The 72089-nt window shown below is 31.7% G+C and overlaps 1 protein-coding gene across 1 annotated transcript; it reads right to left on the reverse strand.

Moving 5' to 3' along the window:
- Window positions 1-37255: 37255 nt before the first annotated feature.
- Window positions 37256-49699, reverse strand: LOC127711932 (3 beta-hydroxysteroid dehydrogenase/Delta 5-->4-isomerase type 1-like). Its single transcript, XM_052218089.1, has 4 exons — window positions 49560-49699; window positions 49007-49171; window positions 38962-39177; window positions 37256-38026 (listed from the first exon to the last, which is right to left on the reverse strand). The coding sequence occupies exons 1-4, from the start codon at window positions 49696-49698 to the stop codon at window positions 37473-37475; spliced, it is 1074 nt and encodes a 357-aa protein (XP_052074049.1). The 5' UTR covers window position 49699; the 3' UTR covers window positions 37256-37472.
- Window positions 49700-72089: the final 22390 nt, after the last annotated feature.

The following is a 72089-nucleotide window of genomic DNA, read 5'->3' on the forward strand; positions in this document are numbered from 1 at the left end:
TAGATTCTGATGAGGAAAGGAAAGGTAACACTAGGCCACCGAAAGCTGAATTTTAATAAGTTCAGTCTAGGTTGCCTAGCGGTCTAGAGCACTGGACACAGTGCAGGCGGTGTTGTCTCTATATTCCAATAGCATAAGTTCAAATCCCGGCGAGGGAAGAACAAACATTTGCCTCCGCAAATTTGCAGATTTACCATAGTTGTGCTGATATTTAGAGTAATTATGAATATAGCATTAACATTTATTTATACAGAATAACCCACAAACTTAGCACAAAGTTCTTCCAAAAATTTACAAAAAAAAATAATTAAAAAACAATTTAAAAATATCATTCCTCATTAATACAATGTCTATAAAAATCTATAAAACTTAACTCTAATTATTGTTCAAAAAATTTAATAATGATCTGTTAATTTCAAACTATACCTATTCATAATTTCTTCTCTAAAATTTATATTTGATGTTGTATCTATTTTTAAATATGACTCAACTTACAATTTCTATAAATTGTGCGATACATCACTGAATTTAAATTCTGATTAAATATTTGCAATAGCATAGTTTCTTACACAGAATGAATGTGGTCTAAGTTCTAAGTAGATTTGAAAGGAGAAGGTCCGGTAAGGACTAGTTTTGGCCTAAAATTCGAAGTACATCTGATGAAAGATTTTTGACATTTTTTAAACACTTAAGTGTCTACTTCAGTCAATTCAATTAGTTTATGTCAAAGATTTGAACTGATTTCGTCATTAAAGACGCTCAAATTCAAGCTTTAATATGAAAAAACTATCAAATATTCCATAAAACGTCACTTTTCAGATGGTTTTTGTCTAAAATTTAAGTGGCCTCATTCGAGTCTCAACCTTTATATTTTATGAATTTATAATGCTAGTACCTGATAAATGTGCATTGTATTGTGAAAAACAGCCCTTTTTTATGGAACATAAGTATTCTACTTTCCAATAAATAGCTAAAAGTTTACATTACAACTAATTTGTAAAAATGCTATATTTTGGGGCCAAAAGGGGTCTTACCTGGCCTACTCCTATTATGGACCAATATCCGAAATCTATATGCATGGTTAGAATAAGCATATCAGAGAACAACAAAAATTCAATTTTTGATGAAATCAAACAAAGTAAAATTTTGGACCTCAATGTGGACCAATTTGATAACGGGGTCCAAAATCCAAAATCTAAATACACGGTTAAATTCAGCATATCAAAGAACCTAATATATTTAATTTTTGTTGAAATCAAACAAAGTTTAATGTTGGACCCCGATTTGGACCATTTTGATAAAATCATTCATATCTTTTTCAAAAATACGGAGAATGGATGCTTCATTAAATGCTGTTTCGTTGAATTTAAAGTCGTTCTGACCAATCTAAATACTTACCGAAAACACTATAACATGTCCAATATTAAATTGCGTTTTACCAAGATCTTTATTAAATCCATAACTCATGTTTTGGACATCAAAGATAAAAGCATTATATCTATGCACAGAGATAGCAATCTTTTTATTTCTTCAATGAGTTTCTTGGGTTTAAAAAATTGCCACATAAGTTACATAGGCCATAGAAATTTCGCATTTGGTACAATTTGAATTAAGTACAATGCATATTATGTGTTGATTTCCTTTGGAATTGGAAAATATTATTTCATACAGGCAGCTTGTAGATCTTTTTCCAAACTGATTTCCAGCCTAGTTCCAAAATAAATGGTCTATTCCATTTAATACACATTTTGCACTAGAACATTTTTTTAGTATTTTTTGTAATGATTTTAATAGATTTTTTTCTCGGGGAATAAATTTTCTATCCATATCATATATTTTGTTATTCTAGATTTTTATGTGCTTCAAATTTATTGGATTACTAATGGCGCTTCGTTAAACCATCCAGTGGGGATTGATTTCTTTATTAGATTGTATTTGCATATCCAATTAAGTTTATCTATTAGTTTATCAAATATTATTTTATTTCTATAAAAGGTTTCCGTTTCGATATTCTAAACATCTTTTATTTTGGCGATATGACTATTGGTAAAGGGAGGGAAAAGCAAAAGGTTTTCCTTTCCATATTATATTGTCGTTGCCAAATATTTTAAGAACGTTTGGTCATTTTACTATAAAGTTCACACCGTGCAGTAACCCCTTTTCGGTAAAAAATTGACATATACTTAACATATATTGCATCTTTACAGGTATATATAAAATATTCAATACCAAATCTTTTGTCAAAGGGTTTTAGCCAGTATTTGGAAATTGCATCCAAACTTTGTTCTGATTATTATATTTCTTCCGCCTAATGTTTTTCTTGCGCTGTATTGGTGTTTCAAAAGATCTCGTTTAGAATTTTGGTATATGATATCGAACAGTTAATACGCTTTTGGAAAGAACCCTGCTTAACCAAACACTTTACTTTGTAAGAGTTATCTCCCCGAACACTGTTTTGCTTGGGCGCACTACTTCTTCGCAACCGTAAAAGATTACGACAAAATTATTTTACCAAATTGCTTGTTATATCCTCAGGTTGTCGAAAATAGTTTTGATCGAAGAGATCTGAAGACTCCATATGAGAGTTATTTCCCTTTATGTATTTGACATAAGAGAACAGTAATAGTAACTCATAAACCATATGTGAAAGAGACCTAGGGTCTTCTGATTGGAGGTCTTGGGTCCATAAAAAAAAAATTAGGTCAAGGTCAAAGGTCAAGGTCATGTTTTAATATTTTGCTTTTGGTTGTGCATACTACTCCTGAGAAACTGTAATATTTATTGACAAAAGATTTTCACTAAATTGTAAGTTTTGATCTGTTGTAATAAGCAATTTTTATTTGAAGCGGTGCGGTAACATTAACTAGGAGTATTCTCCCCTGGAATGTTAAAAATAAGATGTATGGTAATATAACTTATTAACAATACATATTAGAGACCTAAGGTCTTCTGATATGAGGTCCTTACTTGATATAAGCAAATTTGACGTTCTAGATTTTGACCTTTGCTTTAACTTCATCATGAGAAAACCATGGGACTTTTTGCATTAGGTTGCAAGCAATATGACCTTGAAAAAGCCAACCAAAAGTGACCCTTTTTTAAACCGGAAGTAGCTTTTTTTTGTACTTATTTAAGGTAAAAGCATATGAACTATACATTTTTGGAATCAGTGTCAAGCAACCTATCATCTTATACCGGAAGTGACATTTTTCAAACCGGAAGTAACAAATTATCTCGCTTTATTCAAACATAAGTGTACAGAAACCATATATTTTTTGGAATCAGTGTACAGTAGGCTATCATCTGACACTGGCAATGACGTCCTCAACCAGATTTTAATATTTTCATATCAAAATATATTGTTTCGGGTGGAAAGACCTTCAATTGTTTTTTTTTCTTCCGCCGAATTTTTTTCTTGCGCAGTATTGATGTTTCACAAGATGTCGCTTAGATATTTGGTATATGATATCGAACAGTTTATACTCTTTTGAAACTGATACCGTTTAACCGAACACTTTTCTTTGTAAGAGTAATCTCCCCAAACACTGTTTTCCGAAGCTATCCAGAGACTCCATATGAAAGTTATTTCCCCTTATGCATTTGTTATAAGTGATATGCATTTGTAACTGGTAAACCATAAGTGGTAGAGACCTAGGGTCTTTTGATTTGAGGTCATTGGTCCAAAAAAGAAGAAGAAAATAAGGTCAAGGTCAATGGTCAAGGTCATGTTCAAAATTTTGATTTTGGCTTACTTTAACTACTTTTAAAACCGTATAAGATATCCACAACATAATTTTAGTAAATTGTTAGTTACGACATGCTGTAACAAATAAAGATTGGTTGAAAGGGTATAGTGAGTTTTCTCCCCTCTTATATTCAAAATTACGCGTATGGTGATATAACTCATTAACCATATATAAAAAAAGACTCGGGGTCTGTTAGTTTGAGGTCCTTGCTTTATTACCTTGAAATTGAAGTCAAGGTCAAAGTTTAATTTGACGTTATAGATTTTGACCTTTTGTTGAAACTTCTTATAGGTACGTGATAAAGTCATAGGGTGTTTTACTTTTTGGTAACAAAAGAAGGTCAACTGGAAGTGACCTTTAGTAAACCGACAGTAGATTTTTTTCATTATTTTTTTTATGTAAAAAGTACTAGAACTTTATTATTTTGGAATCAGTGTGAAGTCGGGTTCAAATGACACCAGAAATGAAATTTTGTAAACCGGAAATACCTACTTATTATCTTTATTTTTAGCAAAAGTATATAGAAATCATAAATTTTCGGAAATTAAGCTATTAATCTGAAACCAAAATTGACATTTTAAACCAAAAGTGAATATTTTTCTATCAAAACATGTGAATTTGGGGTGGAAAGACCTGCAATTGTTTTTTAATTTTGAATATTTTTGTTGATTTTCTATTTTAAAAATGTTTTCAAGTAAAATAACTGTAAAGTTTGCTAAAAGCTGACATTTAATTTCTGTTCTGAAAATTTAGAGATAGCTCAACACCTACTGCCCATAATTTACCGGTAAATTAAGCCAATAACTATCGTTTTAATTTCAGTTCTCTATTTATACCTGTACCAGCCATAATGTTTATCAGGTGGCAACAGAATATGGTTTTTTTTTCAGAATATATGCTATGCATTATTACTGTTAAGTTTAATAACCTTTGATTATACAGGTTTCAAAGGGAAATATTTTAGACGGACAATGTATAAAATGATGACAATGACGAATGCAGAGTGTTTGTATCACCTCATAAAGCTTTCAAGAGCCAGGTGAGTTTTAAGGAAAGATCTTTGAATTATGATTACTTTATGTTCTCAGCATAACATAATTGTTAGTTGCTATTTCCACGATATGAGAATGGGTACTAAAGACTACTGTGGCGATATTGACCACTAACCCCCTTGTTGTAAACTTTAATACATTCCTTGGGAAACAGCCTTTGTATATGTCCTTATTTCGATTGATTCAAAGTTTCATGAACACTAAGTACACACAAAAAATATCTATGAAGTTTTAAGTCAGAACAGGAGACAACGTGGCTGATGATTAACTGAAATATACATGAGTAAAATCATGTTAGTAAATTATTTCTGTTCTTAAAAGGAATTTGACATTCTAATTGAAAGAAAGAATTAGCTTAGTTTTAAAACTTCGGAATTTTGTCACAAGAGATCATAAAATTGATGCTTACTAGGCATTTTCCAACTATATGTGAATGGCTACTTCAGTGTTTGATAACGATATTGACCCCTGACTTTTCAATAAGGATCTATATAACAGTTCATATTAATCAGAACCCAAATATGTATGGTTGCTAGGTTCTTTATACCAAGTAAGGGTCGTTGCTCAGAACTTTTGACATGACCTTTATGTATGGCATACAACAGTGTTACCGAAAAAAAACCATTCAAGGTATGGTATATTTGTAACCATTTCTGACAAAATCTAATAAAAAAGACTCAAGGTCAAAGGTCAAGGTCATCAATACTTTTTACTGTTGGAAAAAACTTAAGGTTATGTATGCGCAACATTTTTTAATTGAGTTGTATCCTTTACCTACCATAGTTTATGAGATATATTAATAACAAGGTCAAAATTTTTTAACAAAATAACAAACAGTTTACTTTTAGGGTTCCCTTAGCAACCACCCTGGCAATCTGAACTCCAAACTTTTAGTTATAAAGTATTACTAGTCATCAGTGATAGTTTACATTCATAACTTCAATTTTAATGAGCGGGGATGCAAAATTGTGTAATGAATTCATGAAAAATACATATCATTTGCATTCTTGAATACAATGAAAACACCCATATTTTAATCAGTGTTGCCACCTTCTCTCCTTTCCATTAAAACCACTTTCGTCTTTTATCTAACTGATTAAATGTTATATTTTAATGAAATAATGTTACAATATTCATCAAAATTGAAATGTGTAACTGCCTCAAAATGGTAATTTTCTACCTAAAAAATGCAATTTTGAGCCAAAATCAAAGGTGACCAGTAACCATGACAACGAAGACATAAACACATTTTTTCAATATATTTCGTATATGTTTGTTGATAGCTACCCACAAACAAAATTAAAAAAAAATCTGAGACTATGCGTGCCGGAGCTTGGTTGGTGATTACAGACAATGGATATTAACTGTATATCGCCATCTTGGATTGTAGAATAGCAGTACAGTATCGGTCAAATTATTTCCTTAAATTTGCAAATTTTGAGGCAGAAAGGAAATTAACGTGGTAGATTGTTTATTTGAATAAAGAAAAATAAGTGATTAATTGAATTATTTAGACTATTTTAACAAAAACAAAAGGACCTAATATTAGACTTGTAGACAGTTTTAAAAGAGAGGCAAAAGATACCAAAGGGATATTCAAACTCAGAAGCCGATAAACACACTGACAATTCCATGGAAAAAAATAAAAAAATTACGAAAAGACAACAACTGATCCTGCTCAATCGAATACTTTTCTTTGTAAGAGTTATCTCCTTTAACACTGTTATTCTTGTGAGTGCATCTCCCCCGTAATCGTAAAAGAAATTGACAAATTTATTTTACCAAATTGCTCGTGATGTCCTCTGAATGTTTTGTCCAATTTTGACCGAAGCGATACGAAGACTCCATATGAGAGTTATTTCCCCTTCTGTATTTTACATAAGTGATATACTAATGTATTGCATGCATGGTAGGTGATAGAGACCTGTGGTATTTTTATCTGAGGTCCTTAGTTTAGTAAAATTAATTTGAGGTCAAGGTGAAGGGTCAAGGTCATGTTCTTTATTTTGACTTTTGTTTTTTTTTATGATCTCCTCTGGCACTTTTAAAGATATAAACAAAAGAATAAGTCCAAAATGTTCTCTTAATTGTGATAAAAGGTATGATACATTTGGTCTTAAACAACATTAAAGGAGTTATGGCCCCTGAAATGTTTTTATTTAAGGTTATTTGATTATAACTTCAACAAGGAACATGATCAAGCCATAGGGTTTTTTGCAAAATTTTGACATATGACCGTAATAAATGATAACCCGAAGAGACCTTGAGTAAATCGTAAATCGTAAATAGCTATTTTTGCACTTATTTCAAGGAAAAGTACCTAGAAACCATATATTTTTAAATAGGCATACATAAACCTATCATTTGAGACCGATTGTGTTCTTCAATAAACCGGAAAACGCCAATTATCTCCCTCATTACAGTCAAAAGTACGATTTTGACCTTTAATTGTTCTCTGAACAATTGTTTTTTAATTTTCTTTCCGTCACTTTTTAATGTTGAGATTTTTTTTGTTTCGCACGATATCGAAAAGATTTTCGGTACATGATATCGAACAATGAATACCCTTTCGCTGTTGATCCTATGTAAATGCTCACTTTCACCTTAGAGCGTTTTTCCCCGTACACTGCTTTTCTTGTTATGTCTACTCTTTCGCCACCGTAAAAGATATCGACACATCTTTCGGATGTTTTGTTAAATTTTGTCTGGAGCGATACAGATGAGAGTTATTTCCCGATCTGTATTTGACATGGTGATATAGAAATGTTACTCGTGAACTGTAAGTTATAGAAACCTAGGGTATTTTGATTTGGTGTCCTTGGTCAACCCTTTAAAAAATTGATATCAAGGTCAAAGTTCAAGGTCATGATCTGAATTTTAACCTTTGATTGTTTTTGCTTTTCATCACAAACCGTAATAAATAAATTAATGACAAACTATTTTATCAACTTGTTCATTGCCAAAATTTTTGGTCAAAATAGTACCGTCCCTTTAAATAAGAGTTAAGATTAAAACAAGTTGCATGGATATATAACTGATGAACCATACATATGGTGTGATGAGATGATTAAAGCCATGAATTGTTTCCTTGACAACATTTATGTATGTATTGCAGGTATTTCTTTGGTCAACAATTATGTCCCTTTAATAGGAGACCTGTTCCTGTACTGTTATGAATCACAGTTAATGGCCAAACTCAGTAAAGACCAGTCTTAATTCCATTTAATTAATAAATTGAACAACACTTACCGTTATCTTGATGATATTTGTTCGTTAAATGATCAAGAATTATCTTCGTATACTGCCGTAATTTACCCACAGAAACTTACTTTAGATAAATCAAATATTTAGTAGCAATAAGTGTCCTTTCCTAGATTTAGATATTTCAGTTTTACACCAGAAACTCCACACAAAAATTTACGACAAAAGGGATAATATTTATTCCCCTATTGTTAATTTTCCTTTTTTGGACGTTGATGTTCGTCTTGCACCATCTTACGATCTTTATATATCCCAAATCGTTCGTTATGTCCGTGTCTGCAGTGACGTTTTGGATTTCAATGAGCGTAATTTATGTATTCCTGGTTAATTATTAAGTCAGGGATTTCGTCAACACAAATTACTTAAAACCGTTACTAAATTCTTCTTGATTTGCAAATTTGGCTGTACCTGTAAATATCTTATTTCAGACGGAATAGCACATCCTACATTTTACAGTGATGTTGTTTACCGAGCACGGAAATTTATATTCGATCCGAGTAAACTTATGAATCCTTTAAATAAACTTATACTAAAAGGTAACCAATTCAACACTGTAATTAGATCTTTTGATATTGTTTTTATTGGTATAAATATTTATTTTGTTATCAGTAAATTAAAATCATACTAAATAGTTTTGTTATACACATATGCACTTTAACGGTACCACATTCTGTCGATACCTTAATTTTGACGCAAGGTCATGTTTTTTCTCTGACTGTTTATGACGTCTTTACACTAAATCCAGTGAATGTTGGACATGTACTGCTTGATATTTTAGTCTTAGATACATGAATTTTTTATTAGTTGTTATTGGCTTTGAACTAGCTGTCAGTACCTGCGAGTACTGTCAGATCTGTACTAAATGTCCTTTTTGTTGTTAGGGATGAGGGATTGATAAATACCCTGCCACGTCTGGTCTGTGTTTATGTTTGATGTTTTTCTGCTTTGTATCGATCTGATGAGTTAAGCCTTTTTCAACTGATTTTAATATTTTGTTCTTATGTTGTGCTGTTATACCACCGTCCCTGGTTAGGGGGAAAGTTGAGCGCTCAGAAACATGTTTAACCCCGCGACATTCTTTATGTGCTTGTCCCAAGTAAGGAGCCTGTAGTTCATTGGTTGTAGTTGGTTTATGTCTGTCATATTTATTTATCGTAAATTGTTTTGTTATAAAATAGGCCGCTAGTTTTCTCAATTGAACTGTTTTATGTCGGGGCCTTTTATAGCCGACTATACGGTATTTTTTTTCATTGTTGAAGGCCGTAAGGTTGCCTAAAATTGCTTACATCCACTTTATTTAAACTTTGGTGGATAGTTGTCTCATTGGCAATCATCCCTCATCTCCTTATTTTTATATAAGAGACCTTGGGTATATTGATTTGAGATTCTCCCTCTATGGCATTGAAATTGAGGTCAAGGTCAAATGAGAATTTGCCGTTCAAAATTTTGACCTTTACTTTAATTTCATTCTGGTACATGATAAAGCCATAAGATTTATTACATTAAGTTTGGAGACTATTACATTGAAAGTAAACCGGACATGACCTTTAGTAAACCGGAAATAGCAATGTTTACATAGAAAAGTACCTATGAATTATATTTATTTTAATCGGCAGTTCCGGAAATAGTATATCGAAGCCAAATACTTTTGAAATCAGTGTGAAAAAAGGTATCATTTGAGACTGAAAGTGATATGTTCTTACCGGACGTAGCAAATTATCTCCCTAATATTAGGCAAAAGTACATAGAAACAAGATCTCTTAATAAAAGGTTTCTTCCCTAGATGAGTGGAATGGAGATATAACTCATGAACCGTAGATAGAAGAGACCTAGGATATTTTTATTTGAGATCCTCCCTTTATGGCATTAAAATTGAGGTCAAGGTTTGGAGATTTCTTACCTTGAAAAATGTCAACCGGGACTGACCTTGAGTCAACCGAAGTAGCAGTTTTTGCACTTCTTTCATCGAAAGGTACTTTATTTATTTTTTAACCGGCATTCATAAACCTGTCATTTTAGACCGGACGTGATATTCTGTAAACCGGAAGTAACAAGTAAACCTTTTTACTTCCGGTAATAGTCTTAAGAGACCGGAAGTGAATTGTTCTTAACCGGAAGTAGCAAATTATCGCCCTTTTGTAGACAAAAGTACAAAGAAACCATATATTTTTGGAATCAGTATAAAGAAATAATTTAGAGTAAACCGGAAGCGACCGAACAATTGGTTTATAATATTATTTTTATATTTATGTTTTACTTTTAAGGAAACAGTTTTAGGGAATAAGAATAAAAAGGAAACATCTCTTAGCGATCTATATAATAAGAATAAAGAATAATACAAATTAATTTCGTTTTTGTATAATTCTGCAAAATCTTTAGAAGATGCAAATTTTTATTGGTAAATGATAATCTAATTTGAAGCATTTATTTGATACGATTCTTTTCACGCTAACAAATGCATAGTGATACTATATAATATACTATATATAATAAAGTAAACATATTACTTTTTTGAATGAATGTTGACTTAATTACAAAGTTACAGTAAACATTTTTAGAATTAATGTTTAGTAGTACTTCTGCATAAGTTTGTTACCACATTTTTATTAAACCTCACAACATAACTTCAGTCTCTTTATTTTAAATTATTCTCATTATAAATGCCATATTATTATCAACAAAAAACCAAAAATTTACGTGAAATATGCAGACTTTTTGGGTAAGATTATAGATATTATAAGTTCATATCATATTGTTGTGAAGACTATTTCTAAAATAGTTTTGGCAAATATTAATCATTGTTAATATATTACACAAAGTACAGGAGGAATCTACAGATTCACACTTGCTTCTGTGATTTAACATCTTTTTGACTTACTCAAACAATTAAAAGCTTTGTAGTAGGGTGCCCAGTGTCCCAAAAGTCCTCTAGTTAAAAGAGTTTAAGTAAACGGTATAACACACGGCTAAATGGTTTTGTATATTATAGGAAGATCTTTATATTTTACAATCATAATTGTCGTCATATGTTCCCGTGGGCACGATTTTCTGAATTTTGTGTTTTACAGGGTACCCTCAGATACTGTTTTGTACAGGGAATCTTTAACACATAAACAAAAATCATTGCGATCTTTTTGGGTGGTTGAAATAGTACTTATAATATAATTTATAAATCCAATATATCATATAACGAAAGCGGAAAGTATTTAAGGGATTTTAGTATAAGTATTGCAGCATTTTAGGAAGATTACAATTTTACCCGAATTTACCATATTATCATCGAAAGTAAAATCATTACGTGTATCATCACGATATTTTTTATTCTGATTAAAGTAAGAAGACACAGTGGATATGTGTTCCAAATGTTTGAAATAAAAGTCGTTTTGAAGAAATTTCAATTAAGAAAAACAAATTAAGTCAATTTGTTGGCATTGGTTAAACACAGATTATCTCGTGTCATTAAGCATTTAATTGCTTACACTATTGGGTCATTAACATGAACAGTGGTAACTCAATACATTTCTCATTTTTGCTTGTTGTATGGTTGATTTATTTGTTTTGAAAAGCCAATTTGTTTTGTTGATTGTTATGTTCTTCGGAGGAATATGTTCTCTCTCTGTTTTTCATAATTTTTTATTGAATAGATTTTTATGTTATAATTGTAGTATAAGAATCAACTCGGTCGGTTTAGTTTCACACCCGGAATATGGCACATGGTCTTGCACAATGTTTTCAACCTAAACACCCCTCCGTCTGAACGACAACAAAAATGTACCACCGTTCGAGCTAAAAATAATACACCAGCAGACACAACTGCAGTAATTTCAAAGCTGAATTTGCAATAGATTTGTCCTAGCAAACCACTGAAGCCAATGACCTATATGTGCCAGGCATGCATTTTCAAACTATCTACCATGTTTCAAGATCGAATATTTGGGTTTTGTTCTGTGAAAATAATAAAATTTAAAAAAGATCAGAATTTTAAAATTATATCATCAGCAATAAAAGGGTCCTAAAAGACAAATTGTGAAACAATCAAAACGAAAAAACTAACTTCCCATTTAACATGTTTAAGACAATCGAGACAAATCGGCCAAAACACTACCTTTGTTTATTTTCCATATATAGCTTTCAGACCTTATCAATTATTGCCTATCACAACGGTTTTAGTGGCCTTCCATTAAAGTTTCTTGATACTAGAATTTTCTCAACATGATTTAATGATAAACTCGTTTTACAAATATTTTATTTTCTTGAGAATTTTACAGTTCAAATGATCACCATCAACAAACAAAAGCTGTGTACTTTAGATCTTCATTTCAAACAATCTATTATGGCTACTTAAAATATTGATTAGTGCATAACTTTACAATCAATTGTGTTTAACTTGATTGCATTTGTATATCTTCAAACATAATGAAGTTTGGTTTAGATCATTTTTTGGCAATTTATTTTTTGTTCTTATCATAGTGAACGTAATATAAAAACAACTGTACAGATAGATAGGTACTGAATTGCTTTGGTTCAAAATGTTCTGATAACGAAATGTCCGAAACTGTGCCGAATTTTCTTTTGAACTAGGTGCCAAAATGTCTTGGTGCTGAAATGTCTTGTTACAATACACAGCATACACCATCATGTCAAACTAAAAATTGAATGCATGGCTATACACTACCACGGACGGTGTTCTTTATTCACCTATCTAAACAACAACAACACAAAACAACATAAAATAGTATTATTCTATAATGCGATACATCATTTTCCCTCAAAAGACTTTTCTGTTCCCTCGAAATATCCATTTAAGTGTTCACTTAAAATAGGTAATTCTGCGTCAAAAATATATTTTAATATACAAATTGTCATCACAATTTCATGATGGACCCTAACATCGTCGATAACGATACATCTATGCATAACAGAACACAGGTGCGGGATAACACACAATGCTTGATAACATCAACAAATTACAGGCAAAGACATTTTAAAATCACAGTCAAAGAAATGTAAAAATTCTTAAATAAATTGCTAAACGGTTTCAACACACAAATAGACATATCATACATATATGTACACAGTCAATTGGAACATCAATATCTTAGTACGATATCTTGGCAGGAAATAATGTATGATCGATTGATTGTTCATTGTTCAACATACAGTGGCAAACGTGCAGAAAGTGTGGCTTTCGCCTCCATCGGATTTAACTGTTCCATTCCAACCAGATGGCTACGTAATTATTCATCCTGCACAACCGAATTGATGCCCACTTTAGCGTGGGTTTTAGTTCCTGGTGAGAAAAGTTTTTGTCTAAATCAGTCAATGAAACATTAATATGACATAATGGCGGGTAGTAGTGTTTTTGAACAGAGAGAGAAAATTTTATAAAAATGAGTGATAATGCCTGGAAAAGGCGTTAAACGGACTAATACTAGTGATACCAGTGTTCTAAATGACTCTGAAAGTAAAAAACCGTCCAAAAAAAAGCGTAAAAAGAAGAGTAAAAGTAAATCTAGTAAAGACAACTCAGGTGTCAACACAGGTGACTGTACAGGTGACATTGCAAATGTAAACAAACCATCCAATACACCTTTTACTCCTAATGTTTTAGACACAACGAACACCAGTGTTAATATGAGCCAACAAAATTTTTCACAAGATCCAAACTTTATATATCCTTACAACCCTGGCCCGAACGCTGGGTTCATGACACAAAACCAGCACTTGTGCTCCAGTCCGACTCCCGGAATGTACCCACCACCTTTACATCATATGCAACATATATCACCTCCTTCCCAGCCAGCATTTACGCAACAGCGTCCTACATGGGTTGACGAGTTATTCCGACGAATGGACAATTTTGAAAACAAAATGAATAAACTAGATCAAATTGACTCGTTTCTTACTTCTTTGAATGCAAAGGTTATACGATTGGAACAGGGTACCAAATCCTTAGATGACCAAGTCGAAAAGAGCACACAGTTGATAAGTGATGAATATGACACCCACAGACAAAATTTCACCGATATTAAAGCGGAATTAAATAAAATTTCAAGCCAATTAAAATCCAATAACTCTAGCGTGAATACTGTTGATAAAAAACTAAGTGCATCGCTTGATGATATGAAAAGGGAGAATGATCGATTGCAAAATGAATTACTTGAAGTCCAGATGAAAGCAATGAGTAACAATTTAATATTTTACAATATACCGGAAGTTAATGATGAAAATTGTCGCAATACCATTGGCAAATTCTGTGAGGAAAAGCTGAAAATTGAAAACCCATCTAATATTGTAGTTACTGATGTTTATCGGTTAGGTGAAAAGGGCACCAATAATCGGCCAATCCTTGTTAAATTTTCATTTTCATTCTTTTGAGAATAGGGACAACGTCAAGAAAAGTGCAAAAAAATTCAATGGGTCTAATTTCGGAATTTCGGAACAACTTCCTCTAGAGATCCAAAAAAGCAGGAAAGAGAAACTACCTATCATGAAACAGTTGCGTGACCAAGATGTAAAAGCCTACTTTATGAAGGATAAGATTTTCGTTGGTGGGAAAGAATATACTCCATATTATTTACACAGAGAACAGTTTGAAAATTTAAAATGTTTATGTTGGAATGTGCATGGACTCATATCAATTTATGATGATAACGATTTTGTGAATTTAGTTAATAAATACGATATTTTATTTGTTTGTGAAACTTGGTTTTTGCAAAAATTACTTGTGTGATGGTATTTCTATCGAAAAAGAATTGAACTATGGAATTGTTGTAATTTAACTAAAAAGAGATTTTTTTGCTATCAATAATGATATTTATATGTGTTTCTCGTATATTCCTCAAGAAAAGTCTAATTTTTATCAAATATGTGAACATGATTTTCATGAAGTTATTGAAAGTATTGTTGTAGATCTAAAAGAAAAGGGGACTGTATTTGTTTGTGGGGATTTGAATAGTCGTATTTGGGAAACAAACGATTTTTTGTATCATGATGATTTAGACAAATAAACTGACGATGTCAATGATTCGGTAAGGGAGATAACTCAAATACTTTATAACAGTGCTTTTGAAGTTTTCGGAAGATCTGTTTTGATAAATGAAAATGAGAATAAGATTCGTAAAAATAATGAATGGATTGATGAAAAGTGCGCTAAAGAACGAGAGAACTTTCATAAGTTTCGGAACACTTTTCTGCGTCATCCAACAGATATTAACAGACAATTCTATATTTCTGCAAGAAATTCATTTAAAAGCGAAACGACAAGCCAGAGCAAGGTTTAAGCGTCGTAAAGAAATTGAACTATGTACTACTGTCAAAACAGACCCTAGAAAATTTTTGTCAACTATAAAACCTAAGAATAAATCGCACTGTAGTGTAGACAATGATGTACTGTTTAATCATTTTGAAACCATTCTTGGGGACAACCCACCAGATATATGTAACGAAGTATTAGATTTACTAAATAATATACAAATGAATGAATTCCATGTTGACTATTTTGATTCTGAAATTACTGATGACGAAGTAATCAAAGCAATACAAAAATTGAAATCCGGAAAAAGTGCGGGTAATGACAAAATTATTGGTGAAATGTTCTCAGCAGGTCCATTATTTATTGCACCGATCTTAAAAACACTGTTTAATAATGTATTTGAAAATTGGATTTTTCCTGAACTCTGGACAGAAGGACTAGTTATTGCTGTTCCGAAAAGTGGTGATTTAACGGACCCAAACAACTATAGACCTATTATATTAGTAAGTGTCTTATCTAAACTATTTACGTCTATATTAACAAGCCGCTTACTGGCGTGGTCTGAGGACGAGGAAAAATTAATTGAAAACCAATTTGGATTCCGACCAGGTCGTTCAACTATAGATGCAGTTTTTGTCGAGCCTGCGACTTTTGTCGCAGAAAGCTCGACATAGGGATAGGGATTCGGCGGCGGCGGCGGCGGCGGCGTTAGCTAACTTCTTAAAAGCTTTATATTTTAGAAGGTGGAAGGTCTGGATGCTTCATACTTTGTATATGGATGCCTCATGTAACGAAGTTTCCGTCAGTCACATGTCCAATGTCCTTGACCTCATTTTCATGGTTCAGTGACTACTTGAAAAAAAAGTTAACATTTTTTGTAATGTTAAATTCTCTCTTATTATAAGTAATAGGATAACTATATTTGGTATGTGCGTACCTTTCAAGGTCCTCATGCCCGTCAGACAGTTTTCAGTTGACCTCGACCTCATTTCATGGATCAGTGAACAAGGTTAAGTTTTGGTGGTCAAGTCCATATCTCAGATACTATAAGCAATAGGTCTAATATATTCGGTGTATGGAAGGACTGTAAGGTGTACATGTCCAACTGACAGGTGTCATCTGACCTTGACCTCATTTTCATGGTTCAGTGGTTATAGTTAAGTTTTGTGTTTTGGTCTGTTTTTCTTATACTGTATGCAATAGGTCTACTATATTTGGTGTATGGAATCATTGTAAGGTGTACATGTCTAGCTGGCAGGTGTCACCTGAGTTTGACCTCATTTTCATGGTTCAGTGGTCAAAGTTAAGTTTTTGAGTTTTGGTTTTTTTTTTCTAATACTATATGCAATAGTTCAACTATATTTGGTGTATTGAAATATTTTATGCTCTATTTGTCAGTCACGCAGGTTTTTTTTTACCTTGACCTCATTTTCTAGGTTCATTGCTCAGTGTTAAGTTTTTGTGTTTTGGTCTGTTTTTCTTAAACTATAAGCAATAGGTCAACTATATTTGTTGTATGGAAGAATTGTTAGCTGTACATGCCTGCCTAGCATGGTTCATCTGACCTTGACCTCATTTTCATGGTTCATTAGTCAATTTTTAGTTTACTTGGTTAATGTTAAGTTTATGTGACAGTTGTAATAAAGCTTTATATTTAGGACTATCAACATAATATCAATGATAAGTAAAGAAGGCGAGACATTTCAGCGTGTGCACTCTTGTTGTTATTCATGGGATTATTACACATATTCTACAACATAAAATGAAACTGTTTTGTACCTTTGTAGATTTCCGTAAAGCTGATAAACTCAGCAGAAGGATCTTAATATACAAACTTCTACAAAATGGTATCAGTAGCAAATTTGTTAATATGATAAAATCTATTTATTCGTCTGTCCGTCTACGAGTAAGATCTGGTGGTTTACTTTCGGAAGCAATTAACAATTTACTTGGTGTGAAACAAGGGGACCCATTGTCTCCTTTATTATTTTTGTTCTTCATCAATGATATAATCGAAGATATGTCCGTAAATGCTAGTGATGACGTTGTACAACTAAATGGTTTTCTAATACACCTAATTCTTTTTGCGGATGACACTGTTTTGTTTAGTAAGTCTCCCTTAATGTTACAAAAGTTATTAGATAATCTATCAATCTATTGTAAAAAATGGAACATCGAGGTAAATACAGACAAAACCAAAATTGTTGTTTTTAGAAATGAATGGCAGCCAGCTAACTACAGTTTCATCATCTTCGCTAGCCAAGGGTTACGATCTACTTCCCTCCTCTCCACCCTTGGCGGATTGAGATAGAATTTCGGAGACACAAGGTAATGATTTTCATTGTTTGCAGTCGAAACTCGCTGCATCCAATCAAAAAGCGCCTATCATATGATCACGTGTAAATGTAGAAAGTGTATGTAAACAAATGCCACGTGCTTATTGTGCAACAAGTCTTTACATCCCTAAACATACGACTATATTTAGTGACAATTTGAATGTTTTCAATCAACTAATAGAAGTTCTTGCGTATGTTTCTTGCACAAATGCATGAATGTCAACGTATATTTTCGTTTCCTGCTTTACCAAGTGTGTAGAATCTAGACACTACCGTGTTTTTACCTCCAAATTGAAGAGTTCAAGTGCTACCATTGGTCAAGAATAATGTATTCGGAATGGGCGTGACTTTAATCTACCGATAGATGGCGCAACATTGTTATCACAGATGTTGGCTTAATCTGCAAAGGGTGGAGAGGAGGGAAGTGGATCGTAACCCTTGGCTAGCAAAGATGCAGTTTCATGTATGACGGTAAAGAACTGCAAATAGTGGACTCTTACGTGTATTTGGATATGCTACTTCATTATAATGGAAAATTCTTACATACCCAAAAAAAGATTATCTCAACAGGGATCGATAGCGCTTTCATCACTTCTGAACTCTTTAAAACATGTGTTCTTATCCGCAAGTCAACAATGTCTACTTTTTGATAGTATGGTTGGTTCCGTATCAAACTATGCATCTGAAATATGGGGTTTTCACGGTGCAAATGATGTACAGCAAATACACAACCGTTTCTGTAGATTTGTTTTAAAACTAGGTAAAAATATTCCTTTAAGTTTTTTATGTGGTGAACTAGGTTATTTGCCTATGTACATCTCAAGAAAATTAATTATTTTAAAATATTGGCTTCATATTATTGTAAATAAGCCACCTATTGTTTATGATGTTTATCAACTTTTATCAGAAGATGCAAACAATGGTAAAAAGAACTGGGCGTCTAGTGTTCGTGATTTATTGTTTAATCTTGGTATAAACTATGTTTGGACTGCACAGAATTGTACAAATATACAGCTAGATGTTATAAAAACTCGTATAAAGAACCAGTATTTACAAACTTGGTATGCATCATTAAATGATTGTGAAAAACCGTGTATTTATAAACACCTCAAAACAGACTTTGTAATTGAGAATTATTTGGATTTTTTTTTTATAGTAATTTACTTACAAAATTGAGAAGTGGTACTTTGAAATTGAACTTGGAATTAGGTAGATATAAAAATATCCCTAGACATATGCGTCTATGTGAATGCTGCAATATGGGTTGTGTTGAAAATGAGTACCACTTCGTACTTGTGTGTCCAGCCTACAGAATGTGAGACTAGAATATTTGCCAAAATATTATTGTTCTTGGCCAACTACTTTTAAACTTTTTCATTTGCTTCAAGCAAAATCTAAATCAATTGCAATTAAACTGTGTAACTATCTGAAACATGCATGGAAAATTAGATCCTGTATTGTGAATTAATTGTACCTTTATTACATTATATATTGTTCTCTGCTATATGTCGTTTTGTCACATTGTATATACTTGTCTATTTATTGCCATAGCATGTTATTTATGCTTTTGCAAATAAAATATTCATTCATTCATTCATTCATTCAATTCATTGGGTCAAAATATAAAAGAAAAATTAATGGTTCGGTTGAACATGAGTTTTGCATAACAGTGTTGATTGACAAATATGTAGAAAGAAAGAAAGTGAAGGAGTTCACAAAAGTATGCACATTATGTACGAGATAACAGTTTACGGACTCCAAATCGCAAACAAAGCCGTTTGGACTACTTCATGATTAGGGAGCTACCATTTGATTTTTATGGGGGGCTAGGGTGAAAAATTTTGTCCTGCATTTTTTTTTAGTTGTAATCTCTGTCCTGCCTTTTTATTTTTCACTCTATTCGGTCCTGCCTTTTTTTTTTATTAGTTTATCCTGACTTTTTTTACATAAATTGTTATCCTGCCTTTTTTTGGCAAAGTTGCTCATCCTGCCTTTTCTTTTACTCAAAACTCCTGTCCTGCCTTTTTTTTTTGAAATTTCATCCTAGCCCCCCCCCCCCCCCCCATAAAAATCAAATGGTAGCTCCCTTACCTCTGATATAGAAGCATTTGTAATTTCATCAGATATAGGGATTAGTTATAGATCGGATCATTCTCCGGGACTTATTAATTTAAAATTTTCAAGCCAGATTAGAGGGAGGGGTATATGGAAATTTAATAACAGTCTTTTGAGGGAAACTGAATTTATTGAAAAAGTTAAAGGGGACATCAAAACTGTCATCGAGGAATATGAGTCTGATCCATCTATGGATATTGAGACAGAGGATAAACAGTTTAATATAAGCTATCAGCATTTATGGGATATGATTAAGATGAAAGTTCGCGGATCTGTAATCTCATTTTCCTCATTTCAGAAGAAGGAACAAAATAAAAAAGAAAAAGAATTATTATATAAGATATTATTATTAGATAAAAAACTCATAGAGAATAACTTGCCATCGGTACACCAAGAAAGGGAAGGGTTGGAACTAGAATTAAAAATAATAAGGGAAAAAAATGTCAAAGGAATAATTACAAGAGCAAAGGCAAGATGGCAAGTAGAGGGGGAAAAGGGAATTAACTATTTTTGTAATTTGGAAAAAAAAACATTACACAGAAAAAATTATTCCAAAACTTATTCTGGAGGACGAATCTGAGATAACAGATCCATGTATTATTAGAAATGAACAAAAACAATTTTATAAAAAATTGTATACTAGTTCTAACCCATTGTTACTTGAAACTCACAGGAACACATTTCTTCAGCATGACAATCCTTTTATTACAAAACCTAATGAGGAAGAGGTGGGTTCCTGTGAGGGACCTTTATCAGTGCAGGAATGTCTGTCTTCTCTTAAACAAATGAAGAACTCTAAATCACCTGGTATAGATGGATTTACTGTTGAGTTTTATAAATTCTTTTTGGAATGATATTAAAATACCACTGGTAAGATGTTTAAATGAGGCTTTAGAATATGGAAAGTTCTCTATCACTCAAAGACAGGGACTCATTACCTGTATACCAAAGGAGGGTAAGTCAAAATTTTATCTAAAGAACTGGCGACCTATCACACTACTTGTGTAGACTATAAGATTGCTACAGCAAGTCTAGCAAATAGATTTAAAAAGGTCTTGGTAAACATAATAAGTCAAACACAAAAAGGTTTTCTTAAAGGTAGGTATATAGGCGAATGTACAAGATTTATTTATGATCTGATGGAAAAGATGGAAGAAGACGACATTCCTGGACTTTTACTTTTAGTCGATTTTGAAAAAGCTTTTGACACAGTCGAGTGGTCTTTTGTATTAGAGGCTTTGCAGTTTTATGGCTTTGACCATTCATTTATAAATTGGAATAAGGCATGCTACTGTGATGCCTCTAGTGCAGTGTTTAATAACGGTTATATCTCAGATTTTTTTTCATTGAAAAGGGGGTCCGTCAAGGGGATCCTCTGTCTCCTTTTTTATTTATTTTAGTGCTTGAATTACTAAGTGCAGCTATTAAAAATGACCCTGATGTTGCTGGTGTAACAAGTAATTACTCTGAATTTTTGTTGAGTCAATACGCTGACGATTCTTCCGTAGTCCTGGATGGTGACCAAAAGTCCCTAAATCCGTGTTTATATTTGTTTGATAAATTTTCAGAATGTGCTGGACTTAGGTGTAATGTTGACAAAACCGAAGCCGTATGGATTGGGTCAAAAAAAGGGTAGTATGGAAAAACTTTTGCCAGAAAAAAATCTTGTTTGGAACCATTCTGGTAGGTTTAAACTATTAGGTATATGGTTTGAGCTTGCTAAAGTGGATAAGACTCTATGTAATTTTACAGCCAAGATAAACAGTATCAAGTCATTGCTCAATATTTGGGCTTATAGAGAACTAACATATATTGGAAGGGTTGTAGTTATTAAAACTTTAGCACTTCCTATTTTGTTCAAGTTCTGACTGTCCTTCCTAACCCCCCAGAAGGGGTTTTGATGGAGATGCAGAATATATTTTTCAATTTTTTATGGAAAGGAAAACCTGATAAAGTGAAAAGGGCAGTGATAATTCTTGCTACTTAGTTATATACAAAAATTTGGGGGGGGGGGGGGGGGGGGACAAAATTTTACACTTAAGTCAAGAGGGATTGCTTTATTTAGCTGAAAAAGTCAATCCCTTTTGGCATGATATCCTGGTAAATTTTTCCAAGTTAAAAAAAAAGCTAAAAGCTGAAAACAATACTGAAATTCTTGCCAAGTCCATATGGCTGAACCCAAACATCAAAATGGATGGCAAGATGATTTTGAGGTTCAATTATATTGAAAATTGTATATTCTTTATTAATTATCTGATGTCAGATAATAATACATTATTCTCATATGATGAATTTTAAAAAAAGTATGATATCAATACTAATTTTGTAGAGTTTTATGGTATTTTAAGTACGATTCCAAATAGATGGAAAAGTATAATAGAAGGTAGTTCAAAACTGAATATTATTGAAAATAAGTTAATAGATAAAGTTAAAAAGGAACCAAAATCTTGTAAATTTTTCTATAAACTATTTTTGGAGGATAATAAAATGGTATTTTCATCTTCCCGTAATAAATGGGAAATAGATTTAAATATGCAGATTGGAGATTGGAATGCTATTTATTCCATGCCCTTCATTATAACCAGAAATTCTTTTTTACAAAACTTTCAATTTAAGATTGTTCATAGGATTCTACCATGTAATTCATTTTTATTGAAATGTAGATTAAAAGAAACTGAACTATGTACATTTTGTTCAGAAATTAAAGAAAATATTTTTCACATTTTTTGGGAATGTAATGTATCACAAAACTTCTGGCTATCTGTTATAGATTGGATTAAAAATTATGGCATTCTCCTGCCTTTCAGTGCATAAGAAGTCATTTTAGGTGTGTCAGAGGATTTTGTCAACAGTAAAACAGTTAATAATATTTTGTTGTTATTCAAATGTTATATATACAAATGTAGATGTAAGAACATATCCCCCACAAAATATGGTGGGATAGAATATTTAAAATATTGGATTAATATAGAAAAGTACTCTGTATGTTTCTTAACCCCTGTACAAAAAGTAAAAATGGATCAGAAATGGTATTTGTTAGAAGCAGCTTTTATTTAATTAATTAACAAAATCAATTGTAATATTCATATTTATATCTTATTATATCTTTATGAGTTTGTTGACCTTTCAAGTATTGCATAATTTTTTATAATGTGTATCTAATACTGTAGTATGTAATTTCACATGTTTCATCATGAAAAATAAAATAATTACAAAAAAAAAAAAAAAAAAAAAAAAACAGTTTACGGACTTCACTTAGAACTAGACATATTTTTGTTTTAAAAATATGGTAGAAAAATATATATATGTCGTACATGTTTAAATTCATGAAACAAATATAATGATGAGCAATTTTGCGAGAAAAGTTAGGGATATATTTTATTCCTTGAAGCTCACTGCGTTAGAAAATCCTCTTGAACATTGATAAACAGTTGTTTGTCTGTAGTTTGGATAAATAAAAGTATTGAAATTGTGTTCCTATTTTTGAAATTTTCCTTCGAGTTTGGTATATTTTACAATATACATTTAATTGTATCTGTATTTATTCTAAAAACCAAAATTGAAATTAGATTCAATTGCCATTGCTATGGAAAAATATTTTTTTGTTATGGCGCAATCACAATGCTGTCAAAAAGTATGTAGTACGTAATTGTGTGGAACACTTAACAGCATATAAATGCATAAATGTCATGTTCACCCGATTGGATCTGAAATATATTAGATAGATTATAGCTGCATATCTAGCATATTGACTATTATACTTGTTACTACGCAATATTTCCCGATGGTCTGTTGTATAGGATTACAACATCACAAATTAAATGAACATTGTCGATGGGGCTGAAAACGGCCATTATCGCCGCTTGTTCTCAGAGTTTACACATGCATATTATTTCAAGTGTGACTTTTCTAAGAAATGTCAGTGATAAAATTGAGAATGGAAATGGGGAATGTGTCAAAGAGACAACAACCCGACCATAGAGCAGACAACAGCCGAAGGCCACCAATGGGTCTTCAATGCAGCGAGAAACTCCCGCACCCGGAGTCGTCCTTCAGCTGGCCCCTAAACAAATATGTATACTAGTTCAGTGATAATGGACGTCATACTAAACTCCAAATTATACACAAGAAACTAAAATTAAGATAGCATTTGTAAGGTTTAAGTTTTAGTTTAAGGCAGTTTGAATTCACGTCCAAATGAAACTTAGTACGCAAGCTCATTATGTAGTGAACTGTTTTATATATATATGCATATAAGTAAGGTTTGAACAAGATTTTACATTTTCCTGAATATGGCTCTATTATTTGTTCTATATGTCAAAACCGTTATAAGACTTATGGGAGTTATTGCCTTTTAATGAAAAAAAATACCTTTTTTTTCTCAATTTTGCATATTATCTTGAAAACTGTAACATGTATAATAGATAGGGAAAAACTTTAAAATACCAAAATGATCAGGAAGACAAGTTCTACAAATAAGTCTAATGGTCGAAATCATTAGTCAGTTCCTTATTAGAGTAAATTATTGCCTTTTAATTACCATTGTTACCAATTTTTTGTGATTTTGCCTTAGATCTTCATTATCATAATATATATTAAGATAGAAACTTAGATAAGCAAATATGATCGGTAATATAAGATCTTCAATTACAATGGAATGGAGTTATTGTCCTTAAATGTTGATTTAAAATTGTCTGTTTACATGGTTTACTTTTACAAAAATATAATCTGAAAATTGTAGGTAAAATTTTACCAGACTTGGCTACAATCATCATTGGAGTACCGTTATCTATTTTTATGTAAAATATGTTCTCTGACCCCCGCCTGCCAACGAAGATGGCCGGCATGGCCAAACATAGAACACAGGGTAAAATGCAAATTTTGTCCATTATTTTGAAAACTGTTATAAATTGAGAAAATCTGACAAGAGCAATGTTGGAGAGTGTCCTCAGTGTAGAATATGCACTTAGACCAAGGTCAACCACACAGGCTCTTTGGAGCCTATAGTTTTTTAGAAGTTAAAGAACTGGATGTATTTTACATTCTATTTCTATGCAGATATATGATGTTACGAAGTTATGTCTGTCATATGTACATGTCCTTGACCTGATTTTCACTGTTGAGTTACTGATTAGAAATTTTTTGAGAGTTTTTTTTATTAGGTTTGTCATTAATTAAGTGTAAATAATGATTGAAAGCTGTACACATTGACTAGCAGGGTTTATCTGATTTTGGACTCATTATTATGGTTCATTGGTTAATGTTTGGCTGTTTTAATTAAATTTATGTATCATTTGCTACAAGCAATAGGATAACTATATTTGGTGAATCGCAGGATTGCAATGTGAACATGTCATATTTGTGTTTATATATTTTTATTTTAAAAGCACTTGTTACATTTTATAATGATGTTTGAAATGGCTGTTAGTAGGCTGTTAAGTCTTTTTTTGAAGATTTTTGTATTCCTTTTTGGAAACTATTTATGGGCTATATCTATTTAATTATCAAAATGTAGCACTATTTAGTTTCTGAATAGGTTGCAATTGTTCAACTGAAATAAGCTATTACTTTTTAGAGATTATTAGATTTGCATGAATTGTTTATTCCACAAAATACGGTCTAGTATATCCCTTAATTCTTAGTTTTGATTGTCATTATTGTTTTTTATTTATTCTTATTTTTATATGTTTTTTTTTAATGATTTGAATGTTGGCGATTTAGGCAAACAGGTGGAACTTGTTTGAAAGATTCCGAAACTGTAGAACAGGGGTACTTGTTAAAATCATTCAGAAGTTGTGGAAGTTGGCGAACAGGATTATGGGATTATATCTTTATCCCTTCTTAATAAGTATGTATAAAGGTTTGGTTAGCTTTGAGCTGAATGACAACATTTGTTGTGTTTTGTATAGAATATTACCATAAATGATTGGATGTGAAATACCTCATGTACCTGAACATGACATATAAGATGTCTGCATGTTGATTTATATTTATGAATGATGTTTTTGTATCAATGATAGAATTTAGTCAATATTTTGACTAGTTTGTGAAAATGAAAAACCCTGGTGAAATACTTTTTGAGTAATACAGAGAATTCGCTCGTTAGCGACGTTGGCGAACAGGGGTACTGTTCAGAATGTTGGGGACGTTGGCGACGTTGGCGAACAGGGGTCCTATTCAGAATGTTGGCGAAGTTGGCGACGTTGGCGAACAAGGGTACTGTTCAGAATGTTGGCGACGTTGGCGACAAGGTTGGCGGGTTGGCGAACATTTCCCCAATCCTGTACCAACCTGAAAAGAAATCACTGCATATACTCTAATTTTTTTTTAACAGTACATGTTATACCCCCACCACTGTTTCAATTTTTAAAGAATTTGAAAACCAGACTTTAATTATTGTCAGCTTACCCTATGTGCATGTTTGCTGATATGACATGGCTAGAACCTGTTTGAAATTATTCTGATAACAAATTGAAAGCATTTCAGAATACTATAAATGTAAACTTTAGTAGTTAATCATTCCAACATTGAAGATTATATAAAGTATCTAATCCTGCCTCGGTGTCCAGTCCACATCTTACTGTATGCCTATTTGTCAATAAAAATAAATTAGGGGCCGAAAAGGGGCCAAAAATAAGCATCTCTAAATAAAAATTCACAATTTCTGCCTCAAATGGTCAGTTTAGAAATCTTGTCACAACAATATCATCTCTAACCATATATCTAACATAATTTAGCTAATATATGAACTAGAAGTGTTAAAACAAAGGCATATTTGCAAAAGTTGTATGTATGAAGTTACCAGTCTGATGTATGAATTTACTAAAAGTTTTATAGAACTTACTGCTTACATCTGTTTTTTTTTTTGCATAACTTCAAAGCACAGTTATTATTTTCTATACAAAAAACCTTTAAAATAATAAAATCATAGCATTTACAGGTTAAATTATCTGTTTCATGACCCAAGGGTAGACATTTTTCTCTGTTTTTTGCCACTGGGACCTCAAATTTGCTAAATTATTCTGCTGTTGCTGTGAATATGGAATATTTAGTACATATTTAGGATAGAACACACTATTGTTAGTTTTATTGAGGTGTTTTTGTACTTCTAGCTTGTATTTGTTTTGCCGCGGACACAAAAAAGCAAATTCAGGTGTTACGACTTACTTTTGGGTTACCGACAGGACAAAAACACCCCAACAACAATAGTCATCAAGGATCTGTGAGTTTCAATGACTGCGAAGAGTAAATATAAGCCCTTCTAAACAATTTAAATTACAAATATGCATATATTATGAATTTATTTTGCATTCAGGGCTTTAAGTACACTATGTATACTGTAAACTGTGAATTTATGCTGAGTCATCATAATTGAGGCCCAGGATTTTCTCAATCTTCATGAAATATTTATAAAACTTTATATTTGAGTTAATTTCATTAAGATCTCTGAGATAAACCAGATTTGGTGAAATTCTATATTTTCTCTTTTTTCACCCAATATAGGTTGCACTTCTGTAAATATAGACAATGCAATTTCCCATAGGAACTCCCTTTGCGGCTAAAGCTGTGCCACTTTTACTATGAAGTTTCGTAAAAAAATATATCCTAGAACGGAAAGTTGATATGCACTACTTTTTTTATTCAAAGGTCAAAATATAGGGCTGTGCGGCATATTTTCAACATTTATATGCCCCGAACTTCTAAGAGTTTAAACTTATACTAAAACTATGTACTACCCCTACCTCCACTTTGGGTGTCCCTCAGAATTCAATTATCGTCGCTACCATCTGTTTTTATACTGGTAACATTCCCAAGTTATTTCTCTATGAGATGAAACATAGAAATCATATCTGGGAACCAGTACGTAAACAAAATTAAATATCTATGAATATTATATATCTCCCCAAAAGTGGCGTGGCTTGTGAAACAGCTGTATTTACAAAGTGCAACCTATACGCGATCTTAGATAGTTGCCACAGGGTTAAAACCTTTTTGTGAACTCAAACTTTCCATCTTACATGTATTAAGAGAAGAATAAAGATGAACAAAAATAGATATGGATATACATGATGATCATACTCTATCTAGATTGCGATAGAATGTTCGGACAAGGTTTAATACAAAAGACAAAATCTATTATTGGCTTTTGAAATAACTCAAATCCCAACCCGTATAAAAAGAACAGAGATAACTAATATGAAAAAACCCCACTTAAACGGAAAATAATACCTACTCTACCTAATATTTATCCCTTCCGCGCACTGACTATATGAGCCAAATTTGCGCTTGTAAGGATGGAGTAATCAACAGGTACAACATCTTTACAACCTCCTTAAAAAAATGAAGAAACCCAACAATACTAATATAGAAACAATGACAGACAAACGACCACTTATCCGTATAGAAATAATCAGAAATACTTTAAATGACCGATATATGCGATGTGATAAAACACCGTTTCTTTGTTTTGATTGGCACTTCCCTTTTACAAGAAACCTCTTGTTATCTTCCTGTAGAAAACTAAAGGATAACGATTATTACGATTATTACAAAAAACTTTACACAATCTTTACGACTAGTTCATGCAACATCACAGTGATAAAGTCAAATATGAGTTTAACCTTCAACCTTAGAGTTATAAAGTGACATGATAGTTTTACCTAAAACATGTAAAATATGACATTAAAATAACCAAAGACCTTTAAACATTGTTATTCGTGTAACTTAACTTTGATTTCAATGTCCGTATTTCCTTGTCATTTTTCTATATAAAAGTCAAACTGACCACCAATCTTCACTCCACTATCTGCCGTCATTTCACAGCGGATCCACATCTAACACAGGTATGTAAATTTGATTCATAAAAAATCGCTGAATAAATAGAGTATCAAATATTCATACTGTAAATTATTGATCGATCTGTAGGTTTTCTTATGTTTAAGAAATCAAAATGTTATTCAAATTATAACTGTTGAAGATAATTTTGTTAAATCAGTTTCCACTGATTTAGTGTTGAATGGTTTTAATGATACATTTTGACTATAAATTTTCATTTCATAAATTCTTCAATTAAAACAAAGGTTGCACCTACATCACGCTAACTTGACATCATGGGGTTTAAGCCGCTTTATCTTTGACACCCATAATTTTTGTTTGCCCAGAATTTTGGTGTTAAAAGCGTATCTGATCAAAGTTAATTCATAAACATGTGTTCACCAAAGTTATCATACTACGAAAAGATGATATGTGGTACAAGTCAATTAGAAAGCAAACATCGATAAATCTAAAGGTCAACATATGTCTTTAAACAAATGAACACTTTTTTACTTTTTGTAAAATATGGCATTGAAGGACATTTTGAAATGATATAATTCGCGTGTTTGAAAGACAAACTTTAAAATTTTGGTTTACGTCTGAAACGTTCTTTCCGGTCGCTTATTAGATAAATTAGATGAATACTAAATTTTGTAATTACAGTTTTGAGCCATACGTATTATTAAATGATAAGATTGTCATTACGTTGCCGAAACATGTATGCACACCATTAAAGTTGTAATACTGTATTGTACGACTTATGAAATATACCAGCTGGGGAAATAAATGCTAGGAAAGTTTTTTACTCTTTTAAAAAAGTTTCTATTCTCAGATAGCTTTGATGTTTGTGATATTATAAGTATTTTCATTTAACTACGCATAAAACACACATGACGCCCGAACATTCTGTATGTGTATGCTACTGAGGGTGCCTGTAATTTAGTGATCGTAGGTGGTTGATGTCTATAATATTTTTTTTTCATTTATTGTTTTGTACATAGATCAGACTGTGTGTTTTCTCGTTTGAATTATTCATGGGTTTTGTTCTTTGTATGGTGACCTATGGTTGCTATATGTAAACATTCATGATATTGAAAGTGTCGATTAATTTCATCTCAGAAAAGTGGCCGTGTTCACATTGGGCTAAACTCCGTGTAGTGTTATAGTGCCTAACAAGATTTTATGAGGAAGACGAAATTGACCTTAAAACGATCGCATTGAATTTTAATGTCCAAAAATAGGCAGATCGGACATATTTTGTCTATATTTACTGACTACTTTAGTTTGGGATTAATTGTAAGTATAACATTATAATGAAACTGAAAAATGTGTTTTGTTTGTTAATAATAAACATAGTCGTGCGTAAAAGGTATTTCGTCATTTCTCTTCGAAAAATGACTTGTTTAATGGAATAAAACGTCTGATTTGTAAACTTTCTCTTTTCTCTCCGGAATAGGCTATTAAAACGTAATTTATCTACTCTATATGTGGAACATTTTGTGGAAATATAAGAAGTGGCAGTTCTTACCTTTCATACCTTTAGTTTCATTGATAAAAATAATATGGACTCGTCCAGTGTCCAGTTTGAAGGTCATTTAAGTTACTGTAAATTTCATGAACGTTCTGATTTAATCAATATACATGTATGAAAAAATACAATTTGAAGGTAAACTAGACCCATTGGGGGCCTTCTGCTCTTTGGTCAGGTTGTTGTATCTTTGACACATGCCCCATTTCCATTCTCAATTTTAATAATAACATAATCCAATCAAATTGCCTAAGATTCATAACAATGACCGATCCACATCATAATAAGTAATGGGTTAAACTGGGTAGGGAGAAAATGAGAGATATTTTAAGTTCATTTTGTGCAATAACGAATAAAAATATGTTAACCAAAAGTTTTGCTATAATTTCAAAAAACATGTCGTTCTGTATAATTGGTATAGTTTTCGGATCTTTCATTTGCGTATTTAAGGCTAGAGAAAGTTTGGGCTTCAAAAGTCTACATATTTATTGACTTTATACAGAAAATTTGCCCTTTTAACACATTCATTTCTTAAAACACTGCAAACAATTTCATTCTAATTGGTTTCGTGGTATTGTCATAAAGTGCGTTCAAATGAACCGTGGTATAGCAAACATCGAATTCCCTCACAAAATTTTATCACGCACTATAGGGAAGAAACATCTATTGAATAAAACCGATTATCATAATATTATGAATTAAGTTATGTGCGAATTTATTTATCTAATACTCAAAATATAACTCTGTTAAATAGCCTTACTAACTCATTTTCCGACTAAATGCAATCATTATAAACATCATTCATTAGAAATTGTCTTTTTCTTCCCGAATAGAATGGACTGGACTCATCCAGAAACTGGGGGGGGGGGGGGGGGGGGATTATTGAATTTATGATTGTTGTTTGCTTTACGTCCAGTGGCAAATATTTCATGTATGTTTCGGACGAGAACGAATTAACTTTTAACAATAGGTAGGTCCTTCAGTATTGGGTCGACCAGAACGAAAAGAAAGAAATTAAAAATGTCACTGGAAACTAAGGCCGCCATTGAACTTTGCAACAAGCTACCTACAAATCCCTCAAAGAGTTGTGCAAGGGTCCTTAACTGCAGTGAGCATGACACTCTCTCTTCAGGAGAAAACGGATTTTACTCCCATTCTGATCGGACGCGACTGTGAATTTATACATCCCACATAGCCATTGATTTCTTTGACAATGTTTTATTCTGCCGGTCGAAAGAAGACCAAGGGATAAACATATTTCTGTACCACAATCAACCCTTGGCGTTAATAAATTAATGGCAACATGGCCATGTGCAGAACCAAGTAAAAATTAAAAAGTAAATACAAGATCAAGATTTTTTTTTTTAAATTCAATCTATGGAATTTATTTTGCCCCTTATTTTCAATGGAAACGATTTATTTTTGTAACATCCGTTCTAAAACATGTTATTTTTTAAATGCAACAAATTCTCCCCCCCCTTCAAAACTTCAAAACATCCATCACCAACATTAAGTCACAGGCATACCTAGTTATGGTCCGTCCTAAACTAGAGTACGCTTGCTCGGTTAGGAACCCTCATACCTAGTTATGGTCCGTCCTAAACTAGAGTACGCTTGCTCGGTTAGAAACCCTCATACTGCCGAACAATGCAATAAATTTGAGATTATTCCCCGCCGGACTGCTTGGTATGCCTGTTATTGTTATCATAACATCAGTAGCGTTACAGACATGCTCAATGCTATCAACTGGCATACCTTACAATAACGCAGACATAAACCCAGACTCATAATATTCTATAAAATTCTACATTGAAGCAGTACCCTCAGTATTACTTTTACCAACAGACAATAGACCCCGGCAAACACATCTATATACTTACAGACATCTACTTACATCTAAAGACTGCTACAAATATTAATTTTTCCCTTTTACAATTACACAATGGAATTTACAACCTTCAAATGTAGTACTTTCCCCTACACGCAATATCTTTAGAGAACAATTGTCACCTACTGTTCTTCACAGTATAGAGCAGTAAACCTTAGTAGTTACGTAAATAGTTTTACATGTAACTTCATATAAAAATAAGAAGTTGTGGTATGATTGCCAATGAGAAAACTCTCCACAAGAGACCAAATGAGACAGCAGTTAACAACTATATGTCACCTTACGACCTTCAACAATGAGTAAAACCCATACCGCATAGTCAGCTATAAACGGCCCCGCTTGATGGGAACACGGCCTAAATTTGGTGTCATACCTATTTGAATAAACAAAGACCTTTTCACTATTGTTGTTCGCTGCTTCAAATAACTTGTAAAATATAACATGAAAGTTGCACTAACTGAATGGGGTCTATGGGTTTTTTCAACTTAAATAATTAGAAAGGAAATACAATGGTAAAAAATAATGTTGAATGAATATAGCTAAACGTATGTAGTTATTTTTTTCAGAATGAACCCTCTACAAACTGTTATTGTAGTATTTGCCGTATGCTTTGTGGCAGTAAATGCCGCCGGATATGGTAGAGGAATGGGTGGTGGAATGGGCGGAGGTATGGGCGGAGGTATGGGTGGTGGAATGATGAGAGGTATGGGTGGAGGCATGATGGGAGGTATGCACCAAATGATGGGAGGAATGCCCGGAGGAATGATGGGTGGGATGCCTGGAGGAATGATGGGTGGGATGCCTGGAGGAATGATGGGTGGGATGCCTGGAGGAATGATGGGAGGAATGCACCCAATTATGGGTGGCATGCCCGGTGGAATGATGGGTGGCATGCCCGGTGGAATGATGGGTGGAATGGCCGGCGGAATGATGGGTGGTAGGTTTTACTTTTAGTCAAAATAAGTGAACTACATTAATCAACACTAAAGAATCAAGGACAAATATTTAACAAGAAATACATAGGATGGAAAATATCCTGAAAATACATATGTTGGTACAAGCTTAAGTATCTGAGAGGTCTGAGTGGCTCAATAATTTTCACTCCGTGCAACCGTTGTGAATTATTGTGCGTTTGCTGTAATTCTTAGCATTGTCTTCTTTGTCTTTCTTCGATATTTGACCTTTGTATCTTATCATAGCCTAAGTAAATGTGTTCTTTGCAGATTTATCATTTTATATGTATAACATTGACTATTCAAATTACATATTGATTCGTTATCCTTTCTTTGTTTACGAACAGTCAAATCACCTGAATCCGCTCGGCCGGTGATAAATATTGCTCCACATCCTTAGCAGTCTGTTCATTTCAAACTGAACTGTAGTATACAATCGTTCTTTTTTCAATATTAACTATTTCTAGAAGGCATGCACAAAATCACCGGACTTCAGAAGATATGTCAAAACTAGAGTCTCCCTAATTTTGAACGTACAACTCTTAAGGGTGAAATTATACACTAAGAAGAATTATGGAATGTAATGAATTTGTTATCACAATATTTTTCGATAATTAGTTTTATGATTTTACCAAAGTGAAGCCAAAAGTCTAAGGTTAACTTCAAGGTACAAAAAGGAATTAAGGAGAATAAAACAAACAAACAATATCCGACGAGGTCTGTTGACAGGAGGATTATCTCACCGATCATGCTACTTATTCTCTTCAACTTCGAACTTTATTTGGCTTCTTTTAAACTATATTGACTCGAGCGTCACTGACGAGTCTCGTGTCTCGTTAAAACATCTGAATCAGTTGTACATATAATAAAGTGTTTATGATATGTTTTTTTTCAATATCGCACACCGTTTCAACCCTTAACCAATATAATCCCCCGAGCAGAGCTCTTTGGATTATATTTGTGTCTCGGGTTGATACAGGTGTGATATTTAAAAGTCATATAATATTCTCTATTTATCAACTTTACAGGTATGGGAGGCATGATGGGAGGAAAAAGACGTAAGTAAAAATCAGACATAGTTAACTTATCTAATAATTGTCAAATCCAAGGTATACCCCGCATCAAAGAGGGGATTTAGATTGATGCGCATGTCCGTCCGTCCGTCATTCACAATTTAGTTTCTGGATGATAATTAGAGTTAAGTTTAACAAATGTTTTTGTTGAAATTTTAACACAATGTAATAGACTACCAAAAATCGTTTAAATTTGAATTTTTTAATGGTTTTGTCATTTACCGTTTAAGTGTTATAATGAATCTTAGATACTTTATTCAGTATTCCGAAGGGTAATGAAAACAAAGCTTAACCATACCTCCGAAACATCAAGTAATAGACTATATAAAATACAGGTCATGTTCGAGTTTGATGGTTTTGACATTTATTGCTCAAGAGTAACGCATCTTGGTTACTTTTAAAATTTGTTTTTTTTTTTAATTTCCAGTTTATATAAAGTATCACATTACCAAATCTTTCTTTTCAAGTTTGAACAAAATGTTATGGATCATAAAATACAGATCGAGTTCGATAATGATGATTTCGACATATTCAGTTCAATAGTTAATCCCCTTAGCTACCATACAATCAATGTGTTATGTGACAGGACAAACCTTTAGTATGCATTATAACATAATACAGGACATATTCAATTTAAATTCTGGTTTTGCATTTAACGTCAAAGAGTTCTTTTTGCAAGCGGAGACATGTGTGATAGTTAGATCAACCAAGTATTATACAAGAGAGTTATATAAGAGAGGCGAAAGATACCGAAAAAAAAAAGACCAACAGACAAACAACAGTCTACAAAACACAACATATTGCAAAATTACACCTATAAAAGTCAAGGAATAACAAATAAAATACATACATACAACAATGCAACTTAACTTGAGTTTATTTTGGACAAATCATGTGACTGTGTAGTCATACACCATGAATTGACGTTGTTTTTGTTGAACATTTGTATATATTATTCAATGATCCCGGTATATTTTATAACTTTATTTTTGATACAATAATAGTATTTCACTGATAGTTTAACGTTCACTTGATCTCTTCTTTAATATTACAGGTTATAGAAGAAATGCAGGTAAAGTGTATAATAATTTAAGCGTATGTAGTAAAGTACACATAAATGACTTGTATCTTTCCAGTAACTACTGGCAAACTTTTGGGTGAAACCATCTCCTGGCTTTCTTGCTTCACCCGTTACGTGATTAAAAAAAAAGAGAAACGAAAAGCATTCAATTTGGTAAATGTGTAACATTTTTCTATTGATACTAATAGGATATTTATTGTTTAAGATGCATCTGAGTTCTGTTTAATGACAGTAACACGAAGATCGGTGATAGATGGTTCGTTTATAGACAGATTACTGAGAAAAGATAAATAGAAAAATGAGAAAAAGAAAAAGAAAAAAACAAACCATAAATATTGTACCCATTTTTTTCAATACTTTATCGTGTCTTAAAAATCATCATGTAAAGAAGAAATGAACTATTCTAAATATAAATAAGAAGATGTGTTATGATTGCCAATGAGAAAACTATCCAAAAGAGTCCAAATGACTGAGATGTAAGCAACAATGGTAATCCTACGACCTTCAACAATTACAAAGACCCAGACCATATAGTCAGCTATAGAAGTATGTGATGGGGATACAAATTTTGGTGAGCACTCAACCCTCTCCTAACCTTCGAGAGTTGTGAAACAGCACAACATAAAAACAAACTGTAAAAATCAACTGGAAATAGTTTGACTCAACAGATTATCGACATGAAGCAAAACAAAAGCGCCAATCAAACAAACAAAATAACATAAATGGAGACAAAATACACATAGTACTCGCAGAGTTACTGTGAGATAGTTCAAAGCCAATCACTACTACATTGTAAAAATAAAATTATGTTCTCTCCTAAGTATCAATTCGTACGCATCCAATAAATTAAGTGTAGAGTCTTTATTCTTTAGCAAGCATTGAATATAGTATCTAATGGCTAAAATACATAACATTTGTCGTGAAATTCCTACAAATACTGACATTCGTTGCCATAAATTACACGATTATAAAATCAAGCAGTCAATAAAAAAATGACTTGAACTTTATTCTTTAAGAACATCTGATACTGGAAATCAACTTTAAAATTGATTATTTGAGATAGTAACTTTACCTTATATCAACATTTTTATGACAATTGTGTATGTAAATTTTGTGTCCCCTTTAATTCCAGATTACAACCAAGGATACGACTACTAGTTACTGGATATGTCAGGAGTTTCAATAAATAACTTTCAGAAAGACTAACTGTACATATTTTTATCTCTTCTACACATATTATAGCTCATCTTTTATCAGTTTACTCATTGACCTTACGCCTCGTAGTGAGTGGGTGACAAGTAAAAGTGAAATGATTTACTATGTTAAATTTCCAAAATGTTCTCCTCTCCGTTTTCTCATGTATACTCTTTGTATAAAAGAAACAAAACAAAACAAAAATCAATCGCTCATGTCTTAACCCATCCCATGTTCATATGTCTGTCCCAAGTTATGAACTTTGTCAATGGTTGTCTTTAACTCCATCTGGATATGTTTCGTATAGTCTATTTGAAATTAGGTGTTGATAGCAGATCTTTTATAGTGTCTTTAAATTTATTCAAAACATTTCTAGTCCCTGTACGATTTAGAGCTAAACATAATAACTAATACATTGATACAGGTATACCGAGGAACACCTATACCGAATGTATGTCGTGTATATGTGTGAAGATCCAGAAAAGCTTACCTATTTATAATTTATAGTGGACATATATTGTATTTGTTAAGGGTGATGGAACATTATTTCAAATGGGGAAACACTCTAAAATGAAAAATAACTGCAATGATTCCATCGCCTATTACACATACATTGTTAACTATACTATTACAAAAATGGAAGGTACCACGAAGGAAATACAAAACCACAAGAAATACAAGGGACCCAATGACCAAATTAAAAAAAAAAACAGAAAAAGAAACTTTTCACAAAAAACTTCAATAAAAGTTTAAGATTGATCAACAACAACACTTCCGGTACAACGAAATGAATTCCAGTTCTCTGGAAGGATCGATTATAAGAAAAAACAAAAAACTTCATTCGAAAAAAAATTCCATCAATAAAGTCAAATCATTTCAAAGACAGGGAATAGACAAGTGGTCATATGACTTTTATTGTAATGTTATATATAATATATACAAGTTTACAATGGGACAAGTTGATATTGGCATATCTCATAGAATTTCGTCTATATTGATTGTGAATATGATTATGAGGATGATGATAATGATATGATAATAAAGATGATGACATCAATGTATTACATTAGACGCTATGGAGGAAACTAGGGCGGGGGGATAAAAGATACAAAGTAGATGTTTGACTATAAAATCTTCAAATTCTCTTAAAATAAACATAATGGTATATGTCTGCCTTCAAATGACTTTTTCATAGAACTTATTTGACTGCTCAATTGCATTATTATAATCGTAAACAGGCGTATATCCAAGTAATCGTCTTGCTTTATCGTTTGTTACATAAAATGTGGTATTCAAATATGCTATGCTTCCGAATGTAAAATGGGACAGTGGTAAATGACTATCTGTAAAAAATCTTAACAAAAATGTCAAACAGGTTATTAGGAAAACCATGACAATAGCAAGCCAATACGGAATATACCATGACGAGGGCTTACTGCTAAAATGATCAAGGAAAGGCTTTAAAACACCAGGAACAGTATCAGGCGGTGTGTCATCTACGGAGAAGAAGTATTGACCGCCTAATTTTGGATCCTTTGGTAATTTCTCCACTGCTTTTACAAACATCATTGCCACATTCCCGACATAGCTGTATTGTATTTTAGCTTTCATTTGTCCAACTAGTGGAAATGTTCTGCCTTTGAACGGTCGAACTGCTGCCGGAATATTACCATAATCTAATTCACCATACATTCCAAATGGAAGAAGGGCAAGTGTCTTCAACTGTTTTCCTGAAATAAAATCGTGATACATAATACTATAAAACCTAACCAGCTACCTAATACAAATTTGTGTTAAAAAGTCCTTAACAAGGTTCTATCAAGAAAATGTCGAAACAAACTGTAAACAACATCAATACTAATTATAACGTTTAACATTTGAATAAATGTACTATTCGCTAGTGTGAAATGAGTAGCTTGCTAAATTAAAACTGGAAAAAACGCAAATTAATGCGTTTCACTGTTCCAAAAAACCCTGAAATTACCTTTCCGGTTTAGTACAGTTAGTAATGTCCCTTATATACTGTGTTCTTTTTATATTTAATTTTGAATTTTCTGTCGTTTAAAGGCAAACAATTGTTTGTGTCTTTATTTCAAACAATCTTATGTACATTTTGGTTGTTCACTTATCTGAAACTAGTTTAACCCCGCAAAATATTCATGTGCCTGGCCGTTGTCAGAAACTTAATCATACAATGTCTTTTGGTCACATCTAAATGTTTCCTTGTTTTTTAGAAACAGTTTGCTTTTAATAGCAAATATTTGATTGTATCTGTTTAATTTATTCTCAAATTGTATATGCTTGGGACGATTTAGAGCTAGTTGTCTTTTGGTTATTTCTGGCGTATCCCACACAATATATGTACATCATCAAAACGCAAAACGGTGGAGTCAGTACTTTCTCTCGTTCATATTGGGATGTTTACCAACTGTTACAAGGAATATATGTCTTGTGGTCTTTTTTCTTTTTGTCATTGTACTATCTGTATTAGTTACTGATAGTGTGCACCTTCTTAGTACATGATCAGTAAAAGGTTCCAAAGCGGAGATTGCACTACAAGTGATAATTCCTTGTAACAGTTGGTAAACATCTCAATATGAATGAATCGAAAATACTGACGCCATCGTTTTGGAAATCGTATCTTGTTTTAATTGTCTATACTTACCATTTTGTAAATAAGAATCGTTTGCGGATAAAACCATATTCTGTGCTTCTGTTTTAGTTTTTGCATACTCCCCAAAACATAATTTAGATGGAGTTTTTATGGTAGTCTCTGTTGCTGCTCTTGCTTCTTCGCCACCAAAATATATTGAAGCTGACCCACAATAAATCAAATATGGAACGTTTCCTCTCCAACACGCATTCAATACAGTTTCTGTTCCTGAATAAACACAATAAAAAATCATTTGATTATCTTACGTATACGTATAACATGTATTTGATTTAGATTAAAACATCAATTTATGTTTGTATATATATATATAGAAGTCTATAAAAAGGACCAACCAGCAAAGTTAATATGTACCGGATCGTCTAGAATAGACGATACTGCGCAGATAAGGAAAAAATTAAATAAGTCTAAAGAGTTGCACAACGGTACTTATATAAGATGTTAATACACGAAGATGATGTTATAAAATCCTGTTGACAAATATTTCGGCTTAACAAATAGCCTTCGTCAGTGTCAATAATTTTAACAATGATACTAATTGTATTTGTTAAAATAGCTCAATAATACAGGTAAGTTTTGGTCTATTGATTTAATCCCAAATCTTGAACTTCATAATATAAAACAAAACTCGATACTCAATAGACGTGACTGTGTATATGTACATCCCAAAATGAGTGTAAAATAAAACTACTAGTATTTCTTATTGATCCCGTTTGGATGATGTACATTTTGTTCCTTTATCCAAAAGCTTTCCCGAACCTGTCGCTGGGCATCACTACAGTGAATGTTCTGTTCAATCACTAGGATTTTCGTGCGGTTAAAGTCATCAAGTTTATGACCCGACTGTCTAAAATGCTGACTAAATGGGAGAAGTGGCTTCTTAGAGATATCACTCCTATGGCCATTGATGCGAAAGGCTGCTTTAATTTGACTCACCAACATATTGGAGGCCACAAACCGAACATTCTAGAATCAGGAGTCAGGAACCTATGGCCTTTGTTAGTCTTGTGGTTTTTTTTTAAATTTTGGTTCATTTAATTTTCGGAGTTTAGCGTGGCGTCCATGTCGCTGAACTAGTATACATTATTGTTTAGGGGCCAGCTGAATCCCGCCTCCGGGTGCGGGATTTTTTTTTTTTGCGTTGAAGACCCATTGGTGACCTTGGGCTGTTTTCTATTTTTTGGTCGGGTTATTGTCTCTTTGACACATTCCCCGTTTCCATTTTCATTTCTATACATATGACTGTGTAATTTTTAGCAGTTATAGCCCGATAGGAAATACTTCGGTTATGGCAAGAAAATACGGATATTGTTATATAGAAATGTGCTGTTGCAAAATTTTTGGAAATCATTTTAAATCAAGTATCGCATCTTCTTCATGCATAGCTCTGATTCCTGGTTTGTGTTCGATCCCTCTTGTTATAAGCTCTTCGACGTTTATATTATGTTTTGGATTTTAATATATGTTGGTCACCCTCATCACAGAAAAGACTTTAATTGTCGGAATGCGCATCGGTTGCAGTATAATGGATACCCTTAATGTTATTATAAACCTGGATTATCTCAAAGCTGCTAGATTTGTCCCTGTTTTAATCCAGTGGATTTTGTTTATGAATAGTTTCTCGCACAAATTGATATATTTTATCTGTATTTTTTTTTTGTAGGACATAAGCGCTGAATAGTGAAGATGTCATTAAGTACCTGTTTCTTAGATATTTGCTGTTCGTTTGCGTTGGGGTTTGACAAGTAAGTGTACGGATTGCAATTCATGAATAAATACTCATTATTATTTACCATTTTTATTAAAAAGTCTCCAGTGCTGTGAGGAGTACACATAAAATTTCCACATGCTAAATGTTGTATTTATTCTTGCGATTCTTTGACATTATTTTTAAACTTGAACTACTTTATGTCTTCCTTTTTCATCTGTTTTTATTGAATATATTTCTTTTCTTTCAAATGAAATTTTAGAAAAAAGTAAAATTACAAAAATACCGAACTCCGAGGAAAATTCTAAACAGAAAGTCCCGAAGTGAATGGCAAATTCAAAAGCTCAAACACATCAAACGAATGGATAACAACTGTCATATTCCTGACTTGGTACAGGCATTTTCTTATGTAGAAAATGGTGGATTAAACCTGGTTTTATATATAGTAATATTTGTTAGATGTTTTATTTCTGTTTAATCAGTAGTTTGATACTTTTCCCCAGCATCAGTGTTCTTCAATGCACAGATGTACCGACAACTTACAAAGAATTCCACTCAAACCGATGATATGGGCCGCTTGGAATATGAACTGAGTCGTGAGCCTTTTGAAGCAATAAAAGCGTTGTGTATAGGTAGATCCTCCCCTATTATTTTCGATGAATAAAACCCTAGACCACAACCACTTTTTAAAGTTTCTAGACCTGTCCCTGTTTCAATACAGTGTATTTTGTTTATCAATAGGTTGTCGAATACATTGCATACTTTTATTAGTATTGATTCTGTATGTAATTATCAATGAAAATAGTAAAGATATCAGTTTTCAGAAGTAGGTATAGGGATTATGATCATAGAATAAATATTCCCTGTTATTTTGCGTTAAAATGAGAATCTCAAATTAATACACTATATTATGTTCCGTTACCTTGGATATTTTTTTTATCTGTATTGATGTGGGTAGTGCATAGTAAGATACGGATGAGTAAAGTGTTTGGCCTTCTTTTTCAAAATAAGTCGAATAGATTCTTGCGATTATTTGAGACAACTTGACTCATGTGTACTACTTTCATTTTTAGCTTTTGATATATTTTTAATCAATATTGTTTCTATATTTTAAAAATAAAATTTTCGGGCAAGTTTTTTTTATATTTTTCTAATGTACAGAAGTACCGTCATCAACATCTAGAAAATAATTTAGCAAAAGCCAGTAAAAGGTGTTGAAATGTGAGCGTTTAGCACCGTGTTTAAGGTTTCTTCGTGAAATTGAAATGAATTCAACAAATAGTTGCTTATAAGATTTTTCAACGGTCATAACCCAAGACCACCATCACTTTTCACAGTTTCTTAACCTGTCCCTGTTTTACAATACAGTGCATTTTGTTTATCAATAGTTTATAGTACAAACTTATTCATTTTATCACTATTGTTTGTTTAGGTCATTATCAATGAAAATAGTGAAGATGTCAACGCCCCTATTTGTAAAGCTTGTTAAATACGAAATTGCTTTATAGATTTGTTAGCTTCCTTTCTTACCTTTAAGATGTTGCAGCCGTTTTCTTGATTGATGCAGACATTATAGGAATTATAAGGCAAATTGAAAAGAAAACAACATTTAAGAGTTTACCAGTTTGACATAAATAATTCGAATTTTAACAGTCAATTATAGTTTAACAATACTAGTTTCATCATATCTTAAGTTGTAAACAACTATTTCTTTAAAAATAATCTATGATCATAGAACGTAAAACATTTTAAACAAGAAATTGCCAAAGTTCTATTTGTTAAATCAACTTTAGAATATCGGTCGTCTGTCTTAGACATTCGTCATTAACAAAAGTTGGGATTGAACAACTGTAAATGAAATGAACATATATATGTCTAGTTTTGTTTTTCTGAATAACATCCAAAATATGATAATACTAATTAAGCATTTTTTACATCTCATTATTATTTATTTTTTGAAGAAACAATCATTCTAACTTATGAAAATGTTCAACCTGCATAAACATGCATTGTGTTATGCGGTTGTTGTCTAATTAAAAAAGATGCTTGGCCAGCGTTTCCTCTTTTACTCATGATTTACATTAAATTTTTGTGATATCTCCGAAATATAATTTAAAGGAAATATGAAATATACTCCAGAAAAGAATCGTAATAAACTAAAGTCTAGTAAACACAACCACTAACGATCATCATGACATGTTTATCAATAGGTTGTCGAATACATTGTATACTTTTATTAGTATTGATTCTGTAGGTAATTATCAATGAAAATAGTAAAGATATCAGTTTTCAGAAGTAGGTATAGGGATTATGATCATAGAATAAATAATCCCTGTTATTTTGCGTAAAAATGAGAATCTTAAATTAATACACTATATTATGTTCCGTTACCTTGGATGTTGTTTTATCTGTATTGATGTGGGTAGTCCATAGTAAGATACGGATGAGTAAAGTGTTTGGCCTTCTTTTTCAAAATAAGTCGAATAGATTCTTGCGATTATTTGAGACAACTTGACTCATGTGTACTACTTTCATTTTTAGCTTTTGATATATTTTTAATCAATATTGTTTCTATATTTTACAAATGAAATTTTCGGGCAAGTTTTTTTTTATATTTTTCTAATGTACAGAAGTATCGTCATCAACATCTAGAAAATAATTTAGCAAAAGCCAGTAACAGGTGTTGCCTTTAACTTGAAATGTGAGCTTTTAGCACCGTGTTTAAGGTTTCTTCGTGAAATTGAAATGAATTCAACAAATAGTTGCTTATAAGATTTTTCAACGGTTATAACCCAAGACCACCATCACTTTTCACAGTTTCTTGACCTGTCCCTGTTTTACAATACAGTGCATTTTGTTTATCAATAGTTTATAGTACAAACTTATTCATTTTATCACTATTGTTTGTTTAGGTCATTATCAATGAAAATAGTGAAGATGTCAACGCCCCCCTTTGTAAAGCTTGTTAAATACGAAATTGCTTTATAGATTTGTTAGCTTTCTTTCTTACCTTTAAGATGTTGCAGCCGTTTTCTTGATTGATGCAGACATTATAGGAATTATAAGGCAAATTGAAAAGAAAACAACATTTAAGAGTTTACCAGTTTGACATAAATAATTCGAATTTTAACAGTTAATTATAGTTGAACCATTCTAGTTTCATCATATCTTAAGTTGTAAACAACTATTTCTTTAAAAATAATCTATGATCATAGAACGTAAAACATTTTAAACAAGAAATTGCCAAAGTTCTATTTGTTAAATCAACTTTAGAATATCAGTCGTCTGTCTTAGACATTCGTCATTAACAAAGGTTGGGATTGAACAACTGTAAATGAAATGAATATATATATGTCTAGTTTTGTTTTTCTGAATAACATCCAAAATATGATAATACTAATTAAGCACTTTCTTACATCTCATTATTATTTATTTTTTGAAGGAACACTCATTCTTATGAAAATGTTCAACCTGCATAAACATGCATTGTGTTATGCGGTTGTTGTGTAATTAAAAAAGATGCTTGGCCGGCGTTTCCTCTTTTACTCATGATTTACATTTAATTTTTGTCATATCTCCGAATTATATAAGTATTAAAAGCAACGGAACACTCATTAGATTTATCAGATTTATTACAGTTATTCAAAAGTCAAATTTATATGAGCCTGTGCCTGAAAGTAGAGATTTTCGAATTAAGGGAAGCCTTACATAAACATGCATTTTTTTCAACCAATTTGAAGTTTTTGAAGTTTTTTAACCATACATTATTCTTCCATATAAATTAAATGTACTTTAAATGTAAAGAAAAGTTACAAAAAGCATACCACATGAGTATAAAATGGTCTAAGGCCATGTAAGACTGAGAATTATTTAGAGTCGATTTAGGCCGTAGCCCATATTTACATATAAAAATGCACACAGAGGCTATAAGAAATTGAAATTTGTTACTTTTTGCTCATTTCTATGCTAAGATTTCATGATACAAGAAGTCTAATTGCAAAAGGACTCTTGAATTTAAATTTTTTTGGCAGACAGTATGGTCTGATGACCAGTTTTTCACTTTTCAATGGAAAACTTGCATGTAGTTTTAGTCTCATTTGGCATATATTTGAACCACTTACTATCCTAAAGAAGAAAAATATGGTAGCATATGAAATGAATAGGGTGAACTGATCATTGTAAAGTGCTTTTTTTACAGATTTAGTGAAATATTTGTGATGGACTACAGATTTTATGTACAAAGCTCTTCACATTTCACATACATCAAACAGGCCGTTTAACCAGGGACATAAATACAAATATTCTGCACATTTTTTCTGTGATAATCTACTTTTCTCTAGATTCAGAGTTCACAAATGGTTAATTAAATTGATTTAAGCATAGGAACACAAATATCAGGAACATAAAATGCTGTCAGATAGAAAGTCAGCATGGCTCTTAGGCATAAAATGGAAACTGCTTTAAAATGCTTATTTTAGCCGTATAATGCCAACATGGGACATTTTAACAGAATTTCTGTCAAACAAAGATGTAAATCCTTTACTTTTATTGAGTTTGACAAATTGAAACCAGCAAACCATTCAGGAAAGTTGCCAAAGTACAGAATCTACATTTACGGAATTCATCTCTTAGGCCCGAGAACACAGTTATTTCGTAGTGCATTTCTTTTAGACAATAAATTCAAATTAAAACAATCGCACCTGCTCTATCTCAAAAAGATTTTTACAGTGTAGTGTACTACTATTGATACAAATAATATCAAAATTATAGAAACTTCTACCAGCTCTAACTCAAAATATTGACAGTTCTGTGTTAAGGGGGGCTAAAATTCAGTTTGACAGCTTCAGACATTCTAATTTTTGACCTTTTTTAACTGGACCAAATCACTACTTAACATAAAGATTCAGCACCCAAATTTTTTTAACATGTAATTTTATCCCCTTACTTAATATTTCATGCATAAAATATCAAGAAATAAATTGGGAAAGTGTATCAAAAAAAATGCAAGTTATACACTGTTCACACTAGGGACTATATTTGTAGACAACGAAAACCAAAGGACGATAACTGTGTCCTTGGACCAGGTATAGGGATTATGATCATAGAATAAATAATCCCTGTTATTTCGCAAAAAAATGAGAATCTTAAATTAATACACTATATTATGTTCCGTTACCTTGGATATTTTTTTTATCTGTATTGATGTGGGTAGTCCATAGTAAGATACGGATGAGTAAAGTGTTTGGCCTTCTTTTTCAAAATAAGTCGAATAGATTCTTGCGATTATTTGAGACAACTTGACTCATGTGTACTACTTTCATTTTTAGCTTTTGATATATTTTTAATCAATATTGTTTCTATATTTTACAAATGAAATTTTCGGGCAAGTTTTTTTTTATATTTTTCTAATGTACAGAAGTATCGTCATCAACATCTAGAAAATAATTTAGCAAAAGCCAGTAACAGGTGTTGCCTTTAACTTGAAATGTGAGCTTTAAGCACCGTGTTTAAGGTTTCTTCGAGAAATTGAAATGAATTCAACAAATAGTTGCTTATAAGATTTTTCAACGGTTATAACCCAAGACCACCATCACTTTTCACAGTTTCTTGACCTGTCCCTGTTTTACAATACAGTGCATTTTGTTTATCAATAGTTTATAGTACAAACTTATTCATTTTATCACTATTGTTTGTTTAGGTCATTATCAATGAAAATAGTGAAGATGTCAACGCCCCCCTTTGTAAAGCTTGTTAAATACGAAATTGCTTTATAGATTTGTTAGCTTTCTTTCTTACCTTTAAGATGTTGCAGCCGTTTTCTTGATTGATGCAGACATTATAGGAATTATAAGGCAAATTGAAAAGAAAACAACATTTAAGAGTTTACCAGTTTGACATAAATAATTCGAATTTTAACAGTTAATTATAGTTGAACAATTCTAGTTTCATCATATCTTAAGTTGTAAACAACTATTTCTTTAAAAATAATCTATGATCATAGAACGTAAAACATTTTAAACAAGAAATTGCCAAAGTTCTATTTGTTAAATTAACTTTAGAATATCAGTCGTCTGTCTTAGACATTCGTCATTAACAAAGGTTGGGATTGAACAACTGTAAATGAAATGAACATATATATGTCTAGTTTTGTTTTTCTGAATAACATCCAAAATATGATAATACTAATTAAGCACTTTTTTTACATCTCATTATTATTTATTTTTTGAAGGAACACTCATTCTTATGAAAATGTTCAACCTGCATAAACATGCATTGTGTTATGCGGTTGTTGTCTAATTAAAAAAGATGCTTGGCCAGCGTTTCCTCTTTTACTCATGATTTACATTTAATTTTTGTCATATCTCCGAAATATAATTTAAAGGAAATATGAAATATATTCCAGAAAAGAATCGTAAGAAACTAAAGTCTAGTAAACACAACCACTAAAGATCATCATGACATGTTTATCAATAGGTTGTCGAGTACATTGCATACTTTTATTAGTATTGATTCTGTAGGTAATTATCAATGAAAATAGTAAAGATATCAGTTTTCAGAAGTAGGTATAGGGATTATGATCATAGAATAAATAATCCCTGTTATTTCGCATAAAAATGAGAATCTTAAATTAATACACTATATTATGTTCCGTTACCTTGGATATTTGTTTTATCTGTATTGATGTGGGTAGTCCATAGTAAGATACGGATGAGTAAAGTGTTTGGACTTCTTTTTCAAAATAAGTCGAATAGATTCTTGCGATTATTTGAGACAACTTGACTCATGTGTACTACTTTCATTTTTAGCTTTTGATATATTTTTAATCAATATTGTTTCTATATTTTACAAATGAAATTTACGAGCAAGTTTGTTTGATATTTTTCTAATGTACAGAAGTAGCGTCATCAACATCTAGAAAATAATTTAGCAAAAGCCAGTAACAGGTGTTGCCTTTAACTTGAAATGTGAGCACATGTGTTTAAGGTTTCTTCGTGAAATTGAAATGAATTCAACAAATAGTTGCTTATAAGATTTTTCAACGGTTATAACCCAAGACCATCATCCCTTTTCACAGTTTCTTGACCTGTCCCTGTTACAATACAGTGCATTTTGTTTATCAATAGTTTATAGAACAAACTTATTCATTTTATCACTATTGTTTGTTTATGTCATTATCAATGAAAATAGTGAAGATGTCAACGCCCCCATTTGTAAAGCTTGTTAAATACGAAATTACTTTATAGATTTGTTAGCTTCTTTTCTTACCTTTAAGATAATGCAGCCGTTTTCTTGATTGATGCAGACATTATAGGAATTATAAGTAAATTGAAGAGAAAACAACATTTAAGAGTTTACCAGTTTGACATAAATAATTCGAATTTTAACAGTTAATTATAGTTTTACAATTCTAGTTTCATCATATCTTAAGTTGTAAACAACTATTTCTTTAAAAAAAATCTATGATCATAGAAAGTAAAACATTTTAAACAAGAAATTGCCAAAGTTCTATTTGTTAAATAAATTTTAGAATATCAGTCGTCTGTCTTAGACATTCGTCATTAACAAAGGTTGGGATTGAACAACTGTAAATGAAATGAACATGTATATGTCTAGTTTTGTTTTTCTGTATAACATCCAAAATATGATAATACTAATTAAGCACTTTTTTACATCTCATTATTATTTATTTTTTGAAGAAACAATCATTCTTATGAAAATGTTCAACCTGCATAAACATGCATTGTGTTATGCGGTTGTTGTCTAATTAAAAAAGATGCTTGGCCAGCGTTTCCTCTTTTACTCATGATTTACATTTAATTTTTGTCATATCTCCGAAATATAATTTAAAGGAAATATGAAATATATTCCAGAAAAGAAGCGTAAGAAACTAAAGCCTAGTAAACACAACCACTAACGATCATCATGACATGGGGGCAGGTACATGATTATATGGCGACGTTATAGTCTTTTGTTCTTTGCTCAATCTACCCTACCCTTTTTTTAATACCATTCAGTTGAATAAGACAATGTACAATACAAATGACAATTCAGAAAAGTCTCTTAACGTTTTATAACCGGTAAAAAGTCGACAAGAACTTACGTTATTTGTTAAAGACAATTTTAGGAACATGAATTATGTTAAGCAATTTCTATTTACTTCATATTTATCATATTATTATTATATAATGCACATCATGCGCATATTCCACCATATATGTTAATGTTACACCTAATCAATTACGAACTACTTTAATAATTTTGTACGTCGCTCGAATTAGACTATTGTTCTTCGTTTCCATTACTGATTTCAGAGATAAAATAATCACGTACCTTTTATGTTCACCTCTTGTAATACTTTCTTGTCGGGGAAATTGGAATAATCTATTTTGGAAGCAATATGTAGCACAATATCGGTCCCACGACATGCCTTTCCAACTAACTTGCTATCCGTTATACTTCCAGCAAATATACGCAAAGGTTTGCTTGCCTGGAAGTCTGAAAATTCAATTAAAGTAAGTTGGCAATGCAAGAAGTATGATTAGAACAGTTGTAATAAATACTAAATGCATTCAACCTATTTTTGACTTAAGTGGACACAAAAATGGCGCTGGGGGATGGGTTTTCATTGTAGTAAAAAACTACCCCTTTAATATGTATACGTATGTCCCATTAAATGGATAAAGTATTCCTTGCATATTTTTTCTAATGATTAGAAGTAAACATTTGATTTATCTTACTGTTTCTAGTTTAAGGTCGATGTATACATTAACATATCGTGTGGACCCTAATCTATCTTCAAAAACAATATAATAAACTAAATATTTTTATTTAGTAAATTTGTATTGTTTGGATGCAGTTTGACAAATATGTTTAAGCAAACTACCTAATTTTTGTTCGTAAGACACCATATCCAATACCCGAATTTCACGAACATTTTCAGCATAGATCTGCAAGTGTTTTATTACATGTTGACCAAGGAATCCACTTCCTCCTGTTACCAAGACAACAAATTTTTTCATCATTTCCTTTGCTATAGAAGGATGTTCTGTAAATTTGGAAACATATAAATATCAATAAAAGAAATATTTTTAGTGTTAATATGTTATAGTGATTATACATTATGAAAAAAAAAAACATTTTTTCTCGTTGAACCGACATTTCCTCATGTAGAAAATGGTGGATTAAACAAGGTTCTATACCTTATTGTATTACAGTCGCGTAGAATTTCATTATATTGACAATAATGTGTGAGCAAAACAAACAGACATAATAAGTAACAATTTTTTAATGTTTATGTTTGTAAAGATATTGTAATATGATTTTATATACATGTAGTAATATTTTTTTTAACTTTTTTCAGTTTCTTTATAAACAAAACTATCTCCTCATTCCAGTTGTTAGTTATGATATCTGACATTTTTTTCTAGTGATTATACATTATGAAAAAAAAAAACATTTTTTCTAGTTATGCATAATGAAAAATGAAATGAGTATATGCAACCCTTTAACAAACCAGTCATTATACATACTCCCTGAAAAGTTCAGGGATTATATATACATCCTAATTATTCAAAGTTACTGTAACATACATATATATATATACATATTCATGAGTTAACAGTTCTGGCATAAAAATCTAAAAATATAGTCTTTAAGTTAAATTGAAATACTTCGCTATAGTCTAAATATACATATTCATGAGTTAACAGTTCTGACACACAAATTTAAAAATATAGTCTTTAACTTAAATTGAAATACTTCGCTATAGTCTAAAGGTAGCATTCATTCATATCTTTATTTCCTCTTTATAGAGATTAAATGAATTATATAATCATGAACAATAAATTAATAAATTAATAACAGAAAATATAAATGATAAAGTTGTGAGCAATACGTAATATTTACATATAAATGAAAATGATAATAAACAGTTCAAGAACAAAATAGTTTATATCGTGTGCTGTCGATATTACATGTGCTAACATTATACTATATTGTTCAATTGACGATTGTATTCGGATGCAGATTTTGTTACATGGATGTAGCAAAGTCGTTTGAATGAATCTAAGTCGGAATCACTGAGCATAGTTGGAGGGTTTTTTCCTAGACAGATTGTAAATAAAGATTCATCATCACATTCACTTAGTTCAATATAGAGGTCGAGACACTTAGTTCAATATAGAGGTCGAGAGAAAAGTTTTCTATTATTAAGTCCAGCCAAGTGCTGTGCATATTTGATGTACACGTACAGCCAAAGCATGCATGCACGAAAACGCCAGTGAACGGACGGTCGCAAATTTCACAAAATTTGAAAACGTGGTTTGGAGCGGTAGATATAAGTTTTCCGATAAACAATACATTGCGAATTTCGGAGCTGTTCGAGGGGAATTTACACACATGAGCTGCATATACGGATTTATGTATATATTTGAACCTCTTGAAGTCATTGTCCGAATTAATGCGAATCAGCCAGTCATTATCATGTTTTGATTCAACTGCATTTACAACAATACGTTTCCATTGCAGCATATCAGGAAAGTTGCCATCACTGATATAGGTTATAAGAAATTCATACAGATTGTATTTACTTAGAATGTTTAATATGTCCGGAATACATCCAATATGGTTTCGTCCATCTAACATGCACGAAAAAAGTCTTTGTAGATAGATTTGTTTTGCAAGACAAGAGTTTTCGTTTTACAAAGTTTTCCAAAGAAATATAGCTTACGTTTTTCGATGTCGAAGGTTATATTACGTAGTCCAACCATGCTTTCACACATATCTGATCTTGTTGACGTCTTAAACTTTTGTACGTGCTTTACAACAAAATGCTGAAGTCTATTCATAAATGTAATATCTTGGTTCTTCAGATCACACCAAACTTCACAGCTATATAAAAAAGTAGGAATTACTACTGAACTGTACAGTTTGACGAGAACTAAAGGATTCGTATTATCGCCTCTTAAGTTGGCAATTGCAAAATAAGTGTTTCTACCCTTCCTACAAGCTTTTGTCGTTCGTGCAAGTGCGTTTAATTTTCCGTTTAGTTCAATGCCTAGATGAATATGACTGTCTACAACAGGTACAGATTCTTGGTTAATTTTCCAGTCATAGTCTGTTTTTACTGAGGATTTTGAGAATTGAATGACACATGATTTCTTTCCGTTGAACTGAAACCGCAATTTATTTGAATATATTGTACATATATCCAGCATGTGTTGTAAACGTTGCGGTGTTGTAGCAATACATGTAATATCGTCAGCAAGTGAGGGTGCGCAACATTTTATACTATTGACACCAGTGACTCTATTACATCTTTCCAATTCATTAATTAGTTCATTAATAAACACTAAGTATAAAAAAAAAAAAACAGACAATACCCCTCCTTGCCTAACACCTTCTTTGACAACAAAGTTATTTGATTTACATTGATTTACAATAACTGAACCTTGTGTTTTACTATACATATCAATAATCATGGACCATGCTTTCCCTTTGACACCCATATTGAATAGTTTAAACATAAGTGCTTTACGCAATACTGTATCAAAGGCCTTTCTACTGTCTAGAAACGCTACAAATACTTTGCTATTTTGTTCTATGTTATGGTAGATTGTTTCAAGGAGACAAAAGGACGCAGTCAGACAACCAAGACCTTTTTGAAATACATGTTGGAGAGAATTTGGTAACGTCTCTGGTAATTCGACAAATGTTTGTAGACGGATAAGTACTATCTTTTCAAAAAGCTTTATACACTAGATAATAAACAAACGGTTCGATAGCTGTCCGGGCTCAATTTAGATTTATCGCCTCCTTTAAACAAGGGCAACCAGTCCTTTCTGCCAGTTACTAGCAACTGGCTGTTTTTCTACAACAATATTAAGAAAAATGGAAAGACATTCCGCAACTTTTGGTCCACCATATATCAAGTGTTCGTTTTGGATCATGTCATTGCCACACGCTTTTCTACGTTTTAGTTGTTTAATAACAGAGCTTACATCGTCACAATAAATAAGTCCACCCGGTAAGTATAGGTCTTCATCAGCTTTGCATACACGTTCAATTTCACGGTAAGCTTTATTCATTTCATTAAAAGTCGGATCATTAAACGTTAGCTGGTGTATACAGATCTTCGAAATCATTCGCAAATGCGTTACAAATCGACTCTGGTGATGTATGAAAAATGTTATTATGTTTAATTCGCTGACAAACTTTTGAATGATTTGGTTTTTGGCGCTTAATTAGTTTCCAGAATAGTCTTATATCACATTCGGCAGCGTTGTTAATGTCATCATACGTTTCTTCTATATATTGTTCATTAGCAAGTTTCTGAATGTTTCTAAAATCTCGTTTGGCTCGTTTCTAATTAAAATACGACTCGTGATGCATACCTCTGGGTCTTCCATCTTGCATCCACACTCTTCTCATATTTCGTTCTTTAGTGTGTGCTTTTTTCACGTTGACATTCCAGTATGGTTTTGTGTGCGGATTATACATATTGCACGGAATTGTCTCTTTCGCTGTGTTCACAAGATTATGATAAAAAAGGTTTATGTCAATGTCATTATTCTGCGCCTCCTGTATTAGTATATCCAAAGGAGCACACAATTTATCTTGATATTCTTTAATACTATGTTTATTTATCTTATGCTAAGTTGGAAGTTTTGAAAAATTGTTCAAGTCATTATGCGGATTTTCGTCTAGTTCCACACAGGCGATAACTGGTAGGTGATCTGATCTGATGCAAGTACCAAACACATCTTACGGGAAAGTTCATTAAGACAAACATTGTGGTACATATTATTTTGTTGGTTATTGCATGCGCTCTATATTTGCAGGTTCAAAATAATTCATTTTCGTTATGTCAAAACAGCATTTAACGTGACGTCATGGGTAAAAAAGAAGCCGCTTGTTATTATAATGTTGCCACACACCAACGTTAGAACAGACATGAATTGAAATCTTGAATTGAAAGTTCAAATTTCAGTAAAAAGCTAGGCAAAATAAGGCTAGTATTTCACCCTGTACTTTCAAGAACTTTAAGTAATGTTTTGTCAAGACAAATTAAATCAACGTGTATAAATTAACTCCTCATAGATATCAGGAATAAAATTGTGTACGCCAGACGCGCGTTACGTCTGTACTGAACTCATCAGTGACGCTCGAACAAAATATTTTAAAAAGGCCAAATAAAATACGAAGTTACTGAAGTAAAACTCCAACTTCTTGTTATACAAAAAGCTGTATCTATTTCATTTGTACTGACTAAGCTTTATGTCGAGTAATGGTCGAAAAGGAAACGAATGATGTCTTAGCATCAACGAGTTGAGTTAAATTGACAAATTATTTTTATTCAAAATAGTGTTATAATAAAGTAAAATATACAATATTCGATGAGATCTAGGAGCATTTATGGGTGAACCTTTAAAAACAATTAACGTTCTAATCCTAAAGTTGAAACAGACAAATACGGAAAATACATAAGAACAGTATATGATTTAATAGAACCTAAAAGAGTTGCTAAAACTATTTCAGTTCATATTTGCGTTATGTAGTTGCAAATTTAATTGTTGTCATTACCAAATGTATCAACTATAAGCATTATAAATGTTTATAATAAACCTTGCATTCGACAGCAGTTTTCATTTGATCCTCATCGAAGATCAGAACCAAACGTTTGGGAAACATTACATGGCAAACTAGTCGTGAAGCTCTATAACCAAAAGGGGATTGACAACAATAGAAAGCATGGTCTAACACAATTTGTTTATGAGAGTTGCAACCTTAGTCTTTAATGAAAGACTTAAATTTTCAATTCAAATAAAGACCACAGGTGAGCTTTTTTTTTTTTTTTAGATAATACTAATTAATAACATGTAAGAAAACATATCAGCTTACTTTCTCCTTTTTTCCTGACGTCGTACGCAACTCACCTGTTTTGAGTTCTGTAAGTTTGATGAATAATCTAATAAACATCGAATATTCAATGTTTACTAATCCTCGTTTTTGACATTATCAGATTACATCATTATAGTCCAGACTTTATAGTCCAGACTTTATAGTCCAGACATAATGCACACTAACCGGTCAACTTTGTTCTGTACACATAAACAATATAGACAGATAAATTCGGTTACGAACTTGTGCTATTTACGTGCAAAATGAAGATATATGTTAATCAGTATAGTATGTATTAAAGGTAATATATATCCATGGATAAATCCCACGAAGTACAGTGTTGTAACTATTTGTATATATTGCACCTGCAAAAGTTTTAAAAGGAAGAAAATGAATTCCACTACTAAGAAACAATTGTTTCTTTTTTGGCAAATTTACCAAGTAAGTAACAAGCATAAATTTCTAGAATACCATAAACATTAATACATTTATGATTGTTTAAAATCTTTCACGGCTTATGCCAGACTTTGCGGTCAATACACAAAATGTGATAAAGCAGTCAGATTGATGATACAAAAAAACATATTAAAAAGTCATAACTGGTTATAAAGCACCATGCTAAATCAGATTGATAAATGTCTCTTGTTTAACCAAAAGACATCAAAAAATTGAAAAGCCATCGTTACATGTAAATTCTCTATACCCGAAACTTGATCGCGTGTGAAAAAAACTGTCACACAAGTGGGAGGTTGGGCTAGCTGTAAAAGACAGTTTAGAAGCGGTTTAAAATATACAGGACTGAATATATTGCCTTGCAGTTCCAGAATTTTCGTAACATGTGATGTTGTATGGCCTTTTCCATTCTGGTAAATATTAAAAGAAAATGATAACAATAATGATAATAATTTCCTTTATTTCAACAGAATAACATATTTAGTCCAAAGACTAGTTTAGACCAAAGACTAAAATTATTCATATCTGTATTTTTATCATCTTTCAAAATACACCACCAGAATTGCTAACATGTCTACAAAATTATTAAGTACGCAAACGTAAGGATGTATTCCTCTGACATTTCAGTCTTGTTGAAATCCCATTCTGGAATTATTTCCAAAACATGTGATAAAAGTGGAAAATATCAATGAATTTTAAATATATTATAATCAAACTTAACTCTGTGAAAAAATTGTGTATTTACAATAAGGAGTTTTTGAGAAATGAAATTTTCAAATTTTATAACCAGTCAAGTCAGTCTCATTATCCAAAATGTTGAGAAAATGGGTGAGGGGTACAAGAAATGATTTTACCAGAAACATGTACATCCCATAGAGAAAGCAATAAAATTTTATAAAACTTTCTTATATTAACACTTACTTATAGTTTTTTTTAAATTAAATTTATTCAGATTGGTCCACTTCAACGTTAGTGAAAGTATGAAAAAAAGTTTAATTGTGAAACTGTGATTTTTTTCATGATACTAGCCCAAAAATGGGTAAAAGTGATAAAAATGGGAAAATCATCAAAATTGGGTACTTTTGAATGGCCGTAGCAATAAAAGAATTGCACCACCATATGATTTTTTCTTCACCAATTATTTTTTTACAGTTATATTAACCCAAAAATCAGGTTAAGAAAAAAAGGTTTAATTCTAAAAGATTTTGGCTCTTCATATGTGTACATCCTTAAGGTCACTGACTAACTTAATGAAAATTGGTTCGAAAATACATGCAAACCTAGCATACCAACATACATGAATACATTGAAATAAATCAAATATAAAAAAAAAGATGTCATAGGTAGGTGGTTTTAAATTCACTCTATATAATGATTGTGTTACTGGTTTAAAAAAATTAACATTGTTTTTGGAAAGGGTGTTGCTTTTTACAGTAATTAGACAGGAGTGTGTGGGGGTGAATCCGAATACTAGTAACCACATTTGCAGTATAAAATATAGCATTGTTGAATTTCAACGCATAAATAAACCGAATATCAAAATAAAATCAAAGGGAATCTTAGAATGTATCTTTTTGATCAGTTACTGTTCAGCCTTAACGATCACCTGAGTTACTCACCCGTAGATTTTTTTTAATTTGGTTCTAGTAAACTGTTTGATTGTACTTCCATGTTGTATTTGTTTATACTTTTTTTAACAGTTGTGTTGTCTCCATTGGTCCATTCATTGCCCTTAAAAACTACGAACTTTCAAATCGGTCATGAATTAGAGTTGTAGAATTTACATTTACCACTTTCTTTAAAGGACAGAAACAACCACAGTCAAGGTTCCTGGCTGGAGAAAGGCGCATTGACATGCATATACACCTTTGGTAAAAACACATCAAAGGTCTATAATTCACACAAATGATCTTATCAATTATATTTCATGTCAATTGCTGACTACTGGGCTGTTTATACCTTCTATGACGAAATTTTCGCAGTTGCATCGACCTAGTAACTATCAAAGATACTATACGTTACATATGGAACGCCAGAACGCATTTCCACTACATAAGACTTATCAGTGACGCTAAAATCACAGCAGTTGAAAGGAACCACAAGTTCTCGTTTATACTATTCTATAGGTAACTTCTCTTATTTGTTCTTCTTTATTCTCTCTCTTTTGATCACTTTTATGCAGACCATTTGTACTGCTTATTCACAAGCCCCCAAAGGTATCTGAAATTCATCTTAATATGCCCCATTGTTGTCTAATTGTATTGTTTTGCAGTGTGATTGTCGGGTAATTTATGACATTTATATTATCTGGCCCGAAATAGTTTTTTTATTCCAAATCTGTTTTCTACAATCCACAGATATCCAACTTATATTTTTGTATGAAAAGAGAACACTTCGAGGCTTAAAATTGTTTACTTTACGGTAAGGATTTTGTTCATTGTTGAAGGCCGTACTGTGACCTAGAGCTGTTATGGTCTCTGATGAAGAGTTGTCTCATTGGCAGTCATACTGCATCTTCATATTTTTATATACATATAAAAAATCCTTTAAATATATACACGTTTAGACGATAAATTTAATTTATGACATATTTATCTGTCTCCATTATCCAGATTTAAACAACAGTATTGCAACTTGTCCCATGTAAAAATAAATGAAATGTTTGGTTTCATGTGTAACATAACTTCCAAAATTTCTTCCAACGATGCAATGCCATGTCGGGTTATATTTCTTGTCAAAATCCTTTTTGATGTATGCGGCAATGTCTTTTTCAATATTGTATTTTTCCAAGGCCTGAGTGGAAGATTCAACAGCATCTTGTTGCATATCTTCCGACATGTCAGCATTCTTAATAACAGCTTTCCTTTCACTCATGGTATTAGCTGAAGTAAATAAAAAACACATCAGTCCATATCACGTGTATTTCAATACAAACATGTAGCTCGATATCGAAGAATAAATATGGACAACATTGATGTCACCTTGACTATTGCTTTTTTGAATATTTTTGATGTATACAATTACAAAACGGAAAACGTAAACAATCGTTTAAAAACTAAAAATGTCATTATCCAACAACGACGATAACAACACATGTATTTTAGATTTGTGAATTCTAATTCCGAACGAAGAATTTGTTCTATATGTTTAAATGCTACGGTTAGATAATTTAAACGGAACATTTCTTTCTTTATTTGTATTATTCAAAATCACTATGTGTGAACCATAAAATATGCAAAAAAGGTTATAAACATCTCTATTTTAACACATGCACTGTATATGGCTTTTACAAAGGTAATTATACGCTAGAGGAGCATTACCATGTCGCATGACTCACATTGTAACTGTATTGCTTGGAAACAAAATAGTGATACTAATTGTACATGTTGATGCAGAATAAAGTCTGTTCCTTTAACACATATTTATTTCCTTGATTGACATTGGATGATTGATTTAATTAATATCCATCCTAAACATTCGTTTTCCAATCTTAACAACATAGATTCCACCATGTGAATCGAGTGTGAGGCGGTACGTTTTAATAACAGACAGTTATATTTCAAATTTGAAACACAAGGCATGCCGAGCTTTTAATAATTTAAAATGTTACTCGTGGTCGTTCAGAAATAATAAGCCAATGCTTACCGAGGAAATACATATTTATATAAAAAGAAAATTACACAATGTTTATCATATATGTCGACAAACATGATCTCTCTTTTTCAATGATCTGCAAGCAAAAATGATCTTAACTTACTGGGGAGTAACTTACAACATGAAGATACCATGCCTTTTTTAAAAGTTGTTACGAGATGTTAAGTTCCAATATTTTTACAATCCGATTAGGAATGAATTTTGATTAATAAAACATGTTATATTTTGCAATAGACTTATTATAATTTTTCTTGCTTTAAAGATTCGTGGAATGCGGAAAATCTATTCAAATGATATTTACAAGAAACTATTCTAAATATTAGCGAACATTCCCTAGATATAGAAATCTTTATATTTCAGTTGTACACGATAACTTTTGGTAATCCTTAAGGTTGCATTTTGTAAATACAGCTGTTTCTCAAGCCACGCATCTTTTGGGGAGATATATGATATTCATAGATATTTTGTTTTGTTTACGTACTGGTTCCCAGATATGATCTCTATGTTTCATCTCATAGAAACATAACCTGGGAATTTTACCAGTATAAAAACACATAATAGCGGTTAAAATTGAAATCTGAGGAAGACCCACAGTGAAGGTAGGGGTAGTACAGAATTTTAGTATAAGTTTAAACTCTTAGAAGTTCGGGGCATATAAATGATGAAAATATGCCGCACAGCTCTATGTTTTGAGCTTTGAATAAAAAAGTAGTGCATATAAAAAGTAAAATCACAAAAATACTGAACTTCGAGGAAAATTCAAAACGGAAAGTCCTTAATCAAATGGCAAAATCAAATGATAAGACACATCAAACGAATGGACAACAACTGGCATATTCCTGACTTGGTACAGGCATATAAACTTTCCGTTCTAGGATATAATTTTTGACGAAACTTCATGATAAAAGTGGCACATTTTTAGCCACAAAGGGAGTTCCTTTGGGAAATTGCATCGTCTATATTTACAGATGTGCAACCTTAAGACCTTATATTCAATTTACAGCTCACTGATGTTAGGAACATCTAACAGTTATAAAGGGAATATTATCAAATCATGCGAAACAATTGTACGTTTCTGCATTATAATAAATAATAATGAAAATAACGTTTAATAAATTGTGTGCGTCCGAAGCACTTTGATTCACCAGGAACACTTAAACTAAGAACTTGAGCTATATCACTTAAGGGACATAAAGAATAACCGAATCCATATCAGGGCAACTTTGACTAAGGAAAAAGGAACCTTAGTTTACAAAAAATCATTTAAATAAATTAACGGAGAGTTATTAATCGTGTTAGTACCAAATCACTGACTACTCAGCTAATGATATCCTTGGGGAGTAGGATATGAGGATTGTAATAAGATAGTATTTGCCCCTACCCTTTAAACATATCGCAAAGGTTTGAATAATTGCTAGACATACTGATAACTAATTATAAAATTATTTTTAACGTGTTGTTTTCATTTTTCTGCGTGTGTGCCTTTTTTCAATCATTTGAACAATATATATACAGACAATGTAATACACTGATTTCACGATTTCTGACATATTATTAAATATTTTATGAACTGTGTGATAATATGCATGAACCAACTGTCGCCTAACAAACACATACTTACAGTCGTTTAACTATCAATACTCCTTTATTATATTTTATCAATATTTCGCCTGTAACAGAAAACAACATTCTGATGATATATAATAAAATTAGGAATGCATCGTATAATTTATATTCAAATGTTTAAATCTATTGAATAATGTTATTATTTCATACCCGCAAAAGTCCTTAAACATGCAATGTATGTATATGTTTGTAAGTATTGTTATTAAGTTGCATATTGATTTTAATAACGTCATTTTTCACGGTCTTGCATATGCCTATCGTGGGTTTTCACTGGTAGACGTAACAAAAATATCTTGGATTAGTTTTTCATCCCAGCATTCATCGGTAACGGATATCTAGTTATCTGCAATTTTAAAACGCTTTGATGTGTGAAAGACATAGAAATTCATAAGTCTATAAATAGTATTATTAGTTAAAAAGTTATAAAATAAGGTAATAAAACTAAACATGTTGAAAGAAATTATGTCGAAGCATGTATTAAATGAGGAAGAGTTTCGATTATGGCTGTCGGAGACCCACTGACGATACAACTGGAATTTTCAATATGTTATAACTATTTTTCAGAATTGCTAAATTGTGTGAGATATATTGGATTACTGGCCATGATTGTTAACCTTGTTAACATTACTTAATTTGATGGTATTATATAACAAGATCTGGTGTAATCCTTCATACCTTTTTACCTATCATAGATATAAGAAGATGTGGTATGAGTGCCAATGAGACAACTCTCTATCCAAGTCAAAATTAATAAAAGGAAACCATTATAGGTCACAGTACGGTCTTCAACACGGAGCCTTGGCTCACACCGAACAGTAAGCTATAAAGGGTCCCAAAAATTACTAATGTAAAACGATTCAAACGGGTAAACCAACGGTCTAATCTATATAAAAAACGAGAAACGAGAAACACTTATGAACCACATCAACAAACGACAACTACTGAACATCAGATTCCTGAATTAGGACAGGTGTAAACAAATGCAGCGGGTTTAAACGTTTTAATGGTACCAAACCTTCACCCTTTTTCTGAAACAATAGTTAAACATCACAACATAGAAAGACCTACTATAAAATATCAACTGAAATAGCTTAACTCAATCAAAGGACATATTAACACCATTGAACATACACTGAACAAATAAATTTGACCTATGATACAATGTAAATACAAAATAAATAAACTAAGCGAAGAATTATAAAAGTAACATGTTATATCGGTATGAAATGTTAAACAATTAAAGAAAAACAATATGTTCGAACAAAAATATCAGCCATTTGCAATAACTTTAAACACAGATAAATGAAAATAATTTTGTTGTTAGGTATACGTGTACAGTTCGCATAGAGAAAGGAAATATTTTTACAAAATAAATAATTTTGATGTTCATAGTACGAAGTGAAAATTTATAGTAATACCAAACACTTATCAAAGCTGGTATATAGACCAGATATAACCCTGAATAACATTAAATAACAAAAAAGCAATACAATTAGTATCAACAGGTCAAATAAACAAGAAAGTACGATTTGAGAGTACTCGCAGTTACTGACAGCTAGTTAAAAGCCAAAACAATTAATAATAAAAAATCATGCATCAGAGACTAAAATCAACTAAAACACATCCTAGTGACATGACTAGTGCAATGCCAAAAATAAATAGATCGACAGACAGTAGGATAGTTAGGAGTTTAACCTCTTTATAGTCTGTTTATTTTGCACACACATTGTTGTCAATATAATAGAATTTTATGCGACTGTCATACAAGTGAGGGGTTAAGGTAGCTATAAAACCGGGTTTAATACACTAATTTCTTCATAAGGAGATACCTGCACCAAGTCTGGAATAACAGTGGTCTTCTATTCGTTTGATGTGTTTGAACTTTTGATTTTGCCATTTGATACGGGACTTTCCGTTTCGAATTTTCCTTGGAGTTCTGTATTTTTGTTATTTTACTTTTTCCATAACATATACTTCAATGCTTTTGTTGTTATATCAATATAGATTCCTAACTCTGTTTTCAAGGCAAAGGATAGGCAATAGTTTATTGGATTTACAGTAAGACATCTACGTGCGCTTTCAATCGGCTTCTTTTTTCACTATAGTTGGGCTTGTATAAGTTCTTATAAGAAAGGCGAAAGACACCAAAGGGATATTCAAACTCGTAAATCGAAAATAAACTGACAATGTCACGGCAAAAGAAAACCCTAAAAAGACCAAATAATTAACAAACCGTAAACAAACCACAACATAGAAAACTAAAGACTGAGCAACATATAAACCTCTTTGATTTGCTTAATACTTTGTTATTCAAAACCCGTTTATTAATTATATACAGTGTCGGTTTTGCTCATTGTTAAGAGCCGTACGATGACCAGTTGTTGTTTACTTTCATTGTTCTTTGGTGGATAGTTGTTGATAGTTGTCACATTGCCATTAATACCAGATTTGTATATTTATAGGTACAAACACTGATTACATTATTTATAGTTATTTTTAGTTTAATACATCAGTTTTTCACACTTGTGTACATTGTCTGTACTTAAATTTTGTCATTTAAGGTATCTGGTATTTAAAGAATGTTGATACAGGAGCGTCATAGAAAATGAAAAGAAGCTAGCAGTATCCTTCAAATTCATATTACGTTAACTAAAAGGATCACACAGACAAATTCTGCTTCATATCTTGACTTAAATTTTCCATTTGTTAGCTTGCAAGTTCAATGTAGCAACATTATATCATCATCTGTATATGGAGTATAGATCTTACAGTTAGTACTTCATGATAAATTTCAACGATTGGATGTACGCTTTTGACTATTACTAGGCATTCAGTAAATTCGGAAATGGGAAGTCTTAACGTCTTTTAATGAACTGGATATATCATTTATTGATACAAAATATTTTGCCAAGATAATTGGCAAAGTTGAATATTGTCGCTTGCGTTAAAATAACTGGTATCAACACAACTAAAAGTGTTTTAGGGTTTTATCAGATGACACTTTAATCTAGTTTGTTTTAATGGTAATACATCTTATATTGAAAGAGATTAATAGAATATGCAGAACGAACATAGCTGTTGAAAAGAGACAGTACATGGAGTCATGTAAAAGTACATACCAATTGTTTTACACGTAGCTATATGTTAAAAGGCGTTTTGCCATTTTTAGAAAAAATCAAGACAGTATGCTGACCTGATGATTCACTTTCTTTGACATTTGTAAAAGGGGTTGCATTAAGATGATGGTATCAATAGACACCATTGCATGTCATTTATTATCTGTCACTTATGACAATGCTGAAGGTTTTATTTTAGAAATGCCGTTACTAGGAAGCAACAAATAGCGTCGATTTAAAAATAGTAAGCTCGCAATTACATTTACATACATTGTACTACGTTTTCAATTATGTCATTTTGTAAATATTTTCGAACCTTTTTTTCAAGCATATATTTTAGAAATTCTTATCTCAAATTCCTTTTTTTTTGAATTTTGAATATTTTGATCATCCATAGTGACGTTTGTATTTAGCAATGGATAGTGTACGATTTAGTACACACTTTTTATTGTTTAAAAAGACGAGAGACATATCACAAGTGAATGTTAGCACTTCTGATTAAAGTTCAAACTATCATTACCTTTTTCTATTTCATTAAAAATAGTAATAAGATGATAATCGGCCCTAGCCTTTGACATACAACAGGACTAAACGTGAGCGCAAAAAAATAAGAGTAACACGGAAAGCAGTGATGACAGAGTGTCGATTTATTTTAATGACCTATTAGTTACACAATATACAGATCAAATGGTAATCTTATTTCAATGAATACAGACGAGATGCTTGAACTGTTCACCGCCTTAAAAATACATTCATGTAATCAATAGTTGTACAAGACCCTTTGTGTACACACCACGGTTTAAAATTAGGTTCGAACCACTCAATGTTTTTTTTCTGTGTAGTGTTCTGTACACTGTTGTTTGTCTATTCATTTGGGTCATTTCTTGTTTTTCTCTCTCACTCTCGCTCTCTCTCTCTCTCTAATAATGTATGAACGAAATTGAATTCGCCACTAAAATAGTTTCCTACGAATCAAATATTGCAATTTCTTTTACAAACATGTGTGGTTGTCACATTGCCTTAGTTTAGTCTACATGCTTTATTCATATCATATTTTCACTATTTACTTTTTGATCCATACTTGATAATGGTAAAACAGAATGAAGATCAAAATATTGAATACATCAATATCAAACGATTTAAACCCTACTTAGTGTAAAGACTTACCAAAGAAAGTGGCGAAATAAAACAGGTCTTAAATGTATTGGGATGTTGTCTCTTTGACACATTTCTCATTTCCATTCTTAATTCTATTAGATCATATCTGGAATTTTGCTCTTCAACTTTGTTCTTGATTTGGCTTTCAAACTGAGCACAATATATGTCTTATGCGAAACGGGCGTCTGGCGTACCAAATTATAAGCCTAATATCTGTCATTAATTTGTACTAAAATCAATTTGACCGTGATTTATTTTGAATACATCTTGTAGAGAAACACTTAGAACTTTACCTATTTTTTTTACCCCAAACCGATGTTTGTCATAAGTTATGTTTTAATTTTTATTTCATCATTTCTATTTTTATGTGTGAAAAAGAAGATACATGTAATTTATTTATCAAATACCAATGATAGTACAACACAATTCTAGCCAGGGATTTGTAATGTTCTATAGTCTTTACCAATAAAGCTTTAAATATGGGTGGAGGTTATCCAGAGTGTTGATATACTACAAATAAAGCAGTACCAAAATACTATATACTGGAATCATCTTATCTGGTATATCAAGTAGCAACGGCCATTTTTTGTCATTTGAAATTAAAGATAACTAATGCATTTCTTTTAAAATGCGTATAGTATTTACCTTTGCCATTAGTAACACGATACATTTTATAATCAATATTTTCCGCGGATGGGTAACTTTTTCTCCTATGTAATCTTCATAAATATAAAATAAGTATGAAAATATTTTCATCCATGTCAAAACTGTTATGTGTGAAGACATCAAAGGAATGTATTTACAACATTATAAATAGTGTATTCATCTGTGAAGGATTTCAATAGCAGTTACCATGTATGCAATTTTATTTTATATACTATTTAGATCGTTTATTCAGGGTGTAGGTTTGAAAGACCTATTACACTGTGGTTGTTGGTTTAGTTACTACTGTTAAAGGTGAAATCATAATTTTGGGGGCGGTTAAAGAATTGTTTGGAATCTAATTGCGTCAAAATGTAAAAAACAAAAGAGAGAACTTTTGGAATAGAAACAAAAATAGTAGTAGAGTATCTTTTTTGATATAAATTTCTTCGCAAACACTGCCAAATATACATGAGTTCACAAAACACGAACACACAATACCGCTATTTTAAAATATGTTCGAAAATTTGTCTGTGATACTCATCGTTTTATTTGAAAAATATCTTTTACATTTTTTGTTTGTTTGTTTTTTCCCTTTTTTTCAAACATGATTTAATTTACTAAAGTCTGCTTTGTGACTCTTCCAAATAATTGTCAATATATATTTCCAATAACATATAAATGGTGTTGATATATACAGGTTTCAAGGTACTTAAATAACTGATGATTAATTGGTTACATACTTAAATATAATACTAGTATACATTTTGTAAATAACACTGTAAAAATGTATTTACTTTTTGTTTGCTCATAAGTTGCATGCAATTATTCACTGCAGTTCTACTATTTTAAGTACAGTTGTTAACATATGAAGGAGCCCTTGTACATGTTATGTGCAGAGAGCTTTTATAAGTTTGGCCTGTTGCTCAATCCTTTTCATATCTTAATGAAGGATGTATTCTTCTGACGTTTCAGTCTCGTTGAAATTTGTTCTGGAATTTTTTCCAAAACATGTGATACAAGTGGAAAATATCAATGAATTTAAAAAATACTAATATCAAACTTACCTCTGTGAAAAAATTGTGTATTTACAATAAGCAGTTTTTGAGTAATAATTTTTTTCAAATTTTATAACCAATCAAGTCAGTGTCATTTACCAAAATGTTAAGAAAATGGGTGAGGGGTACAAGAAATGATTTTACCAGATACCTGTACATCCCATATCCATTTTTTTCTTTTCAGATTTCTTAGATATGTATTTTTTCAACCATTTATAACAAAGAAGTTGATATAATATACTTTTTGTTCTAAAAAAAGAGAAAAATCCCTTTACAAAATTGACAACATGGTAAATTTTACACGAAAAAGCAACAAAAGTTTATAAAACTTTCTTATTTTAACACTTCTCATAGTTTTTCTAAGTTAGATTTGTTCAGATTGGTCCACTTCATCTTTAGTGAAAGTATGAACAAAGTTTAACAGTGATACTGTGATTTTTTTCATGACAATAGCCCAAAAATGGGTAAAAATTGATGAAAAATGGGTACTTTCAAATGGCTTTAGCAGAAAAAGAAGGGCACCACCATATGATTTTTTCTTCACCAATTATTTTTTTACAGTCATATAAACACAAAAATCAGGTTTAGAAAAAAAGTTTAATTCTAGAAATTTTTGGCTCCTCAGAGGTGTACATCCTTGATAAAATATGTTTAAAATGAAAAAAAAATCTATAAACAAAACAAAGTCCAGGAAGGTCTTAATGATCATGATGATTAAACTACAGAAAATAACGTTTTTGTATACTAAAAAAGTACTTGTAACTCTCTTTAATGTGTCCTGACTATAAACAGTGTCGCCCCCAAAAAAGATCAAAATAAATATAGATAAAAAAGTTTATGCTTGACGCCGGTAGACGACAAAAGGCACTTTCAGCAAAACATAAAAACAGAAGATGGGATATATGACCATTTGCATTGCCGAAACGTGTATATTTCCACATTTATTTTTAAGGCGCATCTAAGTTTTCCCTGTTGTTTTTTTCTGATATCTTGTTCTTCATTGTCCTTGTTGTCTTTATTGGTAATGGTTTTGCAAGTCCCTTCGACTATCATCTTTGTGTTGTTTATATTTGGTCATTTATATATTAAATGTAAAGACATAGCATGTAATGTTTGTATAATAATCAGATGTGTCTTAATGATACACAAGATATATCCACAAATTTGCTATTGTATCATTAAATCATGCATTTGATAAAGACAAACCCAAACTGTGTTGGTGATTGCCACATTTACACAGGATTAAACCATTTTTTAGTACTAAGCATTCCATCATTCTATATATATCAGAGGAATGAAAAGTGTAAAGAGGAGTTGTACAACAGACCTCGATTCAGAAATAAAGGCAACAGTAGTATACCGCTGTTCGAAACTCATAAATCGATAGAGATAAAAACAAATCCGGGTTACAAACTAAAACTGAGAGAAAAGCATCAAATATAAGAGGAGAACAACGACACAACAAAAACACAACATTAAAATGTAACACACACAGAAACGAACTATAATATAACAATGGCCATTTTCCTGACTTGGTATAGGACATTTTAAGAAAAAAATGGTGGGTTGAACCTGGTTTTGTGGCATGCCAGAAAGATTGTTTGACAGTTTAAACTTTTAGATGGTTCTCTCTTTTTGCAACATACGGATATGTAAGTCATCTTACCTAGCGACTAACAGATATAAGGACAAGAAACCAGTCTATGAGAGTCTTTGATGATGTAAATTCCAGAAATGCGGATCAAATGCAGCATATAAGAGCGGGGATTTGTTTTGTTTGTGTTATTTGTGTTTTGTTTTTATATTGGTATAGTTTAACTTCAAATTTGATCAAAGTTCAAACAAGTTGTGCGAGTATGACGACAATTCCTGATGCGTTTTAAATCTGTTTAATTGTTAACGTAATTTCCCTGACTATCCAGATTTGAACAACAGAATTGCAACTTGACCCAAGTAAAAATATATAAAATGTTTGGTTTCATGTGTAACATAACTGCCGTAATTCCGTCCTACGATACAGTGCCATGTTGGGTTATACTTTTTATCAAATTCCTTTTTGATGTATGCGGCAATGTCTTTTTCAATGTTGAATTTCTCTAGAGCTTGTGTAGAACAGTCAACAGCATCTTGTTGCATATCCTCTGACATATCCGCATTCTTAACAACAGCTTTTTGGTCACTCATGGTGTCAGCTAAAATAAAAAACAATATATATATTTATCTCCTGTACAGTTTGTTCTACCTCCAGATAGAACAAAACACATAAATGTAATCTCATGATAACACTTGTTTCATATTTCAATGTGTGCAATTGCAAAACATTTTAAAAGGAAAAATTATTTTTTCTTTTTAAATGTAAAACGTGTAAAAGAGGGACGAAAGATACCAGAGGGACAGTCAAACTCATAGATTGAAAACAAACTGACAACGCCATGGCCAAAAATAAAAAGACAAATAGACAAACAATAGTACAGATGACACAACATAGAAAACTAAAGACTAAGCAACACGAACCCCACCAAAAACTGGGGGTGATCTCAGGTGCTTCGGAAGGGTAAGCAGATCCTGCTCCACATGTGGCACCGGTCGTTTTGCTTATGTTATTACAAATCCGGTAAATAGTCTAATTCGGTAGGTCACATTCGTGAAAAGGGAAGGGGATTGTAGTTATGACATAAGGAACATATCTGATATCATCTGTGAAACGGTTATTCCATAAAGGTCAACCAACTCGTGATGGCGACCGTAAAATTTACGAAGGGATGATTTCGTGTAAGTAACCATTTAAAAAAAAGGTTTTGGGACCTTAAGCAAACAACAACAAATCAATATATTTGAAACAATTTCCATATCCGGATGAGTAATATTTTTGATAATATAGCTCCTATAGGTAGATAAGCAAAATACATTTTCTTTTTACATTCACCCACCTAAAAATAAACATGAATTAACCTTTAGAATGTAATTCAACATTTCACTTGTTGTCGAAAACATCAGGCTTTTAAGTTTAAATATCTGCTATTTTATCAATACATCTTTCTATAAATTAATATGATGTATTAAAAAGAGAGCATATACGAAAAATGTGCATATTGATGCAGAAAAGAAATTTAGTTCCGGTTTCTTTTTATTATGAATATTTCCCCGATTGTTTCGGGATGATTGTATGTTTAATATACAACAATCTGATATCCCCTTTGTTATTTTTAAGAATTAATTTTGTTATTACAAGTACATCGATATTAAATGATGTTTATAATGCATTCCATGATAGCTGGTTTCTGCATACAAGGAGGCTATATAACCTAGATTATAATGGTAAAATTTAGGTTTTCGTCTAAATTGTGATTGCCATAAGCAATTTGAAGGATGTGTGTGTTGCCTTTTGGTCATATATAGTTTTCAGGATAATTATAGCTAATAACTAAGTGTACGATTTCGACAAAAATACTAGGAATTCATTAAAATCTCAGATGGTGATGTATTAACTACTTTTTATAAGCTTACAAGCTTATTATTATAAAAACCCAAGTAAATCATAACGTATTTTGCTGGACGTTCAAAGATGTTTTGTTATGTTAAGACTTAAATCACGACAGTATAACGACTAAATGTCTGGATGAATTTTAATCAGTGATATTTAAGAAAGGGGTCGCATTCACATAATTGGTAAGTATCACCCGAATTCATTACATGCGATTTATCATCCATCAATTATAATGTTTCTGAGAGTAGTGTTTCGGGCTAAGCCGTTTCCAGGAAACGACATTTGAGCAACGATTCACAAATAGGACGCGTTCGACTCCATGGAATGAATTTCTATATACTATAGTACATGTTCTATGTACTCAATACGTTCACTTAGAAAATATAATCAAACAACAAGAAAGGGAGCAAGGAATTTGACATAATGTATTTCAGAATACAAAAGTCATTATGCAAAACCAAACTATTCTAAATTCTAAATACGGAGTGTCAGAAACAGTTTTCTATAGAAATACATTATGTCCAGTTCCTTGTCCACTTTCTTATGAATATTTAAGAGACATATTTCAAGTATATGTAAGCATCTCTAGTGGAATAAAACGTTTCCAATAATCGTTACTTCTGTCTATTTTATTACAAACTATTATTAAGATGGTAATTGGCCCTAATAAGTATTAAATACAAGCGGCAAATAAATAATAATAAAATGGCAAGCAGTGATGACATGTCAATGTACGTTAATATCACATTTTCAATTACTTCCATAATATCAATAACATACTGTAGACATTTAACTTAATAATAACGATATATAGATGTAAGAAGATGTGGTATGAGTGCCAATGAGACACCTCTCCATCCAAGTCAAAATTTATAAAAGTAAATCTTTATAGGTCAAAGTACGGTCTTCAACACGGAGCATTGGCTCATACCGAACAGTAAGCTATAAGGGGCCCCAAAATATTACTAGTGTAAAACCATTCAAACGGGAAAACCAACGGTCTAATCGATATGCATGAACTGGTTCTCCACATAACAATACGTACTTATAGTAATAATTACTATTATAAGTTTCAACGAATGTTTACTATATTTTTTATGAAATTGATTCCTGTTTCAGAAAAAAATTCTTCTGATGATATCTGCCTGGTTTATAAAATGAACAGGATATATTGGATATAATTTATAATTCAATATTTGAATATTTTGAAAATTGTCAATATTGCTTACCTGTAAATGTCTATTAACATACAATGTACGTATATCTTTATAAGCACCGTTACTATGTAGCACATAACTTTTTATTTCATATTTCTTCACGGTATTGCCTTTGCTTATCTTGGTTTACAACTGGTTGACTTAACATAAGTTGCTTGGATTAGTTTTTCATCCCAGAATACACCGGAATCGGATATATCAAAAATTTCAATTTAAATACACTTTTACCTGAATCTGCATGTTACATCTTTGAGTGAATATTAATAAAATAAAGTAATAAAATGATTTTTTTTGGAAGCGTTTATCAAATAGCCTTAATGTATTCGAGTCTCTATAACAACTGGCACAGACCCACCTAATATACGACTAAATTGGCAGCATAAAAATGTTAACATTGGTTAAATAATTAAAAGGAGATTTACAAGATATGAAATATTGATTTTGTATTTGAAAAGTTCTATATTAACATGTAAATATTATATAAGGTGTGTCACGTATTAGTAGTCAGACATGTATTTACAATACGTCATTTACTTTTTTCTGTGAAAGAAGACCTGATCATATTCTTTACAAATTATCCTTAAATACTAAAATAGTTTGTTGTTAATTGCCTATTTATTCATATCGCTGTTAAATATGTAGTACTAAGGACTAGTTTACCTACGCTGTATTTGTCAAAACTTTTCGGAATTTGAGTCGTAAATGCTTTTAAACTTATTTAAAAATGAAGATAATAGTTATTGTTTCCTTTATTTCAACGGAATAACATATTAAGTCCATATACTAGTTTACCTTCGGAATTGTTGGACCTTAATGCCTTTCAACTTCGTACTTTATTTTGCCTTTTTAAATTGTTTTATTCGATCGTCACTAATGAATCTTTTATAGTTGAAACGAGCGTCTGGCGTACAAAATTTTAATCCTGGTATTCCTTTATGATGAGTTTATTAACGTAGTGAAGGATAGACGTTTGCTTATTTATTTATTCATATAAGGAGAATGTGCCCTAGTGGTCATGAGCTTTGGGTTCTAAGTGGCGATTGAATTGATGCCTCAGTCTCATGAGGTTAAAGATCCATCGATGACATGATTATGTACAATTGT

Source organism: Mytilus californianus, unplaced genomic scaffold (genome assembly GCF_021869535.1).
Source record: "Mytilus californianus isolate M0D057914Y unplaced genomic scaffold, xbMytCali1.0.p SCAF_8, whole genome shotgun sequence".
NCBI lineage: Eukaryota > Metazoa > Mollusca > Bivalvia > Mytilida > Mytilidae > Mytilus > Mytilus californianus.

Excerpts from the sequence above, each read along its gene's own strand:
- LOC127711932 (XM_052218089.1), bottom strand. The coding sequence starts at position 49,698 with ATGATGAAAAAATTTGTTGTCTTGGTAACAGGAGGAAGTGGATTCCTT. Across the intron at positions 49,172-49,559 it reads GTCTTACGAACAAAAATTAG|ACTTCCAGGCAAGCAAACCT; the intron begins GTAGTTTGCTTA and ends TTGAATTTTCAG. Across the intron at positions 39,178-49,006 it reads ACAAGAGGTGAACATAAAAG|GAACAGAAACTGTATTGAAT; the intron begins GTACGTGATTAT and ends GTGTTTATTCAG.